This window comes from Fundulus heteroclitus, unplaced genomic scaffold (genome assembly GCF_011125445.2).
Source record: "Fundulus heteroclitus isolate FHET01 unplaced genomic scaffold, MU-UCD_Fhet_4.1 scaffold_70, whole genome shotgun sequence".
NCBI classification, from domain to species: Eukaryota; Metazoa; Chordata; class Actinopteri; order Cyprinodontiformes; family Fundulidae; genus Fundulus; species Fundulus heteroclitus.
Window position 1 is genome coordinate 1095509 of NW_023397143.1, and position 72089 is coordinate 1167597.

Consider the following 72089-nt stretch of genomic DNA (forward strand, 5'->3'; position numbering starts at 1 on the left):
ACCCCTTAAGTGGTTGGGTTTAGTTTCTTTTGTGCCAAGTTCCCTGTTGTTCATCATGTTCTATTGGCTTTTGATTTATTTAGTTCATTACTTTCTATTCATTAGTGTCAATAAGGTTTTCCCATATTAGGTAATTCCTTTAGGGTTTGTTTCTTACATATTTCTTGGGTTCTCTTCCCTGTGTATTCTGGTTTATTCCCTTAGGTCAGGATTAGTCTTTTCCCTTTGGTTAAGTGTGTCTCAGTTCAGCCCCCTCTGTGCTAATTAGTCTTCCCCCCTCAGTTTCCCTGCTTTCCTTCTGCTTCAGCTGCTCCACATTATTACCTGATTGACTCCCTTGCATTCTTTGTCATTCTCCGCTCTTCCCCCAGCATTTAAGTTCACGGTTGGTCATTGTTCTTCTCTGGATCCTCCCCTTACTTTCTGTTTGCCTGCCTCCTGCCTGTGACTCTGCCCATGTTCCATATCCTGTAGATTTTCTGTGGTTAGAATTAAATCCTCATTATGCATCCCGCTTCTCTGTCTGCACTTGGATCCTACCCCAAATCCCCACTACACAACAGGTAATGCTATTATTGACGTTGTGCTGTTTTGTTTAGCTAATATATTTGACAGTAGAGTATGTTAGCTTTTTTTCTTAAAACTTAATTTCTTTTAAGATCAACAAGATCAAGTCAGTCCAGGAATACTTTCAGGCTTACACACCAACCAAACACAACTATTCAATATTCTCAATGTAAGGCCTCAGCCATGAGGAATATAGATGTCAGATTGTAATCTGATATCCATTTGAAATATGAGACAATAGGAGCCTCCTCCTAAGGACTGCCCTCACAGCAGGATGCCTTCTGGGATCCTACAAAACCTCTCTCCCCATAGACCAGTTCATTGTTATTGTTTTGATCCGGGTTTTTCGCGCATGCGCGCCGGACTGGTAGGCAAAAGGCGAACACAATGGCGGATGTAAACAAAAGAAAACGACGAGTTCTCCACGTATTTTTCTTCTTTAGATAACGTATCACAAGATCGTTTTAAGAGTAAATTGATGGTTGATGGTATCAGATTGCCAGATCCATCCAGCAAAAGCCTGAAGGGACGGAGCGAGTCTGTGAAATTCTGGCCAAGCGCTCCGTACCATGACATATACAGCTACCTTATAAACACGCAGGCCAGTACAGACGAGAGAGCACGAAAGCCCCAGAAACCACTGGACAGCTACAATTATTTTATATTGGGACATAGGCACCAGCAACGCCCGCGACGCCATGAGGGATTAAGCAGGTCAGAAAATGGATGGATGGATGGATGGATGGATGGATGGATGGATGGATGGATGGATGTTCAGACATGTTAGTGTAACATACGAAAGCTGAGTTGGACACAAACAGCGCCTCAGCAGAGAGGAAGACCCGCCACCGGTAGGTTAAAAAAACATTGTTCACTAAGGATTATTTTGGTGTTTTTGTCTTATTAATCCTTTCCAGAGACTCATGCCAGAGGATTGGCATACATTGTGCATGTACGTATATTATTATGAAATGAACGTTTATGTCTTAACCTAAGTATATATCCTAATTTTTTATTTATATTATTATTTAAGTAGAACAATGACCAGTGCAAAATTAAGTTGTATTTACCGGAGATGAAGTGTAGACTGCAAATTCTGTCGTGGTATGATGGCTCCCACAGTCGATTGGGATTGTCTGCCTGCATCCTTTTCATTGAAATTATCCATTTCTTTCTTCTTTCTTCGTCCTTCGGTAAACGAAAGAAACGTACATCCGACGATTTGGAATGCCTCTGTGTGCAACCGGGCGCACAACACGTCGTAGGCATTGTTTAGACTCCAAAAATAAACTAAAAGTACGCTCTAATTCACCCGTTTTGTCATGTAGTAGACGAGAACAGTACTGTTTTTGCCTACCCGCGGGACCCGGCTGTAGCGCTGATGTAGCTCGTGACGTCACGCGTGAACTGGTCTATTCAAATCAACCTCGCTGCCGCAGCAGCCCTGGAGGCACACAGCTGTCTTTCCCCGTAGATTCACATCGGAGAGTGACAATTCCACAGACTGGAAACAAAGCTCAGTACAGTCTTTTGGTAAAATCAGACATCAAAGCAGCCAGACAGCCACCACAGAAACCAACTGCTTGTGATGTTTCGTTTGGCTGCTTGCAGGAGAAAGCTGACCTGAAAGCCGCTCTCCTGGCAAGCAATGCAGAGTTTACCCATTAGCGCCTAAACGAGCACTGCTGATCCGTCATATTGCAGCCTTCATAGGGCTGATATGAGGAAAGCGCTAAGGGCAGCTGTACCAGAGAAGTCATGGAGAAGTGCCCTGGGGTGGGCGAGAGTAGCTGCTTTCTCACCTGAGCCACTTCTTACAACACCTGCAACATCCATCCATCCATTTTCTAACACGTCTATCCCTTGTGGGGTCGACAGGGGTGCTGATGCCTAACTCTAGCTGTCAGTCAGCGAGAGGCGGGGTACACCCTGGACATGTCGCCAGTCTATCGCAGGGCTACGACCCCTGCAACAGCTCATCGCAATTGGATGCCTCCAGTCACCAGAAAAGGGCACAATAAATAGAGGTTAGGCAGAGGGAACAGGGAAGGTTGGTTTGGGATGGAGCAATTTGGGATTGTTTACACGTGATACATCTTCACTATGTTTATAAGGTTTACCTGAAGCTGACAGGTTAATCTACCTGCTAGCAGTAGGGTGACCAGATGTCCCAGATGACCATTTATACTGAGCCTGGTTCTGCAGAAGGTTTTCCCTTCCCGTTAATGGGGAGTGTTTCTTTCCACTGTCGCCTCATGCTTGCTCAGTATGAGGGATTGCTGCAAAGCCATGGACAATGCAGACGACTCTCCCTGTAGCTCTACGCTTCTCCAGGAGGAGTGAATGCTGCTTGTCAAGACTTGATGCAATCAACTGGGTTCCCTTACATAGGAAATTTTTGACCAATCTGTATAATCTGATTCAATTTGACTTTGGAAAGTGCCTTGAGATGACATGTTTCATGAATTGGTGCTATATAAATAAAATTTAATTTAATTGAACTGAATTGAATAGTTTTAGTTAAGTTTCAATAGCCTAGTAAAAAAGAGTTGTTGACTGAAATATATTAACTCTGCTCAAACAGTATTATTAATGGTGTTCCCTGGACTGACATTTATTTCTGTTAATATATTTTTATATTGGAAGAGAAGTTATTACTCATTTATTCCATATGTGTGCAAGGTTTGCTGTTAGAGAATGCTAGTGCTCAAATCCCTCTTTCACCTGTTGTCCTAATATCGAGCCAAACTGGACAGATATGCTGCGGGCAATACCTAACAGACCGGGGGTTATTTTACTAAACATTAAATAACTTAAAAGCATGTAATTGCATAACATTAACAAGAACCTGTGTTTTTACATTAATTAACTATCTTAATGTATATAACTATCAGGTGGTTCATTTATAATATCTGAATTACTTTTGAATGAAAAGCCTGATGAGCACAATTCAACAAAATGCGACATTGGAAAATAGTTCTTAACGACTGTATTGAGCGAGAGTATTTACCTACAATAGGAGTTCATCTATTAGTGTACAGTGGTTCTTTGGAAATTCTTGTCACACTATGCTCAATCTTAAAAATGAAAAACATTTTTGGTGAACCTCCCAGTATTGGTGTGTTGGAATGACTAGAATGAGAAGTCCTGTTCGCGGTGCTGGCTTTTGACAAGAGTTGACATCTATAACCTAAGTATATTATCACACCATGTCTACACATTTAATAAACTGCTTTGCAAACTGAGTTATTAAGGACACTTTTTAAAGCAAATCGGTTGACTAAATACCTTCAGGTTAGGAATGTAGGTAGGACAGCACCCAAAAAAACTTCATCTTTTATAACCCGTGAGTTACATTTTTCCTGATTTATATTTCCTCTCAATCAGAAGTATTAAATTGTCCATAAAACTCATTAGTTCCAGTTCTGATTTTTATTCCTACAAACACAAGGGCCAAGTTAAAAAAAAGTGAAGACCAGCTGTTGTGGATCAGCAGTATTGTATGAACCTTTTGCCTATTACATTAACTCAGCATTTTTCCATAATTTATCATTATTTCATCATGGCATCTTTCACAGGGGTTGTTCTTTTACCAAAACAACCTGTCAGCTCATTCTTGGCCATGTGTGAAGTCCTTTGTGGGAACCAGAAGGGTAAGGCGCTGACATAAATGACAGATTGTTGGCAGGACCAACATCGTGTATTCTTAGTTAAGCGTTACTCCTGCATAGGAAACCACTCTCTGAGCATATAGTAAGAGTTTTGTTTTTGCTCTCAGTAGTTAATTGTTTTTACATGAAGCATCAATGGCAGAGGGTGATGTTGAACTGAAAAACCTACGATAGGATGGCCGTGATAACTCAGATCTGTCTGCAGCATACCATGGACCATGAAGAAACTGAAAAGAAGGTGGAGATATGGCTGTTGTCTGACAATGTGAAAAGGAAATTAAACAATGCTGAAACCAGACAGTGAGATGGATTCTTCAAATTTGAAATGTAGCCACTCAAATCCAGCACAACATTCAACAAAAATCCAAAGTTCTTTTTAAATTATGTTCTAAATGAGTCATGTAAAAAAAAAAAAGAAGAAACTGGTACATATGATGTTTTTAATTGCTTTTAATTAACACTTATTACTCAGAACCACATCAGGGTATTCTTGTAACTTATTACTATTACTATATTACTATTACTTATTACTAAAAAAAAAGAGATTTCTTGATTTTATTCATCAAATTGTCATGAGCTGAAAGAAAAAGAAAACCAACCTTGAAACAAGGGGCTTGAAAATGAGCAGCACCAAAAATATTCAAAACAAGAACGAGAGCTTTCAAGTTAAGCTACATGCCTCAATGTGTCATGTTTGTCCTGAACTTTAGACGTTCTGTAAAGCTAACACTACACACTTCCATATATTTATTGGGATAAGACATAAAGTTGTGAACTAGTTTAAAGCAGTGTTAGATTATAAAATAATTAAAATTAATCAGAGAACCAACCAGAATGCCATATTTTCTGATGATGGGAAAATGAACATGTCCGATCGGCTCAAAACTTTTAATTCTCTTCTTTTCCCTCCAAAACGCTAACAAATAAATGATAAGTTTGGTACTCAAGATTTTGAAGGCAAGGCAAGGCAAATTTATTTGTATAGCACATTTCAGTACAGAGACAATGCAAAGTGCTTTACATGATTAAAATACAGGAAAAAAAACAGAATAAAAGCAATTAGGAATAGAATGTAGAAACAAAATAGAACATGGAAAAATAGAAACATTAAAAACAGTTGGACTACAAAGTTTGAAGCCCTTTTCTGAACCCCTTTTAAACTTCAATGTGTCTCGAGTCTTTGAGTACTTTAGGTCTGACAGTACTTATTCTACACACACCAAATATCTTATCTGGAGCACTTTTCCACCACCTAGTGGTTGGAATCTGAAGGACATCTGGTTCTTATTTTTAGGTCTTTGAAAAAACTGCGATGATGTTCCTGCATGGGTTGTATATTACCTTGTGTTGTAATTCAGTTTCAAAGCCCTGTTTAGCAATATCAAAATCAATCAAATTATCCATATACACGAGAATAGAAAATATATAAATATATATACATAGGTATTAAGTCCCCTTAATGCCTATGATGTTGATATGCATCACTCCTAAATCTACAGTTTTAGAGTTTTGTTATATTCAAATTAACAATCTCCATTTGCTTTGCATCTCCTTAACAGCACAAACGTGTTTTATATAACTGTAAATCAATTAGGACAACAAATGGTTTTAAACTTCAGTGAGAAAGAGCGAGAACTGTGTAGCCAAAATTTTTCTTATTTACAAAACTTTTCTCCCTGCAAAAGTAGTCTTTAGAATGAGCGGTAGAACAGTTGTTTCATTTTTTTTTTTGCTTATCTGTACTTCATTAAATCATTAGGATATAAAATACTGGGTTACATGTAATGCATTTGACTCGAACATCAATACTTTTGATTGATGTCCAGAATGGATGCATTTTCTGGAATAGAAAAAGAACTGATCCTTCATTCAAATTTAAATTATATGTTATGTGATATATTTTGATACTGCATGAGATTGATTATCTATGTACGTTATTTATAGACCAGCACAGCTATCATCTGCATAACTATTGATTGATTTTGCCAGTGCATGTACCTCTTGTTTGCAACAGTCAGGTCTGTTCAGAAATAGGATGTCTGACATTCTCTCTCAGCATTGTAAAGGCGATTTGGATTCAAAATATTAAGAGTTTAGCACTGGAATCACTGAATAAAAGGAGAAAAAAAACTCTTTAGAAAAGTATTCATTTTATGATTTGGGACCATTGTTTTATTTAGTTTCATTGAAAGCAACATGTGCGGTATCTTATAAAAGTATTTGTTGTTTTTACCACCAGAAAGATTCATCTAACAGCAAAACGAGGGAAAATTACAGAAGAAGACAGAGTTTTCTTTCCTTTTTTTTCCTGTTGGTTCCTGACCTACCCGGCCCCACTGGTGGGGTTTAGTCTGGGAAGGGGTGGAGACAGAGCAATGGGGGAGAGGGGAGGAAAGTCAAAATGAAGTGGGACAGACCCCCTTCCAACCACCATTACCACCCCTGTACTCCCCCACCGCACAGACTTACAAATCCACATTTACTTGTGCACACACACACATGTGTGCAAGTGTGTGTGTGTGCAACAAGCTCTTCAAAGCCAAGTGGTTTTAATAGACATCCAATTAGACGAAGACATCTGGGGAACTGCTGTTGCAGATAAATAAGGTGAAAGGAAGACAAGATTCAGTCACCTCTCTGAAACTCCTGAAGATCAGGGGAAAGCATTGCTGATAGAAGCCACAGCGAGGGGAGGTGGGGGCCTAAAGAGAGAGGGAGTCACACATGGGAGGAAAGAGGAGAGGCAACACGCCGCTCCTGCATTCAGACTCTGAGAGGCAAGGAGAGAGGACAGACCGGGAGCTTAGCTCACTGACAGACGCATAACAAGAGAGGGGAGAAAGACGAGACCCGGGAGGGCTTGGTTACAATCTCAAGTAACTTTAAAACGAGCTCAGACACAAAAAGAGAGACAAAAGAGGAAAAGAAGACAGGAAAAAGTCTGGATTCTGACTTTTATTTTTTTTTCTTACTCTCATTGCTTGGATTTTTTTGTGTGGACATTTTAAGAGAAGCATCACAGAATCCTTTCTGTGTCTTATTTATTCCTTTTGTACCAAACACTTTAACTGTTTTACTCAATCTCTCCAGTACTTTCTGGACTTGAAGATATAGATGGGACGTATGTTTGTGAGGTAGACTATGTATACATACATATGCTGTAATATATAGAGATATCTTATCAAAGTCATAGTTTGTGTTTTATTGTTGAATGACTTGGAGCAAAAATGGTGATTGAAGAAGAAGAGGAGCAAAAAGTGTTGTGAGGTGATCATAGATACGGATCTTGACACCTTCTGAGAACCCAGAGACCAACTAGATCAGCTGCAGCACCACCAGCAGCTACATCATTCTTCAAGCACCACGAACTGCAGACCTGCTCCTAATAGCCCTGCGCCAGCCCACTGCCGTCAGACTTTTCTCACCCCAGTTGTTCCACAGGTTTCAACACCTACCGTCCCAGTGAGATTGCGGGTTCCCAGACCGAGGAGGTCTGGTCGGTGGGTCAGGGGGGGTTTTTCTCCCGCTCTCTTTCCCTCTCTCAGCACCCAGCTCAGCATGCCCCAGCCCCTGAGCACCTCCACAGCTCTCCCAGCTCCACTACCATGTGTAGATGGACAGTGACACAAGGTGCAGCGGTCGCCTGGCTCTCCTCCTTCCCCTGCCGCGGACCTCCATCACTCTTCTTGCCCCTGAGCTTTCTCCTGCTGCTGCTTTTGCTGGGACCCTCCTCTTCGTCAACAGACTCTGAAAGGAACCATGCGCCACGGGCGACTCCGACGCCACCTTGGCGGGAGCCTCTTCTCGCATCCTCCGCAAGGTTGCCAAGGGCGACCAACGTGTCACTGTCGTCTGCGACGGTCGTCGGGCGACACGTGCGAAGCAGCTACAAGCATCTACAGGGAGACGTTCGCTGGAGGAAGCTGTTCTCCTATCAAAAATTCTTCCTTCGCATTGGCAAGCATGGGAACGTCAACGGCACCAAAAGAGAGGACGATCCGTACAGTAAGTTAAAGTTCTGAGCTCTCTTATGGCCTGTTTTAAGCTCTTACTGGATAGCCCGTTAAAACTCTTCAGCAGTACTACTGCTAAGGCGTATAGATTTTTGGGGTAAAAGTTAAAGGTTTTGCATAAGCCACCAAGCACAAAGCCCCTACTGTCAATGACCAAAGGCACAGAAGTTCATCTTCCGCTCTTTCTCATGAGTTTATCTACAAAGAATTACATCTCTTTGTTTCTTTTTTTTTTGGAGCAAGCACGCACATTGAGACAGGTGACTGGGCAAAAGAACAAATAATAGTGCTGCATGCCTCCAGCCTTTTTACCATGTGCGGAGGCAGAGCATATTTGTCTGACTACAAAGGGCTTGGCAAAAGAAAGCTTGACAGAAGAAGAGCAGGAGAAGAAGAAGAAAAAAAGAAACTAAAACAAGTAAGCCAAGCAGATAAAAACAAAGAAGGGGAGAGAAACCACTGGAATCAATTAGAAATCGCCCATAGAAAGTCTTTGTGGGAAATATCTAAAGCAGCTATTACCGAACCCCGTGGGGAGGATGACAAGTCCACTTACTTCTCGCTGCTATTGTGCTGCAGCTCTAATAGTCATGGGCATATGCTAAGTTTGAGGTTTTACCGACTCAGATGTAAAGTGATCTCTGCCTCTTTCTCTAACTGTGCATTTTTCTGGGCTATGAAATATGATTTAACCTTGATTTATGCTGAGAGGGGTCACTGAGAACCCATGGTTATTTGTCAGTGCCACTAAGCTTCACGTTCACCCAGCTGTCCCACTCCATGCTGGCTCCAGAAGTATCTTGCACCGCCAAGATACTTTCTCTGGCTTTCCGACTGCAGGTTGTGTGAATTTACGACAGATAAATGGTGTCATGCATGACTGAAGCAAGCGTCCAGTCTGCACACCGACAAACCAAAATACCATGAAACTTCCAACATGCAAGGCTTATCACAATCAGTTATGGCTGATCGCGGGCAGACAATCAGCTGTTATCATTCTGTCCTCCGCAACTTTTATCTCGTAGTTAAACACATCTGGAAGTTGTCCAAGACTGCCAGAGACTTCTGGCCTCTGAAGAGCTCAGAGTAACTCCGCGGCCTCAGGGCACATTGACAGTAGTTGCTGAGGGAGAACAGAACATTACTCCCACACTTACCTTCCCTGATTTCCCTGCCAAGTTTACTGAATCCAATGGATAACATCTGATAAGCCAAGATCATTTTAATTTTTTTTTTATTAAATAGGGTGTTGCTGCAATTTGTGTTCTTCATGTTCATTCCAGACTGCATGCTGACTCCGTGCGCCTGTGGGGAGTCAGTCTAATTAGAAATACACCATTCAAAAGTTTATGGCTGATTTCCAGTCTCAAGTTTTTCTCTCTTTAACAACTAAAATACAAGAGGTTTTGTAGTTATTAACGGGTCAGATTACGAGCAGATACATCAGGCCGCAGCGCGAGATAATGTACTAGTCTGCCTAAAACAGTGTTTAGCTAATAGGTTATGACTCAGGAGTAATTTGAAACAGTTTTTAACATTTTATATTTGGAATTAGCATGGTTAGCGAGGCTAGCGTAACTAAAGCCACTGTCTGTGTATTCCCCAGAGAATGTAGATCCATCTCTTAACTCCTGAGAGATGCTGGCAACGATTGAAACGGCTCAAAATGATACAAACATCATTCTACCTTCCCGTTAGCTGCTTCAAGTCTTGCTCTCCCTCGCTCTCTCGCAGCCTGGATGAATCATAGTCACGTCTCAACTTGCTGAAAAATACCGTTTCAACTTCTGACATCTCAGTGATTTCGATGACGTTAAACACCTCAGTGATGCAGAAAACGTCTGCATTCACTGATTGGAAAATTACTTTTTGGAAACAACCAGCCAGTTGCAGGGTGTTGCACTGTTTGCAGTATCGGTGTGTCTTTACCTCTCATACACCGTCATGCACATGTCATGGGTGTCCATGTATCTGTCCCCTGAAACCTTTGGAGGATATGCCTCCCCTGCTGCACACACACTCACACACACACACACTCACACACACCCAGCTAAGCACAGAGAGGCCACTCTTGCACATGGCCTCCATATGGCAAAGCCCACTTTTATTAGGGCCAGGGCCAGTGTGAATATGTGTGTGTGTGTGTGTGTGTGCCACTTAGACACCAAGTTTTTGCCAGATATGGCTGAAGGAATTTCAATTAGCGTCTCTTGCTCCCTCCCCACGCCCGCAGTGCTCTCTGACACACACGTGCACGTGTATAGACGGCTTTTACACACACAAACATGGAGCTCCACCGTTAGGCTGCAACGTGTCACTGTCTGTAACGGCATCAGTTCCCTGCATTAGAGTCGGTTGATCAGTCTGAACAGCTCTTGTGCTTTATTGTAGTGGGAAAACGTTAGGAGCAATCTTAAGAAAGAGAGCCATGTCGCAGGTTTTCGTTCTTGTGGATTCAGTCAGAGTTTGCATCTTTGCACAGGCCTGCATGTAAAGGGATCTGTACACTCCGTGCGTTTTTTTTTTTTTTTTTTTTTTTGCACAAGCTCTGAACAAATTGCACCCTTCAAGCTAAAGCAAACAGAAGGTAACTTAATTCTGCTTGCTTGTCTTTGAACGTAAATTTGGCTTTTCACTCCTCACGTTTCATGTTATTCACACGACCTCTCTTGCTCAGAAGTTTGCACACCAGCGCTTTATGGACACACTTTTCTGTCCTTTATTACATTTCAGACCATGACTGTGAGGATTTTGTTGTTGATAGAAGCAAAACAACGGCTGCACACACAGACCGAAGAAACAAATTGCCTGTTTGATGCAACTTCATGTAGGGCTCTTATTAGAAACAAATCACCTCCCTGTGTTAATGTAACAATAACTGGAGTCGGCGGCAGACATTTTGAAACGGGCGGCACACACTGAGGGGGCGTCATGGGGCAACAAAAAAAAGACTCTTCAAAATAAACTTTTAGATTTATCAAACCTTCATTCTATTAGTATCGAACACAGTTAGTGCAAACCAGATTTATGATCTGTTAGGATCAGTTTGTATCAGATCAATGGATAAAACTGCTGCTTTGGAGGTTTTACTCTTAGGATTTTTTTTATGCCTTGTTGAAGGGGCAAACTGTGCTGTTTCTTCATGGGGCAATTTGACTCCCCACCCAAGGAGACTTGGCCTGGGGGGCACTATTAGCACGCTGAAAAAAGTCAGTTGCTCCCCATTCACTAAGCATGCTTAATTGCCTGTCCAATCAACGGAGAGAAGTGCCCACCGGTGTTTTGGAATGTGTTAGCACTCTGGCCACATATGCCTTTGCACTGGGGCTGGCTAATGATGCTAACATGGATGAATGATCCACCTCATCCAAATCTGCACTTAATTAAAGCTCTATTTCATGTTTTCGTTTTATTGAATCTGGGATGCATTTGATTGTCCCTGGTTTAAAACGTGAAACACTTGCAGGTATATTTGGGCCATTTATGAAATGAACTGTGTAAAGCACAAGACCAGACAGATTCATATATTCTCAGTTCCTAATATCTCTGATAAGTTGAATATGGAAAAGTTAACGCATTTCTTTTAAAATGGTGTTCTTTGGGGGGAGAGGTGTCAGCGATGTTTTAACTCCGGTGTCGAGACTCCCCTTATTCAGTCAAGCCAATCTGAGCGTATCAACATGGCTGCACAGAGCGCATAATTCTGGGTTTAGTCCACATAATGTAAATGTGTGCTCAGTGCTGCTTACATTTTTTCCTACTTTCCCTCATTTGCTCTGTGCTCATCTATCCATCTCACCTCATAAGGCTCTCACAATGAGGCACTCTGGTCTCCATGTGAATGTCTTGGGGGGATGTCAGGATGTGATTAGCATTGATCCTGGCCCTGACCAAAAGGCAACAAAACTGTCCTTGTTCTCCTTCCTCTGTGTTGTCTACATTTCATTCACAGACAAACAGATAAAGCAATAAAATATATTATGGGTGTTTGAAGTTTGACCACAGTTTGACTTCACTACAGCCACTCAGACAGTAAATATTTCCTCCACTGATTTTTTTACTTTTTTTAACCTGTGTTTTTTGGAGTTTTTGTGGCTTTAAGATGCCGGTTAAACATTCCCATGTGTAAAAGACTAAATTGGAATTAGATTACACGCAGCTCCACAGCGTTTTGTAGACTATTGAAGGAATTTTAAAGATATTTTTTTTTCTAATGCCCAACAAAATCTCAGTGAGGGTCGCTATAAAAGTAATAAAAAATTAAAAGTTGTATTAGTGCACCATAATGTATACATCTAAAAGACAATACCTTGTAAAAAAGATGATACAACACAACCTTTTTATCACTTAACGAGCACAAACCTCAACGTGTTTTATTCAGATTATCCGGGGACAGACTGCTGGGTAGGACACGAAAAAAGATAAATGAAAACGAAAAATCTGAAAATTACAACTTGCATTTTTAGTCAGCCCACTCGACTTAATACTTTGCAAAACTACCTTTTGTTGCAGTCACAGCCCATATTTTGGGGTACGTTTCTGCCAGATCTGCACACGCAGAGATGAAAGATTTTGCCCACTGTTCTTTGCAAAATTGCTCAGTCAGATCTTCAGTGGAGAGCCAAGAGTTGCCTCAGATTCAAATTTTAGATTTACATCTCGACTTTGATTGAGCCAGGCAAACTATTTTACGTATAATAGACCCATACTTACACGTGAATATACTTTCTAGACATCTTATCTGTGGCTGTATGTTTAAGCTTGTTTTCCTGTAAGGTAAATCTCTTATCCTCTCTTCTTTTGCAGTCTGTAACAGGATCTCTTTTAGGATTGACCTGTATTTAGTCCCATCCATCTTCAGATCATCTCTAACCAGCTTCCTTGCTCCTGTCAAAAATAGCATGCCAACAGCACAATGCTACCAACATCATGTTTTACAGTGGGTAGGGTGTTCCAGGTGGTTTTCAGTGTTAGTTTTCCCAGTGTTTACTTTGGTCTCATCTGACCAGGGCACCTTTTCCTACATATTTTCTATGTGGCTTGTAATGTGGCAAGTCTTGGCAGCTCTCCAGTTGTGCCATGCTCTTTACATTTCTGGGTAATGAATTGAAGAGTGGTCCATGACAGATTCAAAGCTTGGGCTGATGATTACAGCCTAACTCCGCTTTAGACTTGTCCTCAACTTTATCCTGGACCTGTCTGCTGTGTTTCTTGGTCTTCATGGTGCAGTTTGTTCCCCTAATGTTCTCCAACAACCCTCCGAGACCTTCAGAGAACAACCGGAGATCAAATTACACTTTGTCCTTTCTTCTCTTCGGGTGAAAAAGTTGGACAGAATTTTTCAGAGTTTTCAGAGTAAAGGAGGCTCAAAATATGCAACACCACTTTTTCAGATTTTTATTTAGGAACAAGATCTCAAAACAATGTAACATTTTTCTCCCAGTTCACAACTATGTGAGACTTTGTGCAGGTCTATCACGTAAAATCCCAATAAAATTCATTTTAAGGATAGCGCGTGACAAAATGTAGAAAAGGTAAAAGGGTGTGAACACTTTTGCAAACCACTGCAGACGTGCGACTTATTTCCCTGTTTTTTGTGGTTACGTACACGCCACAAAAACTGTACTCTTCTTTGTAAGTGCATGTAAATTTGTGAACATAACATTTGGATTTATAGGTCCTTAAAAACTCGTAGGTGTCTTTATCTTTGCTCTCAGTGCTGCAAACCTTTAGTCCCTCAGCCAGTTTAAAGCAGAACAAAACCTGGAACAAGAGGTTCCCATTCTACAAATCCTTACTATCCTCGAAATTATTCCAAGCCTCCCCATCCTCTCTCTATCTGAAAGTCTCTTATTCTGCAGCCTCGGTCTCGCTGCTGCCTCTCTGCTCTGAGGAGCATGTTTAGAGTTCTCATGGGAAAAGGTAACAGTGTGGCCCATAAAAGAGAGTTATGAGGTGGTACTGGATGCACCGAGGGTTAGTGTCAGCGTTGCTTTTCATTTAGGATTACTTTGACATCTTCATGGACTCTTCGCTGCGTCGGCTGTAAATAAAAGTTGTGTGCAACTCTCGCCGCAACAACTTGTTCGTGAAACATTGAAGTGAGTGGTCTTGTTGCTGCCGGGGCCTCATTTAAAATCAGCGGTTATGTTCGCTCTGCAAACACGAGAAACTACACCGCGGCCAATCCTGCTAATATTTGACATTTGCCTTTTATGGGAGAGTCTGGCTGGAAGCAAAATGAAAGAAACCATTTCAATTTCTTGACAAACTCATTCTGTTTTGGTTGTTACATCCCCCTTTGCAACATGTTTAGAGGAAATAATTTCTCTGTATGTGTTAAAACTATAACGGCAGTTTAAATATTTGTGGTTTCAAACGTCTTCTCTTTAATGTTTGTTTAGTATCTCAAATGTAGTAGGGATCTGGTTCAGATCAAGCCATTTATTCATCACGGTTCCTTTTGTTTGTTGAGCAAACACTTTAATGTTCAGAGAAAACTCTACATTACACTGATTCTCTTATAAAAGAGTCATGTTCCTATTCATTTGAAGAAGCTCAATAGGTTTCATTATAAGCTGTTACACAACAAATTCTCTGGAAAAGGATTAGAACAAAGATATGTAGAGATCACTGGTGTTTGTCAACTTAACCTCATAATGTTGTACTTCTTCAATAGTTTGCGTGTTGTCATTTGCTCTCAAATTTGTTACAGCATAATTTTTTTTTCAAAAGATCTGACAGAATATGAATGCCATTTTCATAGAGAAACTTTCCCTGTTTGGCAAACTTTGGTTGCGTCCTGTAGCTTCTTAACAAGCCATACCCGTCCCTGCAACTGCCCTCCTTCATCTGCCCTGTTCAGGGGTCTCATTCCATCACAAACACAGGAGTGAGTGCGATCGCCCAGAGGTCAAGACGTGTGAGTGCCCTTTAACCTCATTACTGCCCATGCAGGGTCATTTTCGGAGCACAGAATGGCTGATACATGGGTCCTGAAAATCCCCCCCCCTAATAAAGAATTCCCATCTAGATAATTAAAAAGGTGACGGGAAACATGCTAAAGGGTGGACATCTTTACCTCAGAAGAGAAACGACTCACTGCATTATGATTTAGGCAAATATTAAGGGTATTTGGACACTGAGAAGCAAATTGGTATAATTTGAATTTGTCGTCTGATCCATTCACTGTCTACCACTTATCTAAGGGGTTCCCAAGGTTTATAGGATACATAGCCCCTCCAGTGAGTTCTGGGTCAGCAGTAGTTATCCTTCCAGGGAAAGATATCCAGGAAATCTCTAAGCTGAGGCGCCTAATCGATCAGTCAATTACGATCAGATTCCCGAAGCTGGCTCTTTTTGATACGGCGGTACAGCATCTTGCCAAGATGAAGACACTCATCAATCTCTGTGTATAGGTATGAAGACAGTCACCCTTGAAGCTCACTTCAACCACTTGTCCACGGGATCTTGTTCTTTTGGACATGAGCACAGCTTCTCGTGAGCATAGTGCAAAATCAGAATATAAATCATGACTTTTGCAAAACCAGCAGCTTTGCAGGAGTTTGAAATGCTTGAACCTACCAGCTATCGTCCTCAAGGCAGCCAGTGCTTCTGTGATCGTCCACTGGAGGTGTAGAAGCCACTGGAGCATGTGAACAGAGCAGCTCATGCTTGAATCCCAGGATAACATCTGCTCTTTCTGTTTCTTGCGTTTTCGTTTAAAAGCACGTAGAGACTCTCCTTGTTAATATCTCATCTATTTAGCATCTCCTGTATCAATGGCTAAATGGGCCTCAGAATGAGATTCATGAAACGGATGCAGTTTTTGGATCAATATGGTTAAACAGAGACATTCCTGTCTAAATGGCTAGTGGCTATGGCTGCTGCAAATGGCAAATACAAAATAATCGGTCTCCATCCCCGTTAATCCATCAGCAATCCGGAGTTATCCAGAATTTTTTCCATCTTATTGTATCTTCTGAGTAATTAACCTCATCGATACAGACCACACACTATATGATAACATAATTCATCATTGGAACATTAAAATAAATACAAATTTTCACAAATCCTGATACTCTAAATACTTTGTCCTTTAGTTTAGCCCTTTGCCTTGTTCCGCCTTGCTGTAACGGTCAGAAAAATCACAACCAGGTTATTTTACACGTTTTGTTAAATTAAAATGGAGTTAGCTTTGCTATCACTAAGAAGTCTTTTGTAAAATATTATGTTAACTGTTCTACAGATTTATCATATGATCGCGGGCTCCACATTCATTGGGGAGTGTCGGTGAATTTGAAGGCCCATTGGCTGCTTCCCCTGGTCCACTGGCTCAGATTTGTCAGCAGATTTTAGATTTTTTTTTTCTGTCACTTTGTTTGTATGTAATAACTTACTTTTCTAAGGGTCAACAGACGGCTAACTACTCTCTACAGTTTAATCCCTAAAAGACTAACCTCTGTATACAGCGGGGTGCGAAACATAGAAACTGGACCAAGAAAGCGGAGGGGGGAGAAGTAGAAGTTTTTCTTCTTTGAAAAGCAGAGCTTTTTTTCTTTACGAGGAGTTACAGAGGACAACGACGAGATCTCACATTTTTCCGTCGCTGTTTACATATTTCCTGTCTTCGCCGCTTGACACTTCCCCCATTATTTCACGCGGTTGTCGATTACTCTGGCAGCTACGACAAGACAGAAATAGGAGTCAGATTTATGTATGCAGTTCTGCCACAAACTCACACCAACAAGGAGCCGCCCGATAGAGTCTATAAAGGCGTTCAGCAGCAAATCCTCTTTCTTTAAGATCTTCCTCTGCTTTGAAGGTTTTTGGCTCCCGGAAAAGATAACTAAAGTTTCCATTCCACAACAAGCCCATCAAAGTCTGAGGATTTTTTTTTTTCAATGACAACCTCTTTTATTCATTGAGTTTTGTAGAGTTTTTAAAAAAAAAAAACTTGCATCCCCCACGATTAGAAAACATAAAAGGAGATTAGGATGTTGTCTGCTGCGCAGCTAGTTTTCTTTGACTGCATGGAAGTCTCAAGTGTGCCAGGAATCATGCAAACCCACAGAGTCTGTGTTACTTTGAATTTTAGAACTGTCCTGCATCATTATAAATGTGTCTGAAGTGCTGTTTGCTGGTGTCCAAATGTCAAATCGTTGCTATGTTCACTCCGGAGTAAACAGCGAGCGAAAGATGTTTGCAAATTGCAGCGACACACTCATCTATGTGGTTTGGCGTTTGGCTTCGCCTTGGAAAAGTTGAAGCCAGGGGCGCTTCGATTCAGAGACCAACGCAGCTGAAAAGTGAATACACAGAAAATGACTCTTTAACAAATGGCGAGCCTGGTTTTCTGTGGTGTCTGAAGCAGTCTGGGGGCATTGTCCAGATGTTCTAGCCTGGATTTAAGCCTGTGCAGCAGAAAACAAATGTAACGCAACGCTGAGTTCTAGTTTTATCAGAAGAAATCCAGTGTTTTCCAGCCCTAATTTCAACATTTAGCTTAGTTTAGCAAGTGATTTAATATCAAACTAATTTGCTTTGGTTTTTATAAATGCAAAGATAAGGTGATGTGATTGGATCTACACGGACCCTTCATTGGTTAGCGCTCTTGCCTTAGCGAGATCATGTTAAAAAGTTTATAAGTAGTTAATATCTTAGCCGCCTAGTCCAACTGAGCCAATACTAAAGTGGACTTCTACCATCTTTAACCCATTGTGAACTATGCGTGCAAATTCTCTCTAAATCCTGGCTTACCCAAGTGGTTGCATGTAAACAGCCAATTCATGTAGATGCATTTAATGCACATACCAAGAATTGCACCATCTAATGGTCCGAGGTGTGTCCAGTTCTGCCTGATTTCTCTAATCTGCATACTAGATACTTAAATTTATAAGTATTGTATGTACTGCGTTCCAGTTAATCATCTATACCTCATTTAGATTCTGTCATACAGCAAAAAACAGAAACATTATCCATCCATCATCTTATCTGAGATCGGGTTGCAGAGGCAACAGGTCCAGGAGCAAAACCCAGACATCCCTCTGCCCACACCTTTAACCATCATCTTTCACATAGTGTTATATGCACAGAAGCTGATGATTATTTCCACAATAAATGGAGGTAGGAGGCAGAGCACCATCTGCAACCTGCCTGTGTTTAACATTTTCTGAGAATGAAAGATGTGAAGCATTTTGCATCAGATAAAATGTCTGATTTAATATTTAACTTGTGTAAAAAGCAACAATAATGAAGAAGTTTAAGTGGCCGCTATTTTGTTGATTTTTACAGTCTCTTCTTTATCGGGTAGTTGCTCTGACAGGAAAACTTACACGTCTTCAGTTATCCGTACTTGTTTCATACTGCCGGAAGGAAGATTGTTGGTTGTTTGCTGCCTCCTTCCTCCATTTCTTCTGTAAATAATCGTCAGCGTCTCTCTAAATAATCTCTCAGCGCAAACACGACAACCTTTTAGAAAAAAAAAAAAATCAGAAATACCATTCGCATGAACCAATGTGACGTTTTTTGGAGCTTGCACATTAGAAGTCCGCTTTTGGTCTTCCGCCTTCTCAGGCAAGCTGTTGGCTTTAAACTCCAGAAGCAATTCATGGGCAGTAAAGCAGTCAGAGGTGAAGACTAGCATGTGTGATGCATAGCATGCAGGACTGCAGCCAAATAAACACACACACACACACACACACACACATACATACAAACACACACACAAGCGGGGTAATTTGCTGAAATCCCTAACTACCCAGCTCAAAGAGCCAGACCTTCCAGATGCCTTTCTGGACTCAGATCTACCTTTGATGATTCAATTAAAAACTTTACTTTCAAGCTCTGTGTGTGTGTGTGTGTGTGTGTGCGTGTGTGTGCTCGTAATTGCAGTTTAGTGAGGACATTTTTTTGCGCATTTTACAAAAAAAAATGCGCAATGAAGTAAGCACCTTTTTCTGGTCCTCACTTCTTTTTTGGGCTAGGGGTTAGGTTTGGGACTAGGGTGTCAATTAGGTTTAGGTATGTACTGGTATTGGTCCTCACTTTGTATTTTAAACAAGTAAGTGTGTGTATGTGTGTGCGTGTATACTAAATAGATTAGATGATTAGATTAGATTCAACTTTATTGTCATTACACAGGTACAGGTACAAGGCAACGAAATGCAGTTTAGGTCTAACCAGAAGTGCAATAGGAGCAAGTGCAGGATAAACAATGGTTCCATAAGTACAAGACATGGGTTTTTACTGAATAAATATAGAGATGGATACTATTATAAACAGAATTTTACTAATAGATTTGTCCTATGTATATAATATATAGATAACTAGTATTGTGAACATAAATTTACAGCTGGATATGTATTGAATATAATATACAGGTATTACAGGTGGAGTTTTACAGATATGTACAATAGCATAATATACAGATGGTTGTTATTATAACAGAGTTTACATGTACTATGAATATATGTACAGATGGCTATTACTATAGGCAGAATTGTGAGCATGATATACAGGTAGCTATTACTATAAAATTAATAAATAAAGTTTAGACAGAAGCTATTTACATTAATACAAAGAAAGTAGATGCTAAGCACAAAGACTGCAAGCTGAAAATTGTTTGGCAACAGCTGGAAGGTTGTCCGCAACAACTGAAACCTGCAGGATCTCCCCCCCCCCCACACACACACCTCCCTAGCATTACACAGCAATCCGTGCAAAAACCTGTCAAAACAACAGTTGGGCAACATCACGCTGGCAGCTGAACTGTAAATGAAAAATGTGTGAAATGCAGACGACTGTCACAGCGCTTTTCCTGAAAACATAACTCCTGTCGTGTCAGGCTTGTGAGTCTGGAGAGAAGCCGGCGGATTTGGTGCTCTATCGTGTTACAAAGTCAACCGTGCGAGAGAGAGAGAGAGAGAGTGAGAGAGAGAGAGAGGAATCCCGGTTTCTCAGGTGGTTGGGGTTTTTCTCTCCCCTCAATCATATAACCATTAACATCACAAAGAATTTGTACTGGTTTCCTCTCGGTTGCTCTTAAACGTGTGTGACATAACTCGCTGTGCTCGGTGAAGTCGGCTCAAGTTACGCAGTTTTGTAGAGGAGTGTAATACGTTGCAAGACTAGCGTGTTAAATTAAAGGTTTTTCGCTTAATCGATTTGCAGCATTGGATTTGAGTTAAATCATCACCTTTTAGTACAAAGAGCAGTGTTGCCTTAACTCGGTGATGTCAGGAGATTTAAAAGAAAAACAACATCACAGGCACAAAATTGAGCTAAATAATGTAATAATGCTCTTCATTCTGATAATTATTACTGGAAATAATTAGGTTGAACCCCATCTCATGACTGTCCCAGAAAACAAATTTAGGACCTCTGAAGTTTTTGTTTATAGCAGTATGTTGACCATATTGACAATCAGCCAGCGGCCTTTGTTTTCTCAGCTCAGTCGAACCCGCTAAGCCAAGCCGGGCTTTGATGTGGCCGTCGAGCGCAGGATGACACTGATGTCAACCACATCAGTCTAAACCAATACCTCCGTGTTCCTTAAAGCGCATAATATACAATAGCTTCCACTACGAGCCGGGGTCTTCGCCGACTAATCTGCGCTGCCGGGGGATGTTTGTTCTTTCTCTTTGACTTCATAAAGAGCTGGAAACATTCAACTTAGCTTCTATAACCTTGTTAAAAGCTTGGGTGGCCTTCGAATGCTGTGGCAGCTACAGGGACTATTTTCTTTGTCGTGTTTCTCTGTGATTCTTTTTTTTTTTTTCGTCTTCTTTCATTTTTTACTGTTTGTGCTTTCCTGACAGAGTAGAGGGGGAACAGATATGTATGTTTAACGTTTGTTTTTAAACACATCAGTTGGATCCTTTAACCTCAAATAAAAAAAAAATTGAGATGTTTGTTTGAAAACGAAAAAAAAATATTTCAAGTGTTCCCGAATAATGGAACTCAGCAAAATGTGAATTTTTCTTCCTCCTTTAATTTCTTTAACAAGTGATTGAACATGTCCGAGCAGCAACAGAAAAGAAAAAAAAAAAGATTTCCATTTGTCCTGGTGATGGGAGCTCTTAACACCAACTGCTTGTCAAGAGACAATATTTCAAAATACGCAGCGAGATCTCTTCGGGCATTAGACCCACTCACAGCTGGTCTCCGTGTCAAGGTCACAGAGTGAACAACCGCTTCATAATCTTCAAAAAAGCCCCTGAATAAACAGTGAAAACATTTTCACAACCTTCCTTAACCTCTAGGTTCAGTTGGAGTCTCAGTGACCGTGTTTCCAAATGGGGCCATCCAGAGGTCGGCAGGACGTTTACGTATGTGTGGGTTCTTCTGTGTATATGTGTGAGTCCTGATTTTAAAGGCAATGGCTGCATTAATCCATTCTATGGGCTGTAAATGGATGTTAGAAGTAACCATGTCTGTCAAATTAATGCGGATCACTTAAGGTGCTGCATAAACATCTTAGCAGCCCAGAGAGTAATACTGTACTTTAACAAAAAACAGACTTTCTGTGCTAAAATACCTTCTGTGACTTTGTACCTGAGCTGCAGCTTTTAAGATAATTATTTCATCAGTGGACTGTAGGAATAATTTCTCTTTGCTTGGGGTGTGAAAATAAATTTTTTGGGGGGAAATTTTTAATTTGACTCCAGTAACATATTTAATATTTTACCTTAAATTGATCACTTCTGCTTTTAACAGCATTTTACATTTGCAAAAAACATGTCTCTCCAGGTGTAAGCCTTGAATCAGTTCAGTATTTTAAAGCCCAAGATTATTCTTGTTTTCACGCCTGTTAGTATTATTTCTTTATTGTAGTTTAAGCTAGCAGCATTGCTGGAGCTGTGATTCATGGTATAGCGTTTGATTGACTACTCCAGGATCCTTGGTAACCAAGTGCGGTTTTGTAATCCTTGGTTAATACAGTAGTTTCTGCCATTAAAATCTGATGGGTTTTAATCCACTGCAAAAAAAACCCTCAAAAATATCACGACCATGTGAATGAGCATGTGAGACTGTGAAGCTTCTTCTAACGCACAAGAACCATCCGCAATGGTGCCCCCCAGGGATGTGATCTCTCCCCACTCTGCTGCTCTCATCAAGGACAGTGACAAGTCTGTATACAGACAAGAAATGGATCTGCTGGTCCACTGGTGCAGTCAGAACCACCTGTAGCTTAATCAAAACAGACCAGACCAAGACTTCAAGACAGTGGAGATGATTGTGAACCTTTGGGGAACACCCAAACCAGAACTGGTCCACAGCAGACAACACTGTGTCTGCTGTGAACCAGTTCTGGTTTCTTGGAACCTCTTTTTCTCTGGACCTGAGCTGGTCTGCAGACATGGACACCGTTCGAAAGAAGGTCCAGCAGAGATTGTACTTCCTTTGGAAACTCTACGTTGCCTTCCATCTGCTACACTGCCATTATTCAGTCTGTTTTGTGCACATCCATCACTGTGCGATCTGGTTCATCTACAAAACAGGACCGGCCCAAACTGCAACAAACAATTAGCTCTGCAGAAAAGATCATTAGGGGTTGACCTTCCCTCCGTCCAGCAGTTGTACAGGTCTAAGGTCAGAAATTGGGCAACTAACAACTCCACAAACCTCACATATCCTGCACACAAAATGTTTAGACTTTTATCTTCAGGTCAGCGCTACATAATGCTAACAAAAACAAGCTGCCATAGAGACGATTTCTTCCTCCTGGCTATTACTCTGATGAACAGTGTATGTAATATTACCATGCATATTTGCACCAATCCAACCGTGTGTTCCCTTTTCGCGAAAAGAATCTATACATACATATTTGCAAATATATATCAATATTTATTTATACTTAAAATGTCTTCATTGAGAGCAAAGTGCAACCAAAATCAAAAGCCTTGTTTGTGTGCTCAACCTTTATATTTGAGATTATATCTGAATCTGATTCAGAAATAGCGCCACAATGCACTTGCGTGGTGACAAAGTGTGAAGAAAGGTTTTTGCATGGTTGCTTGAATGGATTAAAGTTCAGCCGAGTTCTTTATGGAGCTGAAATTTCCCCGGTTGCTCCAGTTTCCTTAGACTCCACAAAGATGCAAAAGCTAGGTTTGATTTCATACTGACCCAACAATGGATGGTTGCCTCAGCAGCCAACGACCCCGGAAAAGGAAAAACACTAGGGGATTCACAGAAATACGCAGCTCTATATCGAGACACATTTTCTTAAATTGTAGTTTTAAAAGTTTTTACTTTTTACATTTCTTACATTCGCCCCTCTCGTTTTGCAGAAATTTGATAAAATATTTACTTTTTGTTTGATTTGCGTTAACTGAGCTAAGATTTTGGGTTAAATGTGGAATGTAGAGAAATTATTTTAATACAAAATTACTGATGGAGATAGGCATTTATAAGATAAATAACTTAGTATGCCTTTTTATTTACGGAGGGACATGTTGTGCCCACACATGCAGGGAGAGAACATGCAAGGCTTTTCTCGCTTGTAACAACTGCACCGCCGTGTAGCCCATAACATCAGTGACTGTTCGTTCCACACAAGCAGCTGTGAACGCTGCGAGCAAGTTTTAGATATGACAGAGTCACAGCAGATCTAACATTTGACTTTAAATCTCACCTTAAAAAGTGTTAAATCCACAAATTTGTTGCTTAAACATCAGGTTTTATTCATTCAAACTTACAGCCGTGCCAGAGTGACGGATGGGTTTGGAAAGGCAAACATTATCTCAGCTTGCTGTTATGATATTTATATTTTTGCACTGTTACACACAGGTGTTTGCCCCCGGTAGTTTGTGAAAAAACTGGCAGGATAGGTCTATAAATTATGGAAACCCCGCATTATTGGTGCTGTCAGTTTTGCGCCATGTTTTTTTAATCGTCTTTTGCACTTTAACACATAACAACAAATAAAAATGTCTGTGACATCATAGGAAAAAGTAAACAAAAATCATGGAATTCCCTAAATTGCATAACACAATTAGCTGAAGTATTTAAAGCTTGTGTATATGACAAGTGCATTTGTTGGGGGAAACCTAATGGTTCCATCTGTGTTGCCCGATCGTAATCTGTTCCTCTCTGAGTCCTTTCCATAAACCGAGTTGCTGCAATCTAAGCTTTTTGTTGCAGCCTGGAGATTTTACTCACATGCTTCTGGTTTCTGGTAAAGGAGCTATAAAAGAGCCCTGTGCTTTTGGTTTCTGACAAACCACATCAAACAGGGGGGGAGGGAAAGGGTTTGAACAGGTGGAGCAGCTTTGCGCCAGCACAGACAGATCTTATTTTGTATGGATCACAGCTCAGAAATGTCAGCTGTGGAGCAGTGAGATGGAACATTTTGAACCTGATAGATCAGTGTTGTGTTGCGGTGCATGTCTGGCTGAGTAATGGACTTAACTTCAGTGTGGCAGCATTATGTTCTGAGAGCTATGGAGTCGGGTTACGCAATGATTCCCTTTTTTTTTTCTCTTTTTTTTTTTTGTAACGGAATGAGTCAGTAAGTGTTTCCACATCGTGTAGCATCAAAAAAAATGGTAAATATGGCCAAAAACCATTTCAGAGATGACATAAACACACAGACAAAAGCATTTTCGAGCAAAGCGTGCGGCTGCATATCGTCCACATGCACAAACTTTCTCTTGAGTAAAAGCAAGAGCAAAAATGTAATCAGAGTCCTATCCAAAGAGGACGTATATGACTAATTTACTTCTTTTATTTTATTAAATTTTTTTGTGGCTGTGGAGCAATGCTCTCAGGTTGCTGTAGGTTGATTTTAGCCAGTTTATTTGTCTGAGCAATCACAGCAGAATAGGATTTAAAAGGAGGGATAAAAGGAGGAAGAGGACATCGGGTACAAAAAGACGCCTTTGACAGGTACTCGTCCAACCTCTACCTAAGTTAATATGCAAGTTAATATCTCTTCCCTCTTGGCTGGTATACACAAGTGAATTTCAGAGATATTCTAAGTTGATTTCAGATAATTCTGCAACTAGGCTCAATTTCCTACTCGTCCCGTTTGCTAATCCTTTCAAACCCCTGATAGTTTTATGGCTTGATCTGGCGACTTAAGGACGACAGAAGAAAAAGCCGCTGACCACAGTGTAAACCAGTAATTGGTTCACCTTGAAAGCCGATACGGCCGCCTTGACCTCCCGCCAGTCAGGCAGTCAGAAAGCTACTCTCAGTCCTTTCCGTATGCCTGCTGGCTTGCCTGTGCTTCCATGGTCAGAAAAACAAACATTGCAAATATGTAAAATAAAAAAAAACGTTTTTCCTGGCTTGCAGTTTGCTTGCAGGGCATGCAACCCTTGAGCGAAAAAGCAAGTGAAGAGAGGGCAAGAGGCACATCTGAGCTCTCAATGCAACTCTGAAAAAAAGAAGAGGCAAGACTCTGATATCAATATGATAGAGAAACTGGGACAGATCATGTTCTTTTGTCTTTTAGCTAATACATAATATTAATCAGAACAAATTGTTGGAAAAATTCTTAAAAACAACCACGTGTTACGGAGAATAGAATAAGAACAGAAAAGCTGACAAATAACGAAGACGTGATGGTAAATAAATACATTACTAAATTGAATTTGCCCAGTTTACAGCAATATAATATGTGTTTTGCATGACAAATATGAAGAAACATGAAGAAAAAGCAAGACACCATATCTGGATCTATAAAAAAATTTAAAAAGAGATTAGAATAAAAATTATTGACATGTATCAGTCTGGGGAGAGTTATAAAGGAATTTGTAACGTTTTGGGACTTTAGTGAACTTCTGAGGGCCAATTTCCTCAAACAGGGGTGAACCTTCCCAGAGGTGGCTGGCACAACAAAATCATTGAAATAGAGCATCGATAACTCATCCAGGAGGTTAGAACCATGTCTGAAGCACAATAGACCACACTTGCTTCAGTCATGGACGGTGTTGAGTCAACAATAAGAAAGAAACAGGGCAAAAATGGGAGAGTTAAAGAAAATAAAAATGTTCTGTGGACTCGGAAGACAAAACTGGATCTTATTGGAAACAGCATTTTTGAAAACAAACATCATTCTGACGGCCATATGTGTAATGTTCTGGGTATGCTGCGTTGACCAGTTATCAGGTTTAGGGAGCATTAAGTTTTCACATGGTGCATTTTTGTTTTAGATAGATTTCGACTCTAAACGTCTTCTAGAAGACTGTTGTGAGTGTGGAGGTTTACTGTATATCTGTGAGGTTCACAAGTTGTTTCATGGCACACAAGAATGCACTACAGAGGGTCAATAACTCCATCCAGAAGATCCTCGGCCACCCACTTCCCTCCCTGAAGAACCTCTTCAAAACTTGCTCTGTCCATCCTGGACATCAGGTGTTTGACCTGCTGCCATGGCGTTGCAGATACAGTTTTCACAATAGTGCCATACCTCTAATCCAGGGGTTCCCAAAGTGGGGGTTGCAAGATGATCCAAATGATGATGCACAATTTCTGAGCTTACAATATCAGAGATATACTTGTTTTAATATAGCAAATTTACGCCTTTAGTCATGGACTCATCAGAAAAGATCCTAGTTTTCTTATAAATATGTCAAATAAATCTCAAAATGCCTGTGTTTTTTGTGGAAATGTACTCCTGTGTAGCAAATAATTTATTTTCTTTAATCTACAACGGCCATAATACTATTTTTCTTGTTTTTGTTGTTGGAAAATACGAGAATAAAGTTGTAATATTGTGAGAATAGAGTTACACAATCATTTCAAAGTCCTGAGAATAATAACAATTTGATGCTGATTTGCTAAAGATTTAACATTTCCTTTTTGTGAAATTGAAACCAAAATATAGCTCAACAAGATGCTCAACATTCCTCATTTTAACACAAGGGGAAAACTGAGCTTTTTTTGTAAGAGTTCTCATAAAATGACTACTTTATTCTCGCAATTTTTATGACTTTAGTCTTGTAATTTCCAGAAAGAAAAGAAATAACCCCTCACCCCACCAAACGGGGGTCACCAGTCTCTGGCGCTGTTATTTTGGGGGTCGCAGGCTGAGAAGTTTGGGGACCCCTGCTCTAATTGGGACCTCGCTTCTTTGAAGAGGGCCATGTGCAATATGCATTAGGAATTAATATTTTTCTGATTCATGGCTGCATCATTTATGCACGGTATTTTTCTCTCTACGTATTTTTTGTTCATTCCTTCATGCACCTAACATGAGTGAGCGGACCAATTTTGTTGCACTACTATACAATGTAGGAGTGTACAATGACCTTATTTTTAACAAATCTTAAATTAATGAAATCATCATTCTTAATGTACTCTTTGTATTCAATTCTCTTTGTCGGAGATTAAAACGTGTTTCATTATCAGAAACATTTCAGTGTGACAGTGAAACAAACACAGATGAAATATATCATTGGGTAAATTCATTTTGGCTGCACTGCACGGTTAAAAACGGTAAGCTTGCACTCTCTGTCATAATGTGGTGCTAAAAGAAGCCACTGCCCTACAATATCTGATATTGATAGAATACAAAGTAGAGTTTCTGTATGCAACAATTTCATATCAGACACTTTACATACAGGTCTGACATATTACCTTCTTTGTGTCCTATCCACCAGGTATTTTGGAGATCAAATCTGTGGACGTGGGAGTGGTGGCCATCAGGGGCCTCAGCAGCAACCATTACCTGGCAATTAGGAAGAACGGTGTTCTGTACGGAGCGGTGAGTTCTGGCTGTAATATTCTCACATTGAGTCAAGTCATTTTTTTTATAGAGCACAATTCCTATGACAGTCTCACTGTAAACTCAATGTGCTAATGATGTCAAAATAGAATATAAACACTACCAATGAAACCTATCAGAAATGGCCTATCAAGTGACTGAAAAGCGAGTAAATCTAGATTTGAAAGAGCAAATACAAGTAAGATCACAGAAGGTCAAAGAAATAAAGGAAGTAAAAATAATAATGCAAATAAAAAAAGTTGTATTTCCAAAACCGAATCAAATGGGCTTACTAAAAGCTTGAGGTCTTGTAGGGAGAGTTCCAGAGGACAGGACCATAATCACATAAAGAACTAATTGCTAAACTAGACTTGATTCTAAACAACAGGTTTCTGGTTCTGGGTATAACAAGAATCATTTGGTTTTGGTTAAAAGCCTAGCGGCAGCGAGTTGTGTCTGCAGAGGTTTTTATGGTGTCCTACAGAGATTTAATCTAGTAGAAATAAATGCATCAATCTAAATCAGGTTGTGTCAGAAGGGATCTGACTTTGGAAATGATTCTGAGCTGATAAAATACAGATGGAGGTATACTATACGACTGATGCACTTCTGAAAATTAAGGTTTTTAACATGTTCACAGGGTTAAATTACTTGTTTTTTTTGTGTTTTTTTTGGCCGACTTTTCAGCGACTACAAAAGCTATTTCAGTTTTTCCCCTCATTCAACTTTTTAAAAATTTTTTCAACCAACATTTGACATCAGTGGGGCAATCAACGAGATTATTTTCAAGGCTAATGTTATTGGCAGAAACATGCATACACAGGAAATTTGTCTGGCTAAAATTTACTCAAATTGAAGATTTTCTTTTTTTTTTTGAGAGGGACCAAACGTTATGTTTCGTAATAACTTTTCCTCAATTTGAATACATTTTACTCAGACAAATTTCCTGTGAACAGTTGTAAGTCATCGGCGTATAAATATTAGGAGGTTTAATGGTGTCTAATGAGAGAGCAAAGAAGACTCATACATGCCTTAAACAGAAGAAGACCAAGAATAGATCCTTGTGGAACAGATAGACAAACATTAACCCTATCAGACTGAAAGTTACTAATAGAGACATAAAGCATTTTGCTCATTGAGAACAGAACCAGTTTAACCTAAATTATGTTCAAAAGGCTAGAGTACAGGATGGCCATCTGTCTCAAAAGATGCACTGTGGTTGAGGCGAACAAGAATCGAAATTTTATGGTGATTAAGACTTATTTTCAAGTCTAACCAGGGCGTTTTCTGTGCTGTGGTTGGTTCTTAACTCGTGTGAACTTCCCTTATGCTGATTTACGAGAAGCATTATATTTTTGACAAGAAACACTAAATCCTAAAAAAGTCCAGCTTAAACGTTAAAGTGTATTAAGTGATTTACTAAAACACTTTTATAAAACAATGAGTAAGGCTTCACCACTGACTGTTCCAGAAAAAAGGAACCATAGTTTGTCAGCGTTAGCTCCCCCTGTCTCTGCCCTCCATTCAGAAAAAGGAAACACAATCCAGCGGGTTTTTTCATTCTGCCTCAGTCCCTCGAGGAGAGAACCCCTCGTTTCATCCGTTTTCTTCTGCTCCTTCTTTTATTTTGAAAGACCTGTTTTCAGCGTGTCTTTCTGAAGCCCGCAGAAAGAAAAAAAACCGCAGATGAAATGACATAGGTGTCGGAGAAAGGAAGAAAAAAAAAAGGGGAGATTTTGTTGCACGACCTGAAACAGAATTCCCATGACGTCTTCTGCCCGGTGCAACACAAGCCAACGTTGCCGGTTGACTAGTGAAGGGCTGGCGTTCGATTACACTTGATGGCTTTGCACAGTGACTTCTTTATCCGGTGGTAATCAATTGAAATCATTGTTTCGTTGCGTCGCCAGATAAGATGTCAAAAAAACGGTCCTAATTATGCTGTTTGATCGTGAATTTATCAGCGATCGCTGCACAGCGTATTGATTTCATTTTAAAAGCTTTTTCTTTGGAAAAAAGGGGAAGATGGTTTTTTTTTCCCTGCTTTTTAGATCTGTATCTTTAAAAGTAAAACGGTGCTGCTACCGTAATTTCATTTAATTGCATGAAAGACATGGACTCTCACACACACACACACACACATACATACAAAGTTGAAAAGCTTCACAGCGTCTGTTGAATATTCTTTTGCTTTGAGGACATTCAGTTTTACTTCTGGAACCAATTTGAACAGCTGTGGCCAGATTCAGAGGGAGAACATGAGACCATGAGCTAGAATGTGTGTGTGTGTGTGGGGGGGGGGGGGGGGGGGGGGGTGATCTTGGAGGCAAGACCATTTTTTCTTGTATCAACTGCATCCAGTTAACTGCTTACTTAAGTGACGTTAGCCTTGAGCACAACGGCAGCTTCCAGTAAACTGACAAACAACCCTCCCTCAGATCTTTTCTCTCCTCGCGTAACGTTGGGGCTCGGGCCGTCGTGTCACATTGCTCTGTACCTGCAGCCAGCCCTAACCTTCGAAATGTCACGCTTTACTACATCCTCTTTTCTGAGCTTCATCCAGAATCAGAGCTCCCAAAGTCGAAGGTTTTACTGCTGGCCTTAATTACTCATGGGAATAGTCCTTAAAGCAATGGCTTACAGTTTGTTGATTTGTCTTGTCAGAATGAACCGAAGGAGGAAGATGTCTTTACGGTGCTGTACAGAGCCAAAGGAGAAGAAGCAAAGAATTAAAAGCTTTTGCAATGTATGAGTTGCAGTCTTTAAAAGGGAAAGAAGAGACTTAAAGAGAAGCAGTCCTTCGCACAATGATAGAAGAGGGAGTCCTTCCTCAAATCCAGTAGTTACACTTAAGCAAATGATATTCCTAAAACTGATGAGAGATTAGGAAGAAGACAAGTAAAAAAAAAGGAGGGGGGGTTGTTGGGCAGTGTCAAAAGAAAACTATGAGTTTTAAAGGGATAATTTATTTAGGACGTGATGTGAATAAGGTTAGAAGCAGTTATTATCTTACCTGTTGACAACCCTGTAGACAAAACATCTATCAGTATAAATCCAGAGTTGCTGATTGAAGCTAATGACTTCAATCAGCAACCATTAGCTTCAATCAGTAGACTGCTGCAGTCTTAGAACAACTAAAATAAAATAATGCTTTATGAGCCTTTAAACTGTTGTCATGTTTGCAATGGTCAGTTTTTTATACAGAAGCCGATAATTATTTACACAGCAGAAAGAGGTCAGAGGGGGTGCACTCCAAACAACCTTCCTGTGTTAATATTTGAGTAGCATTTTCCATACAGTGCATGGGATGTGTTTGTTTTAATTTTTTTACCAAGACTTTGTGCTTTTTGACATCAGGTAAAAAATGGCATGGTATTAATTTAATTTTTAATAAATGTAGAACGCTCCATTGAAGAAACTATATTTGATCAAATTGTGATTCTTTAATTTAAAAATAAAAACTGATTTCCTTGGTAAATCAAGGGCTATGCTGCACATTTTATTTGTTTCTTTTAGGTGCACACTAAAATTTAAGCTGGCTATAAACTTTTCATTTCCTACCTGTTTTTTCTGGCTTTAATACAGACAATGACGGGCCAACTTTAAATAGCACCAAAAAAAAAGAAAAAAAAAGAAAAGAAAAACGAAAAGGTTCAATGTTTGGAGAGTCTGTATTCTGGCCAGAAATGATAAATTTCATTTTCACTACATTTCCCATAGGACGATAATTAGTGCTCCATCTTCAGCCCCTATTTCGTGTTTAAATAAGCATCTTCCGTCTAAATAACCACCCAATGAAAACATGTTGTTTTTTTTTACTTCATAATATAGGTTTTGAATTAAACTGTCATGATTTAGGTTTTTGTTTATTTGTGTTTGGACTTTCCTGGACTAATTAGTTTTCACTCCCCTCAGCCAACAGCCATCTGTCTCCAGCCAATCAGCTCAGATCAGCTCCACCTGCTGCCACTCATTACTGCCAGCTCTGCTCACCTGTTCACCTGCCTACACATACCTGCCTCTTTCATCCAATCACTGCCAGAACATCTTGTCTTGCCTCCTGTGCACTGTCACCGTGTTTCTACCAGTTTTTGTTTGCGCTGCCAACTGGACTCTGTTTCCAGCTGCTTGCTCAGCCTGTTCTGGTCGTTTCTTTGTCGGCAACGTCTGTTCTAGTCATCTCCTGTTTTCATCTCTGGTTCAAGTCTGTCCCTGCCTGCTTCACCTGTTCAAGTCTGGTTCTGCCAGTCACCCCACCTGCATCCTCTGGTCCCTTGCCCATTACTGTCTTCCCGCATCTTCATCCATTTTTTCGTTATTGCATTAAAGGTATTAGAACTAAACTGTAGCTGGCTGATATCGGGTTCTCCTGCATTATTCATAACATAAACTGGACTTGATGATTAAAGTTGGTCTTAGACTATGTCCAATTAACCCTTAGCTTCAGCTTTCAGGTGTAACTAATCTGGATTTATACTATAAGAGAGTTATCAACTAGAGGTCAGATATTAACTGCTATAACATTTGACAGTAACCTATGTCAAAAATTCTACGTTGTTCCTTTATAGATTAGGCATATTGACCTCAATAACGAAAGTATGAGTCCTAATATCCTTTATCTTGATGTTAAGGATTAGCAATGCCAATGTGATAAAGGAACCTTAAAATTTCACTTCTTCAGATAAATATCAGTTTTAAAAGTGTTGTATACAACCAAAAAATCCTACAGTACCACAAAGAAGTACATATTTATTATGTTTCTGTTTGTTGCTAGACTTAACTGTCTCAGATCGTCTAGTACATTTTGATATTAAAGATGATCTGAGCAGATACAAAATGCAGTTTTCAACTCAGGATTTATGTGTGGTCATGCCGCACTTGGGTGGCATAAACTTCCATTAAGCGTTTTGCACTAACTGTGCTGTGGAGGAGGTTTTGCCCGCTCTTCTTATCAGAAGTTTGTATTTCTTCAGCCACATTGGTGGGTTTTTCCAAGTATGCATGGGATGTTTGATGTCAAGCTAAGAAGATCTCAATCAGATTTAAGGGTAGATTTCAGTCCAAAACCCTTCAACTTGTTTTTTGATCCATTCAGAGATGGACATGCTGGTGTCCTTCAGGTTATTGTTGAGCTGGATAACCCACTTGCACTTGAGATTAAGGTCAATAAAATGATTGCTGTAGCTCAATTAGAGATCAGCCCACATTCAAATTAATTACAAGTTCTGTTTGAAAACCACAACTTCAATTCCCCCACAAGAAACCATCTTCGGTAAAGTCCCCATAAATGAACTTCTGCCATTTTTGACCACCTTCAGACATATCAGCTCCCCTTTTTAGTAAACGCTCATCAGTGCACACAACCTCATCAGAGCACAACAGATCATATTATACCCCCAAAACCTCAGAAAAATGAAATCTGTTGTCATGGCCCCTTTAAGATAGAATCATGATCTGAAACATTTACGAATGACAAAAAGAAATCTAGAGGAGCACAAATACTTTTTCACTGCGCGGCTGTTCAAGGCTAAAGCATTTTTGGTTTATTACCAGAGACAACAAAGAGCCTTAACTGCGTATTCCTTTGGGTTTTTGCATGGAATGTGGCTCGAACAATCGTCTTGTAAAAGGGGATTAATCTTCTGCCAGCAGAACGCCTCAGATATGTTTGTGTAGAACCACACTTCATTTTGAGCTAATGCACAGGCTCTGTGTCGAGCAAAGGGACGCTCGGAGCCACTGGCAGCCCTCAGAGATGCTGCTCTTTTCACAGTAGAAAAGACAGCGCAAGCATTATACGTGATTTTTGGCCTTTGATACTTACCCTTGTTTTATTTTTGCATGTTCCCCCATCCACAGAAGGACTTCGGTCCTGATTGCCGTCTAGTTGAACGCATCGAGGAAAACAAGTACAACACCTACGCTTCTGCAGAGTGGAGGACCAAAGCAAACAAGAGCATGTTTGTGGGACTGAACGCCAAAGGAAAGCCGATGAAGGGAAGGAAAACGAAGAGGAAAAACCCGTCAACTCACTTCTTGCCCATGGTGGTGCCGCCACGGTGATGGGATGTATCGGCAAACTGCGGGACATTTGTTGGCGCTACAGTGATGGCCACATGGGACAGATCTGAACCTGGTCTGTAAAATGCACTGAGAAGGAAACAAAGTGAAATATTTGGAGTGGACTGCTTGTTTGGATGAGGACACTTCTATTTTTTAAAAGAAGAATATATATATCAGTATACAATGTATATATTATTTTCAGTTTTAAGTTATAAAGTACACTGGCACAATGAACAAAAAAAGAAAGAAACATTTGTGCCAAAATGTGATCGAATTATTCACATTTGTAGAGTTGTGAAGTGCATGAAAAAGAGATAAAGGTATATTTAGAAACCTGAAGGAAAGCACCGAAGGGAGAAAATAACTTGTTCCTGACAACACCAAGACGAATCTAACTATATCATGTCTCTTCCTCCAGATTTATTTATTTTATGTTATATTTAACAGAAACAAAGAATAGAAGACATATTCTAGTCTTTTTTTCTACCATTTATGCTTCTCTTTTTAAACTACTAATCAATTAAACCTGTATAAATAAAAAGAATATATTTGTCTGTAACTTGTTTGATTTCAGTTTTGGATTTGATTTGTAAAGGAACAATTTAAACTATCGATTCAAACTATGGATTTGAAAAGTTTGAAACTTTTTTCAACATATTGTTTTTTTGTGTGTGCAAAGTACTGGGAATACAAACGCAGATGGCAGAAGACAATGTTTTAGTAAAAAAAATAAGTTTTATTGCAAAGAGTTCCTCAGATAAATGCAATAAGCTGTCAGTAAACGTATAAATGAACTAAAAGGGGGAGTAAGTGTGCTGGTGATTTCACCGTCTCAAAACTGGTGCCTTTCCAGTTCTTAATGTTTCATCCAACTTTTGAGAGAGGCATTTATTACTGATAATGCTTTAGCAATATTTTTGCGTTTTATCGAGGGTCATAACCACTCATATTTCAGAGGATGTTTCTCAAGAATGGGGATCGGATCCACCGTCAATAAAAATGGGCTGAAGTATGAAATCTTACAACTAAATTAAATTAGAGATGAGATTTCAGCTTTATTATGATTTCATAGCTCAACAAACATATTTAATTACCAACCAATTTAATCTAAAACACCGTGGTTAAGAACACAGGCAAGCATCTTTTTTTTATAGTGGAAGTTGGAATAAATTAGCAACGGCTCGGTTCAAATTGACAAAAGGGCAAAAAGACTCCATCCACTGATCACAACCACAACAGGAAAAAAAGATGGTTCTACCGACTCTCAAAAGGTTTCATTTTTAGTAAATCATTATTTAAGCTTTTAATGTTAAGGAGATCTCAAGGAAGCAATTCCCAAAGGGACTTGGGCTGCGTTTTTGAAGGGAGTTTCTGTTGAACGTAACAAGCAGCTGTTATCTTAATAGAAGCAGGTAACCTTCATGGCGTCTTCTTTTAGTTTAAATTCTTGACAGCTTGCCGTATAAGGCTGGAGCTTGTGGCTTGTCAAAGATGGACAAAGATCTGGGGAATTCACCATCATAAAGCTCCAATCTCAAAAATGTCCCAGTGGTTAAAGTAGCCGTCGTCCCGTTTGTTTGTAGATGTGATTTACCAAGAAGTTTATGATTTCTTTTAAGGAAAATCGCTGTAAGGTTGTGGTGTCTCACATCCTGTCTCAACAAGCTACCTGAGAACAGTAAATATCTGCCAGTCGCAAAGTTGTATGTTCAGTTCACTCCCCCAACAAAGTATCCTTTGGGCAAGACACTGTACCCCAAGTTACTCACCAATACGTGTAACCGTGTATGAGCGTGGGAATGAATTGACTTAGTGTGTAAAAGTGCAAAAGAGCTACAGTATGTAGGCTCAGTCCAATCACTTATAATCTTCCTCTATTAAATGCATGCTGGAACATGTAAAGCCTTTCCTATTAGAGTAATATTTGCAAAAATCAATAAAATGGTATTCATTTCAACTGCGTTAAAATTTTTGCTTTTTTACGTCTATACTGGGCAGTTCTTCTAAACTGAAATGATTAACATGTTCTGTCCTCAGTATGTGTTTCTCACAGGAAGATTTTCTGCTGTCACACATTTCAACCAACGTAAATAGTCATCAGCTTATGTGTAAATAACCGTCAAACGGTAACAGTTTAAAAGCTCATGATGTTCTTGGGATTACGGCTGTTGTAAGAAGTCCCCTTTGGTCTTGGCCAACTAATCTGGATTTCTACAAAATAAAGACACCAAGAGAGCTATCTGTGATAAAATCAGATAAAATCAGAATCTCCCTTAAAAAAAAACCCTGAACTGTGCCTTTGAATCAACTTCAAATCAGTGTTTTTTTTTTTTATTTCTATTGCTATGAGCATTTAAATCTGGTAGAATTTGCTGTTAACATAGGGGGCAATTGTAGGTGTTTGAATAAGTAATGCAGCTCTGATCTTGTTTCATACGTTTTCCTTGGAATGGATGAACTAAATACATTAAGAAAACAAAAGCTATAATTCACAGGTCGATTTTTTTTTTCTAGATAACATAACTTGCCATGTGATGCGCAAACTGGACGCACGCTCGTCACTGTCTTTCAGCGGCATCACTGTGAGCTGGTGGAACCTGTAAAAGATTAGCGCTTGAAAGAAGCCCAGCAGACAACCTGGCTTATTACTTCAGGGGTTTCCATTTCTCATTGCTCAGTCCTTTGCCTTACAAGTACACATGGCAAACATGGCTTCCTGGAGGATAAACAAAGTCTTTTATGTGATAACAACAAAGACAAAACAGGCTTTAGAAATTGCCGACGCATTCACACACACACACACACACACACACACATGCACGCAGGGAGACAGAGACACGCTCGGTGCGGTTGGGTAGCGTCGTGTGTGCATCAGTGTGGTCTCGGCAGCTGGGAAAGAAAAGCCTCCTCCTTGACCTTACGTGTCTGAAACCTGTTGCTGTGCCCCCCGAGACAGAGAGACACACGGAGCAGGGCATATGGTATAACATAAATATCAGCGCTTTTGTTTATCGCCTGATTCTAATTAACGATGATGTCATGTTTTCTTTCACCTCTCTCGGCTTCTTCTTATAGCTCCGCTCTGGCGTCGTTGCCCGCTGCAGTTCCAGCTCGGGTTTTGTAATTTTCTCACACATTTTAAAACCTCTTTTTTTTTTTTTTTTTTTTTCCCACACATGTGTCTGCGAAACTTAGACAGATTCCAGCTCTTAAACTGGATCAAACACGGAGCAAGCTTATCACACAGACACACAAACAGAGTCTCCCTCGCTGCCCACTCGCCTGCAGTGGGGGGTACTTTGCATGCATCGCTGGTTTCTGTGTTGCCCCCATCGCATGTTTGTCCAAGTTGATTTCCCCATACATGATGGAATCCGCCATTGTCCGTCCATCCCGCCGTGTTTATCGCAAGAAGGACCTCCATCCTCTTATTATGCTCAGGAATCCTCGGTGTCCAATGCTCATGTCAAAGCATGAGTAAGTATGATGCATCAGAGGGCGATTCGAATTTCCTTTCATCCTCCCAGGGCATCTAGTCCTTTGTTTATATGATTACTTGGGTGTTCTGTAAACGACATATCAAGTACAATTACTTTGAAATCTGTTCAAGACACTGATACCCCTCCTCTTTCCCTCCCTCGTAAAGTTCAAGGGCTGGCATTCCTAGCCTGAAATGTCTTCATTATTTTGTTGGTGCAGCTCCAGAGATTTAAATATCCTGTTTAATACCTTATTGGCAGAATAAATCTAGACCGAAACTTCGATATCTGAGACTAATTCTGTCTATTTGTTTGCTCTGGGAACCTGGGCTGAAGTCCGCCCTTACAGTATAACACGTGTCAGCCTCTTGGAATTGTATTTTTTACTGAAACTTTAACATGACTTAATGCGCTCTTGCCTTTTGCCCGTAATCCATTACAAGACTTTGAAAGCGGGCCGTTTATTCAAGACAGATGTTTCACGCTGATTAGCGGTAATATCTGAGCTAGTTGGCTCACCTCTCTGCAGAGACTAGAGGCTAACGTCTTTATTAAAGCTGTTTCGATGTCTTCTTTAAGTTGACGATTATGCCTGGTATGTTAGGTGTTTGGTTTGTCGAGGCATGCGGCGAGGCTCAGTATGCGGTTTCTGTTTTGACTGCATCGAGGTCTATCGGACCTGTGTTGGACCTCAAATGAAATGTACACTGTTGGCTTCACACATTCGCAGCTCCTCTGTTTGCTCAGAGAGTCCTGTGGCTGTGCTACCTGACCGCAGAAGCAGCTGTGAATATTTTACATCCTGGTGAGCCCAGAGAGACAGAAAAAAAAAAAAAACGGGGGGATAGAGGGAGGCTGCAGGCTGACTTTGACAAAGACGTACTGGATTGGAGGATAGGTAAATGAACCAAAGCAATTGCGGGTCTTGGGGTAGCTGGGTAATCAAAGGGAGGAGGGGCGATGTTTGTGGAGTGGGCAGGAGCTTGAATGGAACGCCAAAGAGCGAGAGGAAGAGGGGTGATGGAGGCGGTTAAAGGGGTTGCCAGAGAATTTGGCGATGAAGGGTGGGAAGTGACTTGAAGGGGTGTTTGCAGAAGGCTGGGGGTAGGGGTATGATGGGAGGAGGTGGGGGCAATCATTGGATGCAGACCAAGGGAGTTCCTGGAACCCAGAAGGTAAATCAGGAGATCCCCCCCCCCTCCCGTCATGTTCAACTCTACTAAATTTTTTTATTCCTCTAAAGCTTTATGATTTTGCTCTTTTTGTCACCACAAACATATCCTGGTGTCTGTTCTGTTTATATTGTACACATATCTACAAAAAAGGACCCATTTAAAGCAAAAAAAAGAAAACAAACTTCTTTTGACAATAAAACTGATTTGTTGGTAGAATTTAAGAGAATTATCGAACAAAACGAGGACTTTTTCATAGAGGATTTCTTATAAGAAGTCAAAGAATGCAGTTGGAAATCATTAGGGATCCTTTCACCCAAAAAACGTCTTGAGTCTCGTTTTAATTGAGATTAAGTTCAAATTCTCCCCTTCTTTGGACAGTCACATGCAAGTTTCAGAAATTCATATGTAGCAGCTGATATGCTCCATCAACCCTTTAAATTCTAATAAAAAAAAATTCTCAATTGGCCTCTTAAAGAATAAGCTTCTCACTGGATTTAGGTTTATAATATCTACCTTTGAATGTAGGGGCAGCGTTTTGGAGAGGAAAAAGGAAGGAACTCTAATTTTCCAGTGAATCGAGACAAAAAATCGGGGTTAAAACAAAGTAACATAGTGATCCTTGTGAATCAGCAGAGGCTGTTTATGTTTTCTTCACCACTTGTCTTCCTGTTTCATGGTTTTCCTATTGCAGTCCCTCTGTTGGCTAGAGGAATAGGCAACTTCGGTTCCAACTTCAGGTCCTTCTGCCTGGAGGTCATTCCTAAAAGAAAAGCAGAACTGGCTTTACCTGATATGAATTTTTGGGATGTCTGAAAGAGCCTCACTTTGAGTTAAGAACTGGGTGATATGGTTGAAGAAATTTCAACCATATGAAACTAAAGGACATTGAACATGTCTAAGATGGAGATAACATAAAACACATCTTTGAAGGAGCTTCAACTATCAGAAGAATTTAACAATTCTTTTTGCGATGCAATAAAAAAAGAAAATCCAGCAAGTACAACAGGCTTGGTTCTTGCTGGGTTCTGTGTTCCTTTCCACCCTTTTTTTTAAAAAAATTTTTGTCTAAGTTAGCACATAGCTGCTAAACTCTCGGTAGCCGGCAACTTGAAGGAGAAAGTAGTCGTCACAAAGACCTGACCGAGCAGTCAGATGCAGACTTTACGACAAAAAGTGACCACGTCAATATAGTAATTCAGTGACAAAAATGTGTTCTATTTTACCACATTCTTTAAAGGGGACATATAACACTTTTCAATTCTGCCTTTTCTCATTTAAATCATTCAGTTGTGGTCTATATAAACTGGAACTGCAATGCTTTGGTTTGAATTTGTTGTTAATTTAGCCTAAATTCACCCTTTTCACCCCTATTCTGAGGTTCATCTATGAGCAACTCATTTTGGTGCTGTCTCTTTAAATTTAAAGAGACAGCACACCCCGCACCCTTCCAGGTCATAGATTTCTAATCTATCCTGTTTTGTTTTTTTCTTTTTTGAGTATGCTGGGGGGTGTAATGAACAACCAAACCTTTTGACTTATCCACTTGTAGCTTCGGCATCCTTAAGCTTGGACCACAAAATCATAGAAATAAAAATGGTGGATTTACAAGACTGGTAAGATGGAAATCTAACCTCGTCAAGATGCTCCACAGCAAAATATGGTGATGTAACAGTTCCAAAATTGCAATAGAGAAGAGAGAAAACTGAATGGTTTTAAGAATATGACCAACACACCATATAAAGATCTCTACGCAGGACCAAGACAGACTACATTCAACAAAATGTATTTAAGGGCTAAAAAAGTGGATTTCGCATGAAATGTCCCCTTTAAACAAGAGCAATACAAGAATGTTAAAAATGAACAGTCACAATCAACTTGGAAATCAAGTGTAAGTGGAAAATAAAGAAATATATGACAAGCAGAAATTTAAAATGCAGGTGAGCCATGATAATGACCTCTGCTATAAAGCGCTGAAACCAGCACAAAATTCACCCAAAGCCACAGTTACATAAACCATCATTAAAACATCACTTAAAATGTGATAATAGTATTAAATACTTATGAGGTTGAAGGAAAATGTTTTAGATTGAAAGTGCATTAAAGTAAATCTTGATTTGTGTTAAATTCTGTTGCTTATTTCTCTTTCCACTTAGACTTAAACTGCTTCAACATTGGGGAGAAAAATAAGCCTGATAAGTTAAAGAAATAGAGAACTCTGCATTTTGCTTTTCCTTCTCTTTTCCGCTTCAGAGGGTAACCTGTACCTGGATCGCAGTCGTGCCTCCGACTCCATCTTAACATCTCCTGAGGGCTTCAGGTTTCCTGCAACAGGTGGCTCAAACATTTGCCTTGGCCAGGGCTGAGATGAGGCCTCTGTTTATCGCTTCGGAAAGAGTGAGCAGTGTTGAGGGAGGAATGAAAAACGGACAAACAAGCACGCAAGGAAAAAATACTGCTGGGGGAAAAAGGGACTTAAAATGGGACTCACTTGTGTTTCCTATGAAGTATTTGCTACAGATAGAGATAAAACAAGAATGTAAACATGTATTTTCTGTTGCTATTTCAGTCGTTTGATAACCCTAGGAAACATTCTCCAGAGCTAAAGCGAGACAAGGCCCAAAATATTCTATTATATTTTTTTCATCCTCTGTTTGTCCCTCATTTAAACCGTTTAATTCCTCCGCTGCTCCGCTTTTCCTTTTCTCCCATTTCCTCACCTTTACTCCTCCGCCCTGCACTCTCTAGGCAAATATGCCTTTGGCCCAAATGAAAACATATTTGTTGTTTACATTGGCCTTCTCTCCTCAAACTTTGGCATGATCCAGCATCAGACCGCGGGTCGCTGGCAGAAGGGGAGCAGAAAGACTCTATTAGTCCTTGATCACTGGCTGCCTGACAGCGGAGTCAACATGCAGGGCATGAGGGCCTGACATGGGATCAAATAAAGACTAATTTATTGGCTGCTTGTAAACACAAAGACCGCATTAACCATTGCATTTCCTAGTGCAGGTTTTAACACTTAGATTTGTTGTAATTAGCTGTATCGACACAAATTAATTGATAATAGAGGACTGTGTAATTTAACCACATCTTTGCACATCCTGAGGCTTACCGTTCTGCACGTTTTTCTTTGCAAAAATCATTCAAGCACAGACGGATTTGATGTAGGGTCTTTGTAAGCAGGCATTTGGTGGACCATGTTTCTTAATTGGGATGATGTGTTACGGTTTATGTGCGGCGTTAGTTTTACAAGTTAAACAGCATTTTGAATGTTGGCTAAAGATCTAATTTTGATCTCATCTGACAACAATAACACTATTATGTGTAATGGCTGTGTCCTCTATCTGGCTCATGGCAAGCTTGCACATCCCAGTACCCCAATTGGGTGACCGTCAGAAGCACATAGCAAACATCGTATTGAACAATATACAAATCACAGAGCAATATAGTGATGTTTCACATTAAATTCAGCAGGAGAACCTGGGATAAAAAATTAAATGGCTACTAACTACAAAACGAAGGATAACATACTAAACTGCATAAATTTCCCCCGTGTCAAACATTTGCCACGTCTGTGTTACTACGCTTGTAAAACTTTATGCTGACGGAGAAAACACATCAAATGAAAGCCTCCAGAGACTCCAGATTCCAGCAACATCTATTTCAATGCTTAACACCATAATGTTAAAAAAAAAACAAAGAATAACAATAACAGGTATTGCTTCGACAAACAGTTGTAAAATTCCTCTTACATTTTCTGTTTTTTCAGAGAGAAAATATTTTTTTAGGTCATAGAAAAACTTATTTCCTGTTAGACTGATGTCTTAGTGTTACCCTCAAATGACTCAGGGAAAAGACTGCGGGCAGTAGGACCCAGAAAAAGCATTCAATTGTCCTTTTCAGCAGTCTGCACCTCTTCTTGGAAGATTTTTTGCTGAATTTGATTGGCTAGTAGTGTAGTTAATCTCCGATTGGTGAGGATAGCCTTGTAATTTTACCTGATGATTCCAGTGAGGGGTCATCCACGCAAATCGACCAGTCAGTTTGGGAGATAGATAGCCACCTGGCTTTGGTTTTTGCTGCAATGTATCAAAAAGTGTGAAAAAAGGTTTTTGCATTTGATGAACATAACACCATTACTGATTTGAAAGGATAAATCTTTGCAGAGATAGTGCTAACATGCTGCTCTATGAGTGAATAGATCTTTAGAGCTTCCTTAGAATGATTCTCAAAGATATCCTCCTAAACATGCTTTTTAAGGCAAGCCTAAAATCTGTAATTTGTGCTATATAATCTTCATTATGACTTTCTTCAAAAATGAATTACTTCCTGACTCACCAGATTTTTGGAGCACACAACAGATTGTTGTTGTCTCGTTGACAGATTCTCATTGGCAGATTGTCTTGAGAAGTCCTGTAGACCTCTTCCCATCTAAATCACTGGAGCCCTAACTTGCCTCAAAATTTCTGAATTTTGTGAAAAAATGTCCTGCGGGCTGATGAAACAAACACTAAATTTATTTTATTTATTTATTTTTTGGAAACTGTGTGTCCTGTCACATCTTGCATAAACACAGCATTTCAGAAAAGGAGCGTCACAGCAGCAGTCAAACAAGGTGATCATTGTGTGGTGGTCTGGGGCTACTACTCTCCTCTAGCAAAAAATCTGATTTTTGTAGGGTTTATTTTTGGCAGCTGTTAACGTCATAGGTGGAATAATCACTTATTAAGTATATGTAGAAAATACTATTTTAAACAAGTGATACTGTTTAGGACCACAGCTTGAGGTATGTATTTATAACCTAACCCTTAAATGCCTTAAACATTTACACATTTACAGAACAGCTGCACTTGCAGTGCTGCTCTTGTGTTTCTGCTTTCTTGGCAAACTTGAATGTTTCAGATCATTTAGCTGATTTTAATATTTAACAAAGACAACCAGGGTAACTATAAAAAAAAAACAGTGTTAAAATTATTATTTCATCAATTAAGGGGTAAAAAGCTATCCAAACCAGCCTGGCGCTCTGGGAAAACGTCATTACTTCATTTGTTGAATCAGAAATGAATTATGATTAAACTGCATCTTTTACAAAGCTGAGCTCAATTTCACAAGCCAAACACAGGCCCAATTATTCCCTGACCAGCAAATATTTAAAAAAAAAAAAAGTATAGCATCTCTCTGATGGCTGAAAGATCTCATAAACGTCTCAAAAACAGTAGAAAAACAAAGTCCTTGACATCTATCAGACTGGACAGGGGTTTATAAAGCCATGTCTGAAACTCTGGGACACCAGCTAGTGAGAGTCGTCATCCACAAATACAGAAAATTTACTATGGTGTACTCTTTGCAGGAGAGGACTGGTCCTAAATTTACTTAAAGAGCATGTTGACGATTTAACCAGGAGGTCGATCCAGAACATCTAAAACGTTGCAGGCTTCTCCAAGGCTTCTAGGGAAAATATTCTGTGGACTGACAAGAAAAAGTGGAGATTTTGTTTTAGAAGGTGTCTGTCATATTAAATCTGACTTAAAACGTCCACAGCATTTCAGAAACAGACCATCAAACTGACAGTCAATCATGGTGGTGGTAGTGTAAGGGATTGCTTTGCTTCCTCCAGACCTGAACAAAGTGGCTGTAATGGAGTACAGCCAGTCACAAACTTTGCTCTCTACCAGAAAATCCGTACAGAGGAAGTCAATACAGGACCTTAAGCCCGGTCACACTTTGGTTCTGCAGGAGAATAATGATCCGTAGCAAATAAAAGTATGAAGTATGACTTTAAACACACCTTTTAGATTAAAAATTGTAAAAGTGGCTAAATTAAAACCTTTCTGCAAAGGACACAAACTCTCAATGTTGTTGATCCTGAGGGTGGCCCAGCCAGTCATTAGGCTTAGGAGGCAATTATTGTTTTGCATAGTGGCAGGAAGGTTTGGACAGCTTTAACCCCCCCTAATAAATGAAATCATCACTTGAAAGCTGCTTTTTGCATTCACTCAGGTTATCTTTATCTGACATTAACATTTATTTGATAAAATGAAACATTTAAGTTTGACAAAAAAAAAAGCAAAAAACTGAAGAAATCTGTCAGGGGTCAAAACACCTTTTCACAGCACTGTATATTGAAAATAGATCACGGATAGTTGGACTCTGTTTGCTCTGCAGTTTATTGCCCTCGATCTTCTTTAAGGGCAGAAAAACCAAGGGCTCTGAATGCACACTTTTCAGATGAAGCTTGTTAGTGTAACGTCGCAAAATGTGGAAAAAAGGTCAAGCGGGTAAATTTACTGTTGCAAAGCACTGCATGAAGCTGTCCCTGATAAAAAAAAAATACCTTTCACATCTGCTGCTTATATATGTGGATTAACATGTTGAAATGGGTCATCATATGGTTGAAATAAGGATTTTTTTTTTCACTGTAAGGACTTCCAAACTTGTTGTGGAGGTGGTTGTAGGATGGATCGAATTAAACTAAAGCACCACACACTGACAACGAGCGAGCACGCATATACAAGGTCACTGTCTCTGTTCTTCATCACGTACCACAGTAACCGCACTGCAGGACTGATGCACTGGAGTGGTGGGTGGGCTACAGCAGGGTCGGAACAAGTATGGCACATTTTGAGGTTTTTCCTGTTAAGATTCATGCTATTTTAAGTTTTTGTTCTTTTTATTGGTTTCCATGTTGTTTTATAATGTTTGTCCGTGAGAATGACCGTATAACAGTTTATTTAAAACAAAAAAACAAAAAACTGATTTATCCCATAGCACAAACAAAAGTGTCCAAAGGTAAACCCACAAGTTATGAAAAAAACAGGTTACTGCTTCCTCTCTGCCACCAGAAAACTCTGTGAAGCTTTTATCGCTTTTAAACGCCATAAAATACGTTTTGCGTAATACCTTCTACTTGTTTAGTTTTCTCTGCTGCGTATCTCATTTTTCAGCCTATTCATGCTCCTATTTCTGGCCCAGAGCGGGAATCTTTAGTCACTTTGTGATTTAATTCTTATTCACAAAGCTACAATCCCACTTTTAATTGATTACTGCCATACGATACCCCTACCACACTCACCCGTACACTAACAACCATACTCTGAGATGTCCGACAAAATAATTAACTAGAGCAAAAAAATATCCATAACATCAACTCTGAAGAGAAAGGTTGTGGACTTCTCTGCATTCATTCATTTATAATGTGTCCAACACTTCCCTTTTAATCTGTGGCTAAAACCAAATACTACTTAGTGATCTGCGCTTTCTCTGCTACTTTCTCATACGGTTCAGTTATAATTGGATCACTGTGCCTTAACCTGTTAACCCACCACTCATCAGAAAATGTGCAGCTACAGCGACATAAGATTTTGGGGCAATGGCTGCCTCACATGTAACCAGACTCACATCTATGTTAACCTTCTTGTGATATCTCTTTTATGTTTTTATCTGATGTAGTCCACGGAGAGCTACATTTCTGCATAAAACCCTTTAAGGTGGGATAATATATCTAAAGACCACTCCATAGCAGAAAAGCTCAGATTCTAAACGTGTCTCTATGGTCAAGGATCCAATGCAGATTAAAAAAAAAAGACTATAAAAAAAAGACTATGACCTTTGAAATTAGCTTTCTCAGAGTTGAGCGGAAGATTTGACACTGCTGGCTCGGCAGTTTTCCATTTCAATCATCCACTGTTTTACATTTACCTCTGGGTTAAAACATGTAATAATGTTACTTATGTTTTAATCTTTTTTTCCTATTGGTTTTTATACAGCCTGCATTTGATATGGCTCCTGTCATGTCATTTTCCCTTTGGACCAGAGCGCGCCATATGCTGTGCATTTGACCGTGCGCGTTTATCATCAAATGTCCTAGTGACGGACTTAGACACATCTAAGTTGAGCCTTCTACGTTTCTCGCAATTACATGAGAAATTAACATTGGGATAAATCAGTTTTGATGTTTGTTAATTGAGTCACAATCATCCACGTCTGCATCTTTGTGCATCTAAAAAACAATTTTATTTCCCAGCCCTAGGAATAAATTAGGCTAAAACACAATAAAAATATATATATATTTTAAAAAGAGAACAAAATCCAGCAAGACATCAGGATTTCAATTGTGGACCTTCACAAGTCTAGTCATCCTAAGGACCATCTACAGAGGCTTGAGGGTCTAACAATCATTTGTTTCAACAATTACATGGAAGAACACTTTAGGGATTTCCAGCCATCATGTCTTTCAGTGCGAAATCTGGATATTAACCACAGAGTGAAGGATTAATTCATTGTTAAGATGCTGGCTGAGGCTGGTAGGAATGTAATTATTGACAGTGAAACAAGTCCAGTGCCGACATTGGCTGAAAAGCCACTCAGAGAAGAAGAACATTAAAACTCAGATTACATCTTGAAAATGCAATGCCAATTGGCCTTAATTTGGAGATACACCTGCGGTCCGACGTAACAAAATGTAAAGATTTTCACCAAAAAGAACATTGATATATTTAGAGGACAAAGAGGGAAGCTTTGAAACCTGAAAAAAATCATCCCAACTTTGGAGTAAAGGATGGCAGCATCATGTTCAGAAGGGAGTGATGCACTTCACCACATATATGGCATTATGAGGAGACAGCAATTATGTGAAGATATTACTGTGTTCAACCTTGAACACAAATACGTCTCCAACATGGAGAATGGCCAAAAGCATTCGGAGAAATTCAAGAATAAGAGACAACAAAGTCAATGTTCTAACCAGACTCAGTTGCACCAGTTATGTCAGTGGGCCAAAATATCTGCAAACTAAAAATGCAATTCTACCAAATAGCAAGGAAATGTATGTAAACGTCTAATTTTGAAGGAAAAAATCCCTCATCCATTATTTTATTAATTATTTATCAAATAGAAATAATGTTAGAAACACTAGGCAAATAGGGTTGTTGTTTTCATAGCATATGTAGATAACTGGTTTCAGCTGTAAAATCAGCGCGGTGGAGAGACCGCATTCCTTTTTATTCTGAAATTAAGGATGTGAGTTGAATTGGGTTTATGTTTCAAGTACTTAATTTTCCCTTTGCTTGTCTTACACCAGCCGTTGTAAAAATTAAATGTACCCTCATTCTTCCTCTGGTCAGACTAAAGGAAACATAAGGAGTTTGTGGGTGGAGCCGGTCCATGTGCTGAGAGTCATGTAAAGTAAAAACACACTGAACAGGAAGGTGGCACAAAGAGCAAGTGGAGTTTTTGTGGTTGTGTGGGACGGAGCTGTCGGACAGACTTAAACCAGGGAGCTCAGGATATGCCTGTGGGTGTCTGTGTATGTTTTGGATCTCTGTTCCTCTACATCTGTATGGAGCTGGTATATATGACGGAAAACCTGAGTTAACTATGCATGCAATGTGAATAAAATGCTCCTTTCAGCTATGGTACACTATATATCTAAAATGCCCTTACGTGGTCAATTTTCTTTAAGTTTGAACTTTTCCCTCCTTTTGCATCCCGCTGTCCTGAGCAATTTGAAAACATATTCTTGATTTTGATGCACAAGGTTTTCTTGTAGCTAAATGACACAGACTGCAATTTTAAAAGATACTATTAATGTCCTTGTCATGTAAGTGTTATGTGCAGCTGCAGCTCTATACGTTCATTAAGGTATATTCTGCCATCTTCCTGGTCTGATCCACAGTTTAAACCAGGTGGAAGAGGAAGGGGAGCTACTCTGCACTGCTTATCGTACTTCTTACTTTATTCCTATATCCCATGATGCTTTGCATTAATAGTGTTTGTAACTTTCATGCATGAATTTATCCACATAACCAAGTGATTTCTTGCACAGGAGAAGACATCGGATATAATTGTATAATTATAATTTGATTATAGATTAGTTCAGAAAGCATAATCATAGCTACACGTAATCTTATGGGGTTAGAATAAATTTTCCAGGAATTCACTAATGTCCAGTTACTAAAAAAAATACCCTTGTTAGTATTGGAGACCATACCGTCACATCAAATCAAGTAAACTTTTCAGATACCATTTTTATAATAAAGCCAAGAAACTGGACTTAAGAGTTTTATAATACCCTATCTGGAATCAGAGTGGTAATGCGGTGAACAATGTATTGGTTGCAACATAATCAACAATGAGAGCATAAAACCAGGATTAAGCGAACATCCATAAATTTCACATTGAGACGGCATAGACTGAAAATAAGTTTGACTATATCAATCTCCTCCTTTCTCCTTCACAATAAAACAATACCTGCTTCATTTCCGCCAAGCATGCTCTTACTGGGCCTCAGCCTTGGAGTTCTCAGAAACCTTGATGAGGTTTTCAGCGATGCACTCAACCTTTCAACACAATGCAAGATGTCCCATTGATGTCATCGCTGGCATCGGATTCTGTGCTGGACCCAGCTTAAAATACAGACTCAAATATAATGTCAATTTAAAGCTTCTAGATTAAAATCATTAATATAAGGGGAGTGGGTGGTTTTACTTTTTAGAGTTTCTAAACTAGACCTTATATAATGAAAAAAAATACAACTGATGTTTAAGAGCAGCATTACTCGATAGACTGAGCCAGACATGAATCCTGGTATGACAACCTTAATTAGAAATACCGTGTTTTTTTGTTTTTTTTTGTTTTTTTTCTTTACCATGGTATTTACCCATAGACGTTAAACTAAAATGTATAACACCGTTCACTTCCTGGTCTTGGGTTGAAATCCCAGTCTGAGGTCTTTCTGTAGTTTGCTCTGTATGGAGTTTGCTCTGTATGGAGCTTCTCTCCAGGTTCTCGGCTTCTTCCCACAGTCCAAAAACATGGTTTTTGGACTGTGTTTTGGACTGGTTTCTCTAAATTGCACTTAGGTGTGTGCATGCATGGTTGTTTGTCCTCTGTCCGGGGCTTACCCCTCGTCTCGCCCAACGAGCCTGCATGAATAAGCAGGTATCAATGATGGATGGATGATTCGCTTGTTTCGAACTGAAACAGAGAAGCTTGTGTGCGGCAGTAGATGGGTTAGGGAGGCACAACCCTGTCAATTTATCTGACGTCTCATTAAAATATTTCAAAAGGTAGAACAAATGTGATTGAAATTTCAGCAGTTTCTAAACTACAATTGTGCAAAATCAGTTCCCGTCATAAGTGACCCATGGTATCATTGAAGGATACTGAACTGGACTATCAGTATGGTGAGAGCTCATCTGTACCAGTGCATCAAAAAAAGAAGGAGGACAACAATGCTGGTTTTACTAATAAAACGTTAATGATACAGAATGCACCAGAGGGCATGGTAAGGGAAACGTGATTTTATATATAACAGTAAAGAAATTAAAAGAAGAGAATCTTGTGGCAAATATAAAACACATGTTGGCTCCACACACCAAAAAAAAAAAAATACTCTTGGCGCAATGTTTCAAAGTTTCAGCTTTCATACAGGGTGAGAAGAGATAAGAACACCAATGATTGTCCTCAACACATTTGTAGCATTCATGTGTGTGATAAGCCTGCAAGGTTATACGAGGCACAGTAATTTGCTTTATTTAATGCAATCTTAAGTACCAATAAAGTCAAGGTGTCTTGTTACCTCAACAATGAGCTGAGCTTGTGTTCTGTGATCGCCAGAAGGTGTCCAAAGTTATTCTTCTGTACTGGTGCATGATATAAGACAGAATAAGATGCCATTCAGCCAAATCATTCAACACCACATTTTTCGCTCATATTTTTGTAGACACTGTAGACAAAAACAACAGACAGTAACTTCAGAACTTAAAACAATAGGAAAAGGCCGATCTGAAAGACTACAGCTTTATTAGACTGTCAAAAGTGATGGCCGCCTAATAGGAACCGCAGGTTGCTGGATGCTTGGTGGTCAGAGACTAATCCAGACAGACTCACTGTGTTTTTTATTATGGATATAATAGAGGGTGTTGTGCAAGATGACTAGAAAGGAGGACCACAAGTTCACTCACAGCGCTTTGCTTGGATACACGTTGGTGTGTGCAAAATACAAGACAGCTTCCAGAAGACTACTCCACATGTCCTTCTCAAGGCTAAGACTAATCCACATGTCCTTCTCAAGGCTAAGACTAATCCTGGATCGGTATGAGAGTCTCATGGTATAAGTCAAATTATAACAGTTTCAAGGTATTTACATAAACTTTTTTTAATAATAATTTCTTTCTTTTAAAACAGAAAGCAACAATTGGCTAAAATGAGCAAACATAATTATATCTGGTTAATGTATTGTACACTGATAGATGAGATAATGTAAATTATTTGGTTAGCTAGTTGGGCTAACTAAACCCGGTACCTCGCCTGCAGTAAGTTGCATCAATTACAGACACACTGGCCACAGCTTTCTGATTTCCTTTTTTAAATGTAATACTTTAACCAGAGAGCCTTCTTTGATATCTAACCATGAGCAGCACCCATTTCCAAAGAGCCAGATGTGTCTTTCTTCGTGGTTTTGGTTTTTACTAACGAGCAACATTGAACTGAAGCACTGAATGATCTTTGGCTAAAATAGATTCTGAGTTGCATGTTAGGTATGAAGCAAGCAGAGACCCCTTGGGCTATCAGAGACGTGCTCACTCAGTGTTCCCTGGACCAAAGGTAGACAAGAAAAAGACACATTTAGTTGCTGTGCTCTGCAGCCCTGGAAGAAACTTGCTGAAAACCTGAGATGCGCAGAAAATGCCTTTAAATGAGGCCTGAAAAAATTTTTCCTTACTGCAGCTTTGGATCAAAGACTCTCACCACCGAACTGTTTAACCTATCACTGCTGGTTTATTGGAGACTGAAGAGCCAGTATTGCTCATGCAGGGCATCATTATCCCCTGAACTGGCATTTTTAGTGTTTTAGATCATTTCAGTTTCCAGTTCCTATGTAACATTTGCTTCTTTTTATACAAAACTTTTAAGTATTTGACATACGTTGGTCTCATTTTAAGTAAAACTCAGAGGTTTTTGGGATAATATCTTATTGATTCCCTATAAAGCTATTTAAATTACCCTCTGTATGAATACAAATAACCTTAGTTTGCCTAAGTAAAATGTGTAAGAGCCTTAGTTCATCTAGCTGAATGGCAGCATGCAGCAACAGGTGGGGTAGGGACAGAGCTTTCTTACTCCATCACTCCTCATCACTCCAGCATATTTTCTTGCATTTCATTAAATGCACCATAAAACATAAAGTTTTATGTTTTTTTTTTTAAACCATGTCTTTTCAAAACCTCTCTATACCTTGATGCTGACATACCTGGTAAAGGCTTTCGTGCCATCTGCACAGGTGCCAGGCTCACACGGGTATCTTGCAGATCCAACTCCCTACAGCCTCAGGCAGCTAAAACAGACGAAAACTGTTGTTTTGCCTGTGCTTTTGCATCTAATTGGATCATTTTTCAAAAAAAAAAAAAAAAATGTTTGTGTGTCCCGAAAAGGATGTCAGACTATTTCAAAACAAGATCCTAAACGGCGTGCTTCTGCCGGCTGTTTAGAGAGAAAACATGCCGAATGAGACAGAGGAAAGACACTCTTCAATTTCCTTATCTGCGATTCTCTCTGGTTACTGTCCAATATCCTTGCTGTGTGTGTTTGCGCTCCATCTTCTCCTGCAGAGGCCAGTCTGTGTAACCTGTGTTCATGAGCTGACTATTTTGCTTCGCTTCCCACTCTAACAACCTCCATATGGCAGACGAAACGATGCCGGACTTTTTCCCCCGCATGCGATCAGACAGAAATGATGGCTTTACACACAGAAACACTGATAGCTAGCAATACGAGTCATACGTTTGGATTCACCTTTGTCATTCAATGGCTTTTCCTTATTTTTATGACTTTTTACATTGCAGATACATACTGAAGACATGGAAACTATGACTCAAAAGTATATAGATGTCAACATCCCCAGGGGTTTGATTACTTAGTGTTATGTTCCTGGGGATCCTGCAGTGTTGGGTACACGTTCTCACCTTAGTTTCTGTTCATTATTATTTTAGTAGATCTGTTAGATCCTGATTTTCCTATCTACCTGTTCTTAGTTCTTTTAGGGAGTTATTTTGGTCATATCTGTTCATTCACTATATTTTCCTGCTCTGCTTCCCTCCTCCCTTTGCCACAATCATTGCTCCCTCTTCATCAGCTTAAAGGCATACTATGCAACATTTTTCAGTTAATTAATGTGCTCCATACCATTTTGGATGATTAAATGAGTCATTTCAGGTCGAACAAAGGTTTTCTCAGCCGCCCTGGTGGTCTGTGGGGGAAATACCGCACTTGCAATTGCAGGAGCCCTCGGCCCGCACCCACAGGCTCAAAAGTCTCGTGCAAGACCGCGAGAGTTGGTCTTGCTTTACGGCGAGAACTCCATGTGTTTTTGCCCTGCCATTCACTATATGCACGCGCGAAAGCAACAACAAAGAACCGCGTGTTAACGTCAAATAAACATGAAAGCATATCGAGTTTATTATTATTATTATTATTATTATTATTATTATTATTTTTATTTTTATTTTTTTTGAATGTTGCCGAGGTGGTAGCGTGATTTTGGCGAGGCGACCGCGGCGGCCGCCTCGCCAATATAGCGCTGCGGGAAACCCTGATGTTCATACTTTTACTGTGTTAGTCATTGTTTGTACTGCCGTTTTTTCGACTTTTCGTTGCGTTCGCCTGTCTGCTAAGCTCAAAACAACCGTGCCTGGGTTGCCGGAGAAACCAGAACAGCTGAGCATCTTTACGAGAGTGCACTTTTACTTTCGCCCTCTGGGGGGAGCCTCGCTGGAAAATCAACCCCGGTTGCATAGTATACCTTTAATTACATCTACATGTTTCACCTACACTAATCGCTCTACCTATACTTCCTGTTGTCTACTCCCCCTATTTTATTTCAGTCAGATCAGTCACTCTGGGTCCTCTGTTATGCCACACCAGTTCTGGTCTCTGTTCAAACGTGCTCTTGGTCCCTGTGTTTCCTACCTGTCTAAGTTTCATTATTCATTCATCAATAAATCACTAAACTACTCAGCTGCCAAATGCTTGCCTGTGCTTTGCTCCGTTAGAACAATACCTGGTAATGGAATTATGTATCAAACACAAAATTGTAAAACCCTCCTCATGTTGAAATTAAAACGAGACTTATAATTGCTTTCTTTCTTTAGTGGCTTTACTCTTGTCACTTTGTTTTTATTACTACCCAGAGGTAGTAATATCTGTGACAGACTGGCAACCTGTCCAGGATGTACCCCGCCTCTCACCCATTGAATGCTGGAGATAGGCACCAGCACCCCTCACGACCCCAACAAGGGACAAACGTGACGGAAAATGGATGGATGGATGGAGGTAGTAATATAAATAAAGACAAACCATCGAATGAGAAGGGCCCAAATTTTGACCGGTGGTATAAATCCCCACAAAAATATACAAAATTCAAGATGAAACCAAATATAGAGGATATGTAGGCATGACTTCATCCAGAAAAATTCAGGAAAATATTTTTACTTTGGGCACATTTACTCAGTGGACAAAATATTCCCACATTATCAAATAATTGTTTAAAGAAGAGTGCAACTTGACCACTTAATTGCATTTACATGTAATACATTTCACTAAAGCACTTATAATGTAGACTTTACTAAGTTGATTAGCATTTATATAAAAAAAATCTTAATCATGTTTGTCTTTCTGTTTGTGGGGTATACTGTAAATATGAGTTGATGCAGAGCTCCGCCTCTCTTTGCCGTCCTTCAAAGTAGGAAAACTGAGACACCGTCTATTGTTTATACTCACTTTTCTTTGTAAGGTCTGGGCTGCCTAACTCAAGCTGTCATTGCATGAGAGGTGGGATCTACCCTAGCCTAGACTTCCAGTACATCAAAGTGCAACACAGAAACATACCTGACAAACAAACGTGCATGCATACACTCACATGTAATAGCAATTAGGAGTAACTTGTTGACCTAACAGTCATGTTTCTGGGCTGTGGGAGGAAGCTGGAGTACCTGGAAATAACCCACACATGCATGAAGAGAACATCTAAACTCCTTTGTGAAAGACACCAGGCCGAGATTTAACCCAGGATCTTCTCAGTGCAAAGCAACAGAAGTACCATCTGTGCCACCGTGCAGCTCAAGAGACAAAGTACCATTCAAACAAGGCAGATGTGTGTTGATCTTTATAAGAAGGGAAATGGCTGAAGCAAAATAGCCACCCACATAATATTTTCTATATCTACGAGAATAATAACTAAAAACCTTAGACCATGCCAGTTACTAGTATGAATGCCTACCAAGTTTTTAAACAGTCTTGTTTTAAAAAAAAAAAAAAAATTGTTTTTATCACATTTAAGGGAAGTGCCAGAGGATCATCGCTTGTTGCTGCGCACTGCTTTTCAGCCTTCTTAAAGTGGGACTTCACTACATCTTCATTATTCATTTTGACACGATTTAACAAAACCAAGACGTTGAATAAAAGCAGCAAAAAATTTACACAAAAAGAAAGTAATTCTAAAGACAAAAGAAATGGACCATAAGCATATGATCTGTTTGAGAAACAAAAACAGGTGAAGAAGAGCTTATTTTTCCCTTTTCCTACATGACGTAACTATTTGATAGTTTGAAAATACAATTGTTGTCCGTACAGTAGTAGCTTTTCTTTGCTCACAAAGTAGACATTTTGGCATTACAGCTAGCCTCGCTTATTAACAATCTGAGTGCTCACAGTGACACTCAATAAAGGGCAGAACGACAATATAATATAACTGTTGTACAGAATATTTCTCTGCTCAAAAAGCAATAGAAAGCTCCTACTACAGTCTCATAATCCATTTATTTAATTTTTCTGCTTAAGTCTATGGATCAGAATGAAAAAAACAATAAATAAATGTAACATATAACATTGTTTTAGCTATCATTATCAAAATCAGTTGATTGATTACCAAACAAATGTAATTAGATTATATTACACGCCTTTTTTCAATATTTTGCTAAATACAGTATTTTTGCTCAGGCTTATGACATCACAAGAATCTCACGTGGGCCTAGTAAAACTAGAGTTGTGAAAAGCAAGCTTAAATCTAGACTCAAGTTTACCCTGTGAATATGCACAACACAGATGATGGTAACAGACTTCAAACAAATTCTCTTGAGTTAGAGACCTGCAGCTTCTGTGTGAAACAATGTTACAGAAACAAAAACACAAATTTCCTTTTGCAAGCGATGCCACATTTACTTAGACTGAAAATTTGTTATTTCATACATGCTCCCCTGTTAACAACACGTTTGCGCCCTCGATGCACTGATGTTATGCACAGATAATTTATTTGCCTCGGATTAACGACACAGTTGGCAGTAAATCGGTAATGAGAATTTAATTGATGCACGAATTAAAAATGAGACGGTCTATTAAGTCTGTTAGTGTCAGTGAGCCTTGTTATCTGAGTGATGTGTTTTTCTTAGATTGAACTGATTTACTGAAGTCAGTGAAGATGAGAATAACCCAAAAATGTAATATTTATGAAGCTCTTCTCTTATTTCTGATCTGCCATCTCATCATTAGTAGAACTTGATGTGCATCTGATTACCATCTTTTTCCTCTTTTAGCTTTTCTTTTTCAGGAGTCGGCACATGTCCCTCCAACTTGGTCTTCTGCATCTTTTCTCACACCAGCTACCTTCATGTCCTCTTTCACTCCATGCATAAATGCTACCTCGAAGGGGGCTCAGTGTCCTGTGTCCTATTTGTGCCGGTCCCAAGCCCCGGATAAATGTGGAGGGTTACGTAAGGATGGGCAGCCGGCACGAAAACGTTTGCCACATCTACCATGCGAGTCAAGAACATGAGCTCCATCCATCTGATTTTAGTACATTCAGAACATCTAATTTCACATTCTCGTTTTCTCTATTTTGTCCAACTTCCTGACTGTCGTTTCAGTCAACGTCTCCTCTGTAAACCTTCCTCATCACTTCTCTCCACGGCTCAGACTGCAGCTGGCTCAAACCTGTTTTATAACCAGCAGGGCTCTCCTGGCCAGATGTACTCTGTATTCAGAGTTTATCTTACTCTTGGCTTTAAAAGCCTGGTCTTCTGCATGATTAAGAGTCAGGGAATGGGAACGGACTTCAAAAGTTTGGGAAGAGGCACCTCCAGAGAAAAATAGATACAAGAAGGGAAGGGTAGACTAAGTACTTTTTGATGATGAAATATAGAATATTTACTTTCTGCACATGGCATTGGCCAGCGCAGAGAAGAGAAATCAGTAAACTCTCTTCAGCGATTCCTTTAGTCTATACTATAACTCTGTCTTGCACTTAAAGTACTGGTTAGAATTTAAATCCCAAAATGCCACTGCAAATCTGTTTTATCTCTTTATTTCTGCTTCAAAAAAAAAACGTACCAGATTAAAATTCATTTAGCATATCATATATTTGTTACCAACGCTGTTTGATTTCATTGCCGTGGCCTCAAGGTTTACCTCCTGCAAGCAGCGGACCACAGCCTGTACATCTGTAACGTCTGTACTTTGCATTTTGAGGACGAAGCCATTAAAGACTTCATGTTCCAGTCAAAGATTGTGCAACATGTCATATGGGCACAGTCTGGTCTCCATTACGCTTACACCCTTTTTCAGTATTACCCAAGTCAAATAGAGCACAGCAGAGCAAGAATTGCATAAGAACGAAATTTGACATTGGCACTGATGTTTAAAACAATGTTGCTGTATTTTGATTATTTAGGGTTGAGGCGAATTCTCTTGTGTTATTGCAACAACTCAGGCCTAAATCAATACACAAAGCTACAGTTTATTTTTTTATTTTTTTCAAATACTCTTGTGGCAGATGTGCACTTTCCATTTTGTTTCCATTTTGTTTCTATTTCATTTGTTAATTATCTTTGATAGATTATCATAAAGTGAACCATATCTGTAAAGTGAAAGGAAAAATTATGCTCACTTTTCAATAATGTTCTATTAATTTAAATCTTAATTAATTAAAAAAAGTGGTGTGTATTTTTAAACAGCCCCTTTAGTGTGTATTTTAGCTCCATCAGCTCCAGCCTTCTTCCCTGTTTTCCCTGCTGGGAAAAGTGTCCCCTCAGCATGATGCTACCACTACCATGCATTACTGTGGGAATGATGAGTAAGGGTGAACAGAGCATCTTCTTCCACATGTCTGCTACATCCCCATGTTAAAATTAAAATGAGACTTCTTATGCTTTTTTGTCTTCAGTGGCTTTACTCTTGTCACTTCTCCATAAAAAATGATTTTTGGAGTGCACAACAAGGAGTTCTCCTGTCCACTGGTTCTCACTCCTGACGTGCGCAGGTCCCCCAGTTACCATCGGCCTCATCGTTGCTTTTCTGATTAATGCTGGCCTCATCTGACCTGTCAGTTTGGGAGGACAGCCATGTCTTGTTAGCTATGCAACACTCATTTTTATTAATACAAAATGGATTTACAGTGTTACAACACATCTTCAAAGCTGATTTAATGTTTATAATGTAATCCTTTTCCAGAAATGTATTTTAAACCAGCCTGCAGTGTTCCTTGGTCTATGATGCTGCTGCTCACTAATACTCTCCAGAAATATTGCCAGTTTAATTTTGGGACAATTCCAACTTTTCATGAGTTAAATAATGTGGTAAATCTAAGCCATTTGATCACAATTAGACATTTCAGACATTTTATGAAAATTTCTTTCATCTAATTCACACAATGTCACCTAAATGTAATAATAATGCCTAAAAGGTGCTACTTTTCAACAAACAATATATATATATATATATATATATATATATATATATATATATATATATATATATATATATATATATATATATATATATGTATATATTCTCAGTGTTGAGGACTCCTGTATTGTAATGCAGCACAGTTTGCTGCACACAGAAAGATTTAACTTTCTTTGTTACAACAAATTCAATCCAAAGTAAGTAATGAGGTTAAAAAAGGCTGATTAAGAGTTAACATGAAACGCTGAAACCCAAATCTGCTCGACTGCAACCAGAGATGCAGACTTACCTCCGCTGATAGATGTCTGTAGGCTAAGTGCGACATCTATGGATGCAAAAGAATAATGAGACTTTGATCCACATCGCACATCTATTTGTGAGCGGATGAAAGTACCTGCAGGGACTGAAATGACAACTTAGCTCTGACATCAAAAATTTTGAATAAAGTCTGTCAAAGTAAGAAAAAAGAACGGCAGGGCTGAAAAGAGGTTGGATGACAATATGTAACTTAAAGATTTCCGCTGTGCTAAAGGAACATTTTATCTGATGCTGATTTCTTTTTAGAAAAGTTTTAATTAAAAACATCCTAAATACTTTTTCAAGCCTTCCAGCTGTGAGTCGAGTTAAAGTCAGACCATTTGTGACTAAGATCAGTGTCCTTTTAAAAAGCTTGTTATTTTATGGCTCTTCGCTTTAGTTTGATACTTAAAAAAGCTTACTTTTGACCTTCTTCCTTCAGTATCAGCTTACACACCAAAGTAGGCTACATTATCGTTAGCACTACATCTCAGCATTTTGGTCTGGTGCATTCACTGACTTATAAAGCAATGGATAACAGAGTTTTCAAGCGATCGATTACTGGTCAGGCCTGACGACTGAAACAGCAAATTTAAATCAACTGCAGATTGTGCTTTTCTAGTATGTAGCTTATGGTGATACAGAGCATGTTCAGCATATTTAGCTATGTGATGCAGCACAATATAAGGTCGTAATATTTAAATCTTGAAATGTGCATTTTTGTTTTCAATAATTCAATAGTAGAATAACAAAAATAACCAGTATTAAAACAAGAAGTGCATTTGTAAACAGGTCAGAATGGTTAGCAGCAGAAGAATATCACAGTGTGTAAAGTGCAGTGGTGTGATAACTTGGCACCTATGCAAGCTATAAGTAATTCTAGAAAGGTTGCTACAAATGCATATGAAAATGCATATAAAAAGTGTCAGAAAAATTAAACAGCTGTGACCAGAGTGGTGAACACATTCAATGTAATTCCTGCTAATCTCTGTCTTGGTTCTGAATGGGGTTTATTTTTGCTTTAAACAAATGTTTTTGATGCACTACAGCAGCAGGTTCTAAGGGTATTGCTGCCTGAGCTAAAACAAGTGAATAACTGTAGAACATGAGCTATTAATGCTGATTAACTGATTTATTTTTATGGCACTTTGTTATGCAGTTAAGTATCAAAAAAGGCTAAACAGGGCTGAGCAGTCAGTGACAGACATGTCCTATGCATTTTTCATTTTCTACAGCCTATAATGCAACCAGGCATGCGATCTCTCAATTGCTGCTCTCACATAATACACTGGGCAACGCCAGCGCATGTCTTAGTGTGAAGCATCTTGCATAACTCAGCCCAAAGTCTCGGACCAACCTTCTGATCCAAGACAGAGGGGGAATTACCCCGACATGCCCCTTTACAGACAGACACACACGCTTTCAGGCAGAGACAGACGCAGGTCTAACGAGTCCCAGCTGTAAACGCTCGCGTGATAGCGTTAGACAGCAATTAATGTGGCGAGAAGGACATTTAGAGAAACAGGGGAGACGACGCAGTGTGCAGGAACGGTGATAACAAAGATGACAAAAAAAAACGGTGGAGTAAAGGGAACAAATTATCCTTGTCCTAAAAACCTCCAAAAAGACAACAAATCGTGTTTTCAGATAATAAACGCGTTCTAAAGATTACAAAAAGCTCAGATAAACTGCAGGAATCAATTATTTAGAGGTGCTAAAAGTCAAATATTGTTGTTTGAACAAAATATATGTTTTATTTTAAATCTTTATTATCTTCTGTGTCGATAAGCAACGGCCCAGCTCCACTAACAATGTCCCCTATGAAAAAACTAACTTCATAGACACTTATAAAGAAACAAATATTGACTTGAAAGTTTGAAAGTCTTCACTTTATAGTATATCATTTTTTTTATCTATGTTCATTCTACCAAAGTACAACCATTGTGAGCACGACCTCTGCACTAGAATGCTTCATCACTATCTGCAGAAATTCCCTACATATAAGTAGGAGATTTATGCACCTACACAGTAAGTTTCAACCTTGTTGCAGCTGATGTATATATGCAACCAGGAGGGATGGGGCGGGGGGCTTCTCTCCAGCTGGGAGTCCAGAGTAAGCCCATTGCATACCTATTCATTAATGCATTAATATTTATTGACATGGAGATTGTGGATTGTCTAGTTTGGTTGTTTTGGCAAACTCTTTTCATTTGCAGCACAGCAGCCACACTGCTAAGAGTGTCATTATAAATCACTTGGAGGTTGCAACCTTGATCCTCTATCTCATGTAATGGGGGCAGCAGTCCATTTTTAAGCACCCCAGAAGGCCTTCCCAAACTTTGCAAAGACCATTCATGTTTTTTTTGGTTATTTTTAAGGTTGTGGTGGTCTTACGGAGAGTAAACGTAGCCAAAGAGCCACCTAAAGAATATTGAGTATTTCTAAAAAATATATTGTAGTTTTTCTCTCCCACATTCTATCCATGTATTCATTTGTAGCATTGGTGCCTATTATAGCTGTATTAAGTAGCAAAGAGCAAACTAGTGGAGCAAAACAATGAATCTTGTCGTTGTGGTCAATTCAACGACATCAATTAATGTAACAATGCCACACCCAAAGACAACCCAGAAAAGAGAAAGTTCTTGCTGAGGTGACAGTGAACATCTTGAGCGTAGTGAGAATGAAAGTTCAATTCAATAACATTGAGTTGTACCATCAATATATTCTTGTTGTTTATGATTTAATTGATGTAACTCTAACTTCATTCACCCTGGTTTGCAGTAGTTTAACAAGTGAAGGTATTTTTTTTACACAGCTTCCAGAACCATGAACTGCATTGTAAATGGCCAAAGTTGTTTTGTCTTGGCTCTGCCCTGATTAGCCATAAGATGCAAAAGTAATGTCTGTTTTTAAAGTGACGAATCTGAGATTGAATGCTATAAACTTCTTTACAGAACCCCGCTTCAACAAATCTGAGTTTCCCCTTTGAAGTGGTGATGCAATGCACCTGTCTGCTGGGGGGAAAAAATGCAGCATTTGCTTGCATGTTTTTATGGCTCTGTTAAGCAAACCATTAATGTAATAATCACCTCCATGAAAATATTTTAAAAGGTGGATTCAGCTTTAGACCGCAACAGCTGGTGTAAAACTATCTAAATGTCCCCACACACATATGAAATCTCTAATTGGTATGGAAAACAGGGAAGAACTTGTAAAAAAAAAAAATCCTTGCCACACATGTGCACATGCAGTTATGGTTTTATATTTGGCCACCCTAGACTCGTCCAGCTATTAAAGTAATTGGGTTGCAGCCCAGAAAAGGGTCTGTATGTAGAGTAAACAGACCTTTTAAAATAATAACAAGTCGGTGGTCAAATATTCTGCGCTGGGGACGGCTCTGCGGACTAATAAGCCACGCAGGTGACTTTATTGAAACTTAAGGGTAAATGTGTGGAGGTGTTTGCTTTTGGGATACCAAACGCATCAGGCTAAATCCTAAAGGATGACACGATCGGATTTTTGTCAGGGTTGGATTTTTTATTTCAACACATGACCGACTGTATTTCTTTACTGTCAAAATTCCCAAACATTAAAATAAAAATAGAATGCAACAATTTGCGTATCAGTTGAAGCTTATCTTAAACTAACAATAATAAAACACACAATTTGCTCTTTTCAGTCCTATGTGATTAAATAGAAATCTAAAAAGTGGACCAAAGGGCATGTAAATGTGATGGTTCCTGTATGCTTCTTTGATGAAATTAATATAGTCTGCAGAATATGCAAAGATTTAATACATCATGACTAGACTAGTGAATTTTATCCATATGCAAAGAGAAGGGTAATCTAAAATTTGTTCTGATAATTCCCAATAAAGTATTTATATTTGCTGTTCTAGTGGAAAATTAAACCCTCTATAAGTAAATACCTTTTCCTATCCTCAAACAGATTCACACAATTGATCTGAGACTCAGGTCTTTTACCCATGTTTTCTCCACAAACCAGGGCAAAATTAAACAATTTTCACACTGAAAAAAGACAAAAACTAGCTATCCAAAGAATGAGCTAGGAAAACAGGCGAGCAGCATTGCTAGTGAGGTGGAAAACTATTCCTCTCACAAAAAAAGTCTGCTTGAGTTGCCAGGGATGGTGAGACTCCCTGTAGCCACAAAATTCTGGCCCTGAAAACTCCACAAGAAAACAATAACTGTTGATCTTTGGAGGTCTGACAAAAGCAGCCCGCAAACCATTTTATTGCAAAGCAGTAAAACTGGAATGTCTGTCTAGAAATGTCTGTTGTCCTTTTTCCTCATCGCAGAGAGCAGTTCCAATATTAATACAATCCTTATGAGACAAAGAAAATGTTATTACATGTGGACATGCACTATCTGCATTGCGTGTAAAATTACATATAGAAATAAGAAAATTAACCTTGAGAAGCAAAGTTCGAAAACCACACACACATAAGGGTGTCTGCGCTGTTTATTTTATTTAATCTAATTCCAGACCCTCAGCACTGACAGAGCTGTGAAACGGCAGCCAAACAGAGGCCAGACATGGCCTGAGCTGAGCCCATGAGTCGTTCCCACCTTTCTAAGCAAACGCAGAGGTGTGCATCATTAGACATATTAAAAGTAATGGTTAAATAAGGGTATGGCCTATATTGGGTCATTTTCGGGATTTTACAGAAGCATAAAATTAAAACAGCATTTAATAAGATGGTTATCATTATGGAGACAAATAAGCAACAAATTGTGTCATCCGTTTTTTTCTGTTGATCAGAAATAAATTTGTTGCATTCAGTGGCGGCTGGTGAAAAACAATCTTGGTGGGGCTGGCCAATAGATTTCCCTGCCTAACCCAGTACATGCATTTAAAGTCGGAAAATTACTACGATTCCACAATAAGCATTTATTTAATAATAAAAAAAACATTGTTCACAGAGGATTATTTTGGTGTTTTTGTCTTATTAATCCTTTTCACAGACTCATGGCAGAGGGTTTGCATACATTGTACATGTACGTATATTATTACGAAACGAACGTTTATGTCTTGACTTAAATATATATCCTATTTTTTATTTATATAATGATTTAAGTAGAACAATGACTAGTGCAAAATTAAGTTGTATTTACCGGAGATGAAGTGTAGACTGCAAATTCTGTCGTGGTATGATGGCTCCCACAGTCGATTGGGATTGTCTGCCTGCATCCTTTTCATTGAAATTATCCATTTCCTTCCTTCTTTCTTCGTCCTTCGATAAACAAAAGAAACGTACATCTGATGATTTGGAATGCCTCTGTGTGTAACCGGGCGCACAACAAGTCGTAGGCATTGTTTAGATTCCAAAAATAAACTAAAAGTACGCTCTAAATCTACCCGTTTTGTCAAGCTGGTAAGCGAAAACAGTACTGGAGTCATAGCTAGCGCTATGACTGCAGGAGCCCCATTCATTTTGGCGATGCTGATTGGGCAAATATTTATAAATCTTCCCTAGCAACAGTATACGATTGGTTATTTCGCTACACTTGTGGGGCTCCTTGAGTCACAGCCCCACAAGTGTAGAAGAAGAGAAATGATACGTTCAGTTGGTGGAAATGCACTGTTAAATGACATTCAATTGATAGTCAATTAGTATAAGTGTTTTAATAATTCTTATTACATGTAGCCACGTACTATTAAGTAAAAACTTTTAAAATCTATATATATTTTGACTTTTCCCCTCCACATCTAGGGAGGCCAATGCCCAAGCGCCCACTATGGGCCAGCTGCCACTGGTTGCACTCCAATCTGATGATAGGAAATTGGTTTGGCTGTTTCAGAACAAACCAGGAACCTACAAGACTGAGTGCTGCCACAAACTGGAAAATGTTGTTACCCCAGTCTGACTGTCCAAGGGAACATCCGTTCTACACCAGGAGGTACTGGGAGAGTGACGATGAAGAACGAAGCCCCTTTTCTGAGAGGAAATTTGCAGTTTGCCATATGAACAAGGTACACGCATTCTGAGAAAAATAAATTAAATTCCAATGAGACAAGGATGGAGCTATTTGAGCACAATGACAAGACGTATCTTTGATGGACTAAAGGTGAGGCTTGTAGACGTAAGAAATTGTACCAGCTGTCAAACAAGGAGGTGGTGTCATCCAACTGCGAGGTTGTTTCACTGCCAGTGGTAAAGTTGCAAGACTACCTTTAACTTCACCATAAATCAGCAGCTCATTAGTTAAAGTTGGACACAGCTGAGTGTTTCAATAGGATGAATTTCCCAAACATTAAAACCAGCCCTGATCTATATTGAACATTTGAGAACTCTGCCTAAAAGCTGGATCAGTGCCAGGAAACCCCAATTTCTGCCAAGAAGACTTGTCAAACATCCAGGCTGCCAGCATTCAAAAGCCCCCCGGCTCTGTCTCTTGAGGTTAGGAAAAATTTGCACAACGTTCTTTGAGTGGGTCTTGGGAATCGTTTAACGGAGGGTCAGCCACAGTCTATATCTCTTTTGCAGGTGTTCATTGCTGCAGGGCACACTTGGTCTTGTATTGTATTAGCTAAACGGGACAATGTTTTATTAAAATGTCCCTACCTCTGAATACAAAGCATAGCAAGTCTCGCTTCTCATAAGGGTGGGGAGTGGATAACAGAGAGAATTGAAAATGCAAACAGCACTTTCTGTAAGCAATCATTTGGGAGCAACAGTTCAGGACGTCCCACAGATGGCACCTTCTTCATAAATTCATGTAACGCCAGCAAGAACAAACCAACCAGTAGCCGATGTATGCCTTTGTGCACTGTCGCTAATTGTGGCTCTAAATGCACCTAAACCTGCAGTAGGGAGTTCTAAGAAAACCGTGGACTTAGCCTGAAGATTTATACTAGCACACCTTACAGGTCCCTCCCTGCTGCTCTCTGCGGCGCTAAAGCCCTCTCTCCACAGCTACTCCACCACAGCAGGGCTTGTGGAGAATACGCAGGCTATTAAACCTAAATTAAAGGCTAACTGCAACAAGCCACAGAGTAAAATGACATTTGCACTATCACCAGTGATATTGAAACCGTTGCTATCAAATGTGGATAACTCTGCATCAGTTTTGAATCCTTTCAGGAAGATGTAGCTCCTTCTACCTCTGAAAAGTCGCTCTGTTGTTTGTCATCATTTTATTTCAGGCTCAGTCTAATTCTTTCTTTTTAGCTTGCTTTGCATCATCTGTCTTCTTCTGTTTACCTGTCTTTGTTTCTGAGCAGGTGCCACTGGACAAACTGCCAGTTTTCCTGTAACGTCAGGTTGTTTCTCTGCCAGCAGCAAAGCTGCAGCACACTGGTTATCTTTAGCTTGAACCATGGTACATGTTGTGTGAGGGTGGGACACTCCTGGCTTTGATTGGTCTTTGCTGACAGGGAACGATTTACTTCTGCAAATGGCTGTAGAACCACTGGGAGGAGCCAGAGCAGCTTAGTTTTTTATTTAGATTATCTGTAATATTTTACTGTCAGGACATAGAAGACAGTTTTAATCACTATGTAAAAAAAGACATTCTACAAAAAGTTACCTACTGCTGTAGCTTTAATTTATCCCTATCAAAGGGGAAACGTTTCAGGAACAGATTCAGGAACAAATCCTATACATTCTTTGACCCTCTGTTGATACTGTGGATGATGTGAAATGGGAAAATGTCACATATTGTGGGTTCTACTATGCTACAATGAAAGTTTATTCAAGGGCAAAATGAGCAGAATAACCTTTAACTGTTGAATGGATTTGCTCTATGGCCAGAAAAGGCATCAGGTCCATCTGCCATAAGGAAGTAGTTAAAGAGTTAGGTGTCTCCTAGAGTAGTAGAGCGCAATGTTTAGCCAAAAGGAGTGAATGATGCATGAATGATCATTTGAGAGGAACAATCAGAGTTCTAATTATAGCTATAAATATGTTTAATTATTTTGTAATACAGGAGAACAACAGGTGTCTCAAATTGAGAAATGACATCGGTCACATTTATGTAGCATACCAGATTAAATATTTGATTAGGACATTATTTAGTACCATAAACTGTATATGCATTAACCAATTGCAAGGATTACTTAAGCATATTCCAAGTGAAAGGCTTATCCAACCAATTTGGTAATGTGACAAGTAGTTCCCATTCCCAAGCAGGTCCTATTTAAATGGCTAAGTGAGATTCAGGAGCCGTGATTTCCCCATTCATACTGGACACAATGGATTTTTGAACAGAAAGTTATCTCATGGTGGATCAGTAGAGTGAGAAAACATGAAAAAGGTAAAAAAAAAAATTAAGATAAACAAATGAGATTCAGGAAAATAAAAAATAGAACAAGTCTGAAGAACTTGTAAAGTCTGTCTTTGTATAGGTTTCTTATAACTCTAATGTCTTGAGGCATTAGAGTTATCTAACTAATGAGCAGCATGCACATATTGTGACAGTATGATATTAATTTGCTGGTAATTTCATGGGGAAAAAAACACATATATGTCCTTACTGGGCCAAAACTGCATTAACAAATGTCTTTGTGCAGTCAATGGCCACGTCAATGTGAAAAGTTCCTGAAATAATGGCATTAAATACTGGCAAAGCAATCTGTTCACATGGCAAATGGAAAATAACTCCTCAGGGGTTCCCTGGGGGAATCCCCTCTTCAAAAGACATTTGAAAACTTCAAAAACACTGGTGATTTTGAACCTGTTTGGACTGCATGATCTGTTAGGTAGGTAATTTTAGGCTATAGGATAACAAACATTGCTCTCTTTCACCCACTCAAGTCAATCAGGAAAGCAGAGTAAAAAGACACAGGCAGATGGACAGAGAAAGAATGGGCAGATAATCACAGAACAGCACAAAGGAACAGAAAGGACACCTTAGACTAAAACTAAGAAAGGACACCTTAGATTAAAACAAAGGATGTGCACAAGAGATACATATATTTATCATAGATAAGTACAAATAACCAACAAACATTGCAAAAACTGATGAAAAATAAGTAAAATGTTCTTAAAGTTAGTGTATTTATCCCTGATTTGAGTAGGTAAATAAGATTATCTGCGAATAGAATGAGTATTTTGACCCCTAAAATAAGATTATCCTGCACTTGAAATAAGATTATGGAGACAAGTTGTTACTATTTTAAGTGAAAAAAATCTTATTCCATTGGCAAATCATCTTATTTACCTGTTCAAATCAGGGACAAATACCCTCATTTTAAGAACATTTTACGCATTTCTAGCTCCGTTTTTGCAGTGAAGAAAAGCAAAAAAAAAAATGGAAACAGCTCAAAAGTTCCTGGTGGTCCATGTTCTTACTGCTGCCCCTCTTGATTTAATTGACTGGGTAGGAGGGAGATCAGAGCAGCGGCTTCACCAGAAGGCTTTTATCAGACTTGAAAAACAACAACAAATACGAAATTAAAACAATGAGACAGAGGCAATGTATAAAACAAAGGGTGAATTTTAAGATTTTAATCAAACCGTGACTATGTAAGAGAGGAGAGTTACATAAAAGTAAGCTAAAGCAAGGACAAATTAGACTCAGAAAGGTCAGAGAAAAGGAGGGAAGGAGAGGAGCTGGTGGTCCGTTCAGTCGTTCTCGGCTATACTTTACTAGCTGAGTAGGAGTGAGTTCAGTAGGACAGCAGTAGGAGTAGCAGGCCTTCATCAAAGCTGCAGTTACTGCTCATTAGAATATTATTACAGAACAGCACTAACCAGCCAGTGGGCTGATTAGTGACTGGGTCGAATGGGAGGCCTCATTCAACTGGACTGTATGGAGGCTGAAATGAAGAACAGAGATAAACAAAGAAATGCAGTTTATAGACTAGGTATTTTAATAGCATTTCGTATAAAACCCCAGGAGAAGTCCGGCTGCCTCTTTTTTTCAATGCTCGCTGTTTTGATTTACTTCAGTCACTCTTTTTGCGTGTGTGTTTCATTGACTTTAATCTCTACTCTAATTTAAAATATTAAATTACAATTCCTACCTGAAGGTTTGACTGGAGTTGGAGTAAATGTGATACAATACAGATATGGTGCTGTAAGCAAAATGTGTTGTTTCACATTTAATTATATATTCCCATTAATTTAACTTAAGATTTGCAGCGTCCAAAGTGGAGCTTAATCAATTGGGTCAAATAGAAAAGACAAGTGTAAATGGGTGGGAGAAGTGATGCCAGTTTCTACCCCTTAAAAATTATTCTCTAGGTAAGACTTGGAAATGAAAGGGAAGGAGCTTTGTAGTCAGATCCATCCTATTTTATCTGCTTCAAATGTTACGCTACCTTACAAAAGCATCCAGGAGCATCAGACCTGTCCCAAATGTTACAAATGTTAGCACATATCCTACTGTGGTTATTAATTAAAGGTTATAAGCTGACTTTTTTCAAAAGATGATGCAACATTAGTGGCTCTAAACAAGTTTTATTTAGCTGGACTGAGGACAAAAATGGTTCTTTATGATGTAGAGGTTGCAGACCCCTGGTCTAGACAGTCTGAGTAAAACAGACCTTAAATAACCCAGTGTGGTTTGTTTCTGCAGACATGTGATTTAACCAAGTATGTATATACATTTCTTTGTACAATTGTTATTTTTGGCAGCATCCATTTGAGAGCATCATTGTTTAATATATCTAGCTTAAAGTCAATGTAAGTGAAATTGAAATGTATCACTGAACATTTAAGTAGAAGCTGCAATTTAAGCAGAAGCTGCAATCTTCTGCAATCGTTCTGTAATCCTAATCAAGGTTTACCACCAATTACATGGCAGAAAATGCAAAAAAAACAAAAAAACGTTCTACTGAAGAAAGAAAGCTTGTAAATTGATCTAATTTTGGGGGAATTAAGCCAATTTTGTCAATTCTTTTAGTGTCCCTTCACAGATGGCAGTTTAGTTCTCTTTTAATGTGGGTTTACTTGTGTGTGCAGTTCCAGGTGGAGGGTGGAGAGTGCGGTGAGCGTGTGCGTGCGTGCGTGTGTGTGTGTGTGTGTGTGTGTGTGTGTGTGTGTGTAGGTGGGTGGGTGGGGGGTTAGTCACAGTTAAAGTCTTTAAGGCTCAAGCTTTTTTCTTCCTCTCATTTAGCTTTGATTCCTGGAACACTTCAAATCGCACACACGTGAGCAGATGCTTGTTCTCACACACACACACACACACACACACACACACACACACACACACACACACACACACACACACACACACACACACACACACACACACAGAGTTAACTAGACATGGAAGCTAACAGCAAGTTAAGCAAGAGCTCAGACGTTGCAGGTTGTGTTCAGTTCACCCCACCACTTTACCTCCACTGAATCCCTTCTATGTGAACGTGGCTCGTTTTGATTATTGAAACAGCTAATATTTGACGGTCATCAAAAAAGACTCAACAGAATGTGAAAATAAAATCTGTCGTGTAGTTTCCTTTGATAGGAACCTGAGCTCATTTTGTTGAAATTCTGTCAGAATAGGTCCGTAAGATTCCGTTTGAAACTCAGTTACGTCCTTGGACTAAATCAGTATGTTTGGGTTCTCCAACAAAGAAACAATAATAGTTAATCGCATATAGCAATAGGAGTTTTGAAATTGCAACCATGCTATAAAGTGACAAATTAAATATGCCAGCCAATTGGTGCACTGTTCCTTAAACACAGAAATGGACAACCTACAGATTTATCCACTTGTTCCTAACCTGACTATAATTATAGAGTTCATTCCAAATTCTGTGTGATGGAAACAAGAGAGCTAAATTAAGTATTGCAATTACCTGCAGTGTACAAGGTTTCTTCCCCACAAAAGTGTATCATATTTTTCTGTAGCATAACTTGAGAAAAAAAATAATTTCCAGTAAAGTAAACACCTTGTCCAAAGAAAGAAATAACTTAAGGACAGTTGTGAGCGCAGATAAGATCTTTGACCATATGTTCGTGCTTAAACAATGCAAGCGCACAAGGCTGGCATGAAGTACAGTGCCTTACAAAACTATTTTCCCATTTTGTCACATTATAATCACCAACTTCCATGTCTTTTATTGAGATTTTATGTGAAATAAACAGAAACAACTACAATGACAGAGTCAAGTCTTTTAGGGCATGTATCTACCAGCTTGTGGCTGTACATTTAGGATTATTTTCCTGCTGGATGGTGAACCTCTGCCTCAGTCTGAAGTCTTTTCAAGCCTGTAACAGGTTTTCTTTTAGCGTTGCCCTGTTTTTTATCTCCATCTATCCTCTAATCAGCTCTGACCAGCTTCCCTGCCCCTGCTTAAGAGACACATTCTCACATTATGATACTGCTGCCACCAAGTTTGACATCGGAGCATGCCAAAACGTTTATTGTTCATCTTATATTACCAGAGGACCCTCGTCCACATGTTTGCTGTGTCTCATCAAGGCTTGTGGTAAATGGCTAAAGATACTTCTCATGGTTCTATCCAACAGAAGTTTTCTTCTTGACACTCTTTAATAAAGGCCAAATTTGTGGAGTGCACAACTAATAGTCCTTGCGACAGATTGTCCCACCTGAGCAGTGCATCCTGGGAGCTTCTTTTACTGGTGCTCTCTTTGCCTTGCCTGATGTAGATGGAGAACAAAATTAACAACAAAAGTGCCAGATCCGAACTAGATCATCATTTCTGAAGCCTGACCTGCTATATATTGGTTATTATTGATGGTATAGAGGCAGAAAAAGGGAGTTAAAGCTGAGCCTTGACTGATGTGTTCACCCACAGAGCCAAATTACTATATGTCTCTGAACGGGAAGAATAATACAGAGCACTTTTGAGTTTGTGATTTCTCATCTAAGAAGCTTGTTCAGCTCTAATTTAGGATTGGGTTTCAGGATGTCAATAAATCTACAGGGTCTCTCTCATACATGAGAACTTGAGTCTCAATGAGGCTAAGTGTATAAATAAGTGTCTAGTAATAACAAAAACATATTTAAAACTAACCCTCCTGACAAAACGTATGGTTGTAATACAATGTAAGACTCTTGCTACTATTTCCTAAAGTATTTTGAGTGATATATACTTTATTTACTGGATATTGGAGTGATGATTTGCAACAGTCTGGTCTGTTCAACTTTCTTTTTTGGGAATCCTAAATGTATGTCGACATACTGGCCTTCCGTTGTCTTGGTCTGCTTTTGCATATCAGTAACTTTAACTATACTTAACGTTTCTTTTTAAAGATTTTACTTTTGATCCCTTATTTACAACAAAAATCCAACAGTTCTGTGAATTGCAGAATAAACTCGGTGCTGATTTATAACTGCAGTATTTTAAATACAACTGTGATGCAGAAGTATCTCATTTATGATTATATTAATGTTTTTTTTTTCATTCCTGTTTCAGTATTTGTATAGTCTTATACCTGATAA

At 39.3% G+C, this 72089-nt stretch overlaps 1 protein-coding gene across 1 annotated transcript; it reads left to right on the plus strand.

Annotated features, from left to right (window-relative positions):
- Positions 1-7627: 7627 nt before the first annotated feature.
- Positions 7628-34584, plus strand: fgf10a (fibroblast growth factor 10a). Its single transcript, XM_012876369.3, has 3 exons — positions 7628-8243; positions 27862-27965; positions 33825-34584. The coding sequence occupies exons 1-3, from the start codon at positions 7844-7846 to the stop codon at positions 34026-34028; spliced, it is 708 nt and encodes a 235-aa protein (XP_012731823.1). The 5' UTR covers positions 7628-7843; the 3' UTR covers positions 34029-34584.
- Positions 34585-72089: the final 37505 nt, after the last annotated feature.

Excerpts from the sequence above, each read along its gene's own strand:
- fgf10a (XM_012876369.3), top strand. The coding sequence starts at position 7,844 with ATGTGTAGATGGACAGTGACACAAGGTGCAGCGGTCGCCTGGCTCTCC. Across the intron at positions 8,244-27,861 it reads AAGAGAGGACGATCCGTACA|GTATTTTGGAGATCAAATCT; the intron begins GTAAGTTAAAGT and ends CCTATCCACCAG. Across the intron at positions 27,966-33,824 it reads ACGGTGTTCTGTACGGAGCG|AAGGACTTCGGTCCTGATTG; the intron begins GTGAGTTCTGGC and ends CCCCATCCACAG.